Genomic DNA, 72,089 nt, shown 5'->3' with positions numbered 1-72,089 from the left:
AGCATCATTGATCAAAAATTTTGTACCATTAGGTAACAAAAATTGTGCTTTACCACATCCTTTAATCAAGTCTACAGGACCTGATATTGTATTCACCGTTGTTTTTGTTGGTTTTAGTTTCAAGAAATATCTTTTATCTCGGAGGATAGTGTGCGTTGTACCACTATCGGATATGCAAACTTCAGCTTTGCTCATAGCATTTTTCATTTTTTGAACTTCAAAAAAATATGCAATGAAATAAAATTACTGGCAATATATATTTAAATATAACACATATCATAATTATACAATAAAACATTATATGGATACATGAAAAATAAATTATTGTACATTTATATTCTACCACTATATTGTTCATTTTCAGAGAAATAATCGAGAAAATCTGCAGCATCAATATTGTTCATTTCTATCCCACCAACATATTGATCATTTCCAGAGAAATCATTCATAAAATCACCAGCATCAAAATGAGTTGAATCACTCAAATGGTCACTACGTTCAGTGAAGTTGGTCTCCTTTTCTTTCCCCTTTAATGATTCTTTATAAAGTTTACAAAGGTGTTCATGGGCTCGACAAATTTTGGACCAATGTCCTAGAGTACCACATTTGAAACAAGAACTTTCATATCTTTTGAGTGATTCTCATTAACACTTGTATTTTCATGATGCCTTTTCTGTGGATGGTTTGGGACGCTCTTTTGAGATGAATTATAAAAATAACCATCTCTATTGTTTTCAAAACCACGGCCTCGACCACGACCACGGCCAATTCCACGTCCACGTCCACGTCCACGACCTCGACCTCGACCTCGACCTCGACCAAAACCTTGTCTTTGAATTTTATTTTGGTTTCCAGGTTTAAATTCATTTTTACTTACAGCATTTACTTCTGGAAATGCTGTTGATCCAGTGGGTCGGGACTGATGATTTCTCATTAATAGCTCGTTGTTTTTTTCCGCCACAAGAAGACAAGCGATGAGTTCAGAATATCTCGCAAATCCACGTACTCTATATTGTTGCTGTAGAGTAATATTTGATGCATGAAACGTGGAAAATGTTTTTTCAAGCATTTCCGATTCTGTGACCTCATGTCCACAAAATTTTAGCTGCGAGATTATTCGATACATCGCTGAATTATAATCGCCGACTTTCTTAAAATCTTGGAATCTTAACATATTTCATTCATCACGGGCGGTCAGAAGTATAACTTCCCTTATATGTTCAAATCTTTCTTTCAATCCTTTCCACAAAGCCATGGGATCTTTTTCAATTAAATATTCACATTTCAATCCCTCGTCGAGATGTCGACGCAAAAATATAATGGCTTTTGCCTTTTCTTGTGATGTCGATATGCCATTTTCTTTTATTGTCTCACTTAGACCCAATGACTCAAGATGCATTTCTACATCGAGAGTCCATGGCATATAATTTTTTCCCGTGATGTCGAGCGCAACAAATTCGAGCTTTGTCAAATTTGACATGGTGGTACTAAAAAAAATTACGATGCATTTTATTAGTTAATGAATATTGCAATACAAAGTAATGGATAAACAATAAGTACAAGCATTTGTAAAAATAAAGAAAACACACGAGGAGGATATTCTCCGATAAATAAAAGACTCGTGAGTATGATAACCAAAATAATTAAAAATATCCTTGAGAAAGCCATCTTTTTCGAAAATTTAGTGAAGAATAATTTTTAGAGAAGAAGAGAAAGTTGGAGTGATTGAATGTGTTTATGAGATCATATTTATAGGGCAAAAACTAGCCGTTTTGTTACCGTTTATGACCGTTGGTGTATAAAAAAATAAAGGTATGTATTTGTATAATTTTATGGTAATAATATGGTGTATATAATATTAGACATATTTAAATAATTATGTATATCATATCATATTATTATAATGATGTGTCATAAGATATTTTATTTAAAAATCTTATAGGCTTTTATACTTGTCGTATCCCTTACCGGGAGTGTGGGATGTCGTCTTAACATCCTCTCAGGATTTATAACAAGTTTTTGAAAAATTTATTTTTATTATTAATAATAACATTATATTATATATTAAATATATACACAATAAATAAATAACAGTAAAATAAATATTATTACTTTTGTTACCTTTTTCTTCTGTTTGGAGCTTGGAAAAGGATAGAGGACTTTTAGAGCTTCGTGCTGATAACGTGTTGTGAAAAAGTAAAAATTTATGGTAAAAGGTAAAAATCTCAAACTCTCAGAATTTACCAAACTACACACTTTATAATATTTTTCTCTCTACTCAATTGTGATTTTCTTCACAAATGAGATATCTATTTATAGGAAATCTTTACAAATAATCCAAAAATAAAATACATCATTACCTACATCATCACACACTAATTTTCAATATTTACAACTCTTATTTTCAACATTCAAATATTCAACATTCAAATATTCAATACACACATTTTAAATATATTTTTCAACAATTAAAAATAAATGGGCATGCAATCACATTTGGTCATAAATATTGCTAGTTCTTGAAATTTCTGCGCAAATATTCATATATGCTAAGCCTAGCTACTTTCGCAACTTATGTTTTTCATATGATATCATCTCACGAGTCACCTTGCAAGATATATTTTTTTTACTTGATTCGACAATAAGAAAATTGTTTTTTATATTAAATATTAATTTTTACTTTAACTATATATCAGGATGACCCTCTAATAAAATAAATCCGTGAGATTATGTAAAAAAAAATCACTTATTTTTATAAGATTACAAGAATTTTACCACCTCAAACTTTGTTTAGAAACGAAATCATGATATTTTGAAAATCAATATTTTCCGTTCCGAAGCTCTATTAAATAATATTTTTCTATAGTTCCATCTATTTCAGATATTTTTTGAGAGGTTACATTCATCATGGTTCATTATATTACAAAAAACCAATTAATGGTATACAATACAACACAAGTAATTCTTTGTATGTGTAACCCATGTAAGTGTGTCTTTTAACCCAGAAACACTTATTTCAGATTTGTATGTATGTATGTATATAGTAAATATTAGAATAACTTGAGGACTGTTTTACAACCAAAAATCTGGTGGTTGATATAATTAAATTTTTACAGTTGGAGTGGGTAAATGTAAGTTCCTAAAAACATGCACAAAAACAACTCTGAAACGGTCTCACGTGTCAATTTTATGAGGCATGTATCCTATTTGGATCATACATTGAAAATATTACTTTCTATGTAAAACTACTAAAAAAATGAAGTGCATCGATGCTAGAGAGCGAAGCTGAAAATTTTTTATGTTTAAGAGAAATTAAGACGAGCTTATGCGTAATTTTTTTAAATTTAAACTATAATTTTAATTATTTTAAACAGATAATTGAATTATCTCTAATAAATAATGGATTAAATAATGCTTAAATATAAGTGTAATATATTAATTTTTTGTCAGATTTTAATTCAATATAAAACTCAATTTAATTGGACTACCGTGAAACATTAGAATTAATATCTTTTGCAGGATGTAAAATGTCAGTATATACCACCTATTCATCATCGCTACACTTAACTATCCAAAATTGTACATTATTTGCAATACTTTTTAATTAATGTTTATATTCTATTCTTGTTCATCAATCATGCTTTAACAAGTCACACTTAAACATTATTAAGTACAACTGTAACGCCCCAAATTTGACGACTGTCCTCACTGTATCAAGACGAGTCTTTCCAGCGTGCTTATATCCTCACTCACACGCACCCTGAAAAACTTCCCAGGAGGTCACCCATCCCAAAGTTGCCCCAAGTCAAGCACGCTTAACTTTGGAGTTCTTATGTGATGAGCTACCGAAAAGAAAATGCACCTTCGTGATATGAGTAGTACAAATCAAATCTTTTAAGCCCTCTTCAACTGTACAGTCCATTACATTGAACAGTCTCGAAATCCCTCTCATTCTCGTGTGGGTCGGTTCATTCATGTTCCCTCCACCTAGAAGCCTGCCAGGAGCCGCTCATTGTCCGTGCAACTGATGGCACCGGCGATCACCCCCCGCCCTCTTCGGCCTCGGGCCTCACAACAACTGTATATATATTATTAGCATCACTTACTAATAAAAACGTTAATTTGTGTTCTGTCTTCACATTCATCAACTTCGTTTTTTTTTAAATCATACTTAAGCATATTTAATGACGTTTAATATGGTCAACTAATATTCGAGCTTTTTTTTTTACCAATTTTGACCAAAGTGAAAGCGACACATTTTAGGGAATCTTCAAACTTAAATGGAGATAAGCGAGACTTAATTAAATTTTTTAGAACCGGGTAAAAGTATTGTATTTGACTTGAGTCAATAAAAATACATATTTTAATTTTACAAACTATAATACTCCTCTTTGGGTTGGGTTTAATATTAGTAACATATTTCAGCTAATTAGTTTAAATTATTTGTTTTTTTAATATAGAGTTGAATTTCAATATGACTGACCAACCATCTCTTAGATTATTTGACATAAGGCGTGGATTCTATCCTCACGTTAATAAAAAAAATTGTATCCATCCCGAATTAAAATAATTGTAACAGTTGTATTAAAAAACGAGTAGGTATCTTGTGAGACAGTCTCACGAATCTTTATCTGTGAGATTGGTCAACACTACCGATATTCACAATAAAAAGTAATACTCTTAGCATAAAAAGTAATATTTCTTCATGGATGATCCAAATAAGAGATCTGTATCATAAAATAGTACTCGTAAGACCGACTCACATGAGTTTTTGCGAAAAAAATAAAAATTTCAAAATGACTGGCAAATTCATTTTAATTTCTAAAGGCCCACTTTGCTGTTGTCCCGTCCGGTTTATGCACCACAATTCGCAGTTGAATTTTCCTTGACTTCATTTAATTGAGTTTTGTACACTTTGAATTTACTCGATTCCCATATTTATTTTTATAAGTGAACCCGATAAAAATTATATTATGAGTGAAAATAAATAATTTGATTGGGCTACCTCTGATCCATTGATTCATTTTACTTATTTATTTTCATTTTTATCCAAAAGGTAGCATTGGTTTTGTTTTATGAAATATTCTTTTAAACCCATACATGATAATATCACAAGAAATATTTTCCTATATATGCAAAAATAATTTTTTATAAACATACGGGAAAAATTTCATTTACCATCCCTGATGATATCCGGGTGAATCAGATATGAGATACGTGGATAATCAACCGGATGATGAAGATAATTTTATGTTTAGAAAATATGAGTAAGGATAATGGCTTTCAGATAAAACCTGCAAATAAGGAAAAGAACTCGTGAATGGGCGCCGGAGGAATGTCCGACGTGACAACTCTGATCCTTAAGTCAGCAGGTTGAAGACGAAGAAATAACAGCGATATATGTGAGAATATATGTGAGTGCTTGAGAATTCAAAAATTCAGAATCAATAAATGAGAAGTATATCCGCTATTTATAGTAGTAAATTCCATCATTAAGTTGTTACGAGCGTTTGTTTCTGTGAAAGCCAAGAAATTGCAGTGCCTCCACGAGTAAATACATATCCAGTTTGAAAACGTGCATTGTGTGGATCAGATAAGTATCCAGCATCAGCATAACCAATTATACTTGGATTAGCATATTTTGAATACAAAAGTCTCAAGTCTGTTGTTCCTCGTAGATAACGGAATATATGTTTAATTCTGTTCCAATGTCTCTTTGTTGGATATGTGCTAAATCTTGCCAACAAATTTACGGCAAGAGATATATCAGGCTTTGTACGATTTGTAAGATACATAAGGGCACCGATAGCACTTAGATATGGTACTTCTGGACCAAGAATATCTTCATCATCTTCACATGGACGGAATAGATATTTTTCTATGTTTAATGATCTAAAAACCATTGGAGTACTTAAATGATTTGATTTATCCATATTAAAACATTTAAGGATCTTTTCTGTATAATTTGTCTAGTGAAAAAATATTCAACATTCTTTTTGTTCAATTTGTAAACCCAGACAATACTTGGTTTTTCCAAGATCCTTCATTTCAAATTCTTCCTTCAAGTATGACACAACTTCTTGAATTTCCTTATTCGTTCCAATGATGTTTAAATCATCAACATATACAGCAATAATTACGCATTCGGATGTTGTTTTCTTAATGAAAACACAAGGGCATATTGAATTATTTACATATCTCTTTTTCATCAAGTGATCACTTAGTCGATTATACCACATTCGACCGGATTGCTTTAACCCATATAATGATCTTTGTAATTTCACATAATAACATTCTCTGGGTTTTGAACTTTGTGCTTCAGGCATCTTAAATCCTTCAGGGATTTTCATATATATATTACTATCAAGTGATCCATATAAGTAAGCTGTAACAACATCCATAAGACGCATTTCTAAATTTTCAGATACCGCCAAGCTAATCAAATACCGAAACGTAATTGCATCTATCACGGGAGAATACGTTTTTTCATAATCAATTTCAGGCCTTTGAGAAAAACCTTGTGCAACAAGTCAAGCTTTATATCTTACTATTTCATTTTTCTCATTTCGCTTTCGAATAAAAACCCATTTGTATCCAACAGGTTTTACACCTTCAGGTGTAAGGACTATAGGTCCAAAAACATTACGTTTATTTAGCGAATCCAATTCAACCTGGATGGCTTCTTTCCATTTTATCCAATCATGCCGATTTTTACATTCACCAAAAGATTTTGGTTCATGATCTTCATTATCATTTATGATGTCGATTGCCACATTATAAGAAAATATATCATCAATTTCTTCTATATCTTTTCGGTTCCATATTTTTCCAGTATTAATGTAATTGATAGATATTTCACGATTCTCGTCAGTTTGTGTTTCTGACAGAACATTTTCATCATCGTGTGTTTCTTCAGGAACATCATTCTCTATTTTGTGATTATCATGTGTTTCTTCAGGAACATCATTTTCTCTTTTGTGATCATCGTGTTTCTCTATGAATTTTTTTTTCGAGGATTTTTATCCTTGGAACCGACTGGCCTTCCACAATTCAGGCGTTTAATGACATCATGAGTATCTTCCATTTGTTTCTTCGGAATTTCAATTCGAGCAGGGGCATTTGCAGCATGTATATATGATTTAGTTACCCCTTTTGTGTCTGCAAATGCATCTGGTATTTGATTTGCTATTCTTTGCAAGTGCACAATTTGCTGTACATCTTTTTCATATTATTTTGTTCTTGGATCCAGAATGTAAAAATGATGATACATACCATGTAATTTCCTTTTCGGTATGTTTCTGTTCTCCCCCTAACTTTGGGAAGATTTCTTCATTAAAATGACAATCAGAAACGTTTTGTGAACACGTCGCCTGTCTGAGGTTCAAGATATCGAATGATTGATGGACTATCATAACCGATATAAATTCCAACCTTTCTTTGAGGTCCCATTTTCTTTCGTTGCGGTGGTGCAATAGGCACATATACCATACATCCAAAAATTCTCAGATGATAAATGTCTGGTTCTTTACCAAATGCAAGCTGCAATGGGGAATATTTATGATATGCACTTGGTCTGATGCGAATTAATGAAGCAGCGTGTAAAATTGCATGTCCCCATATAGAAATAGGGAGCTTTGTTTTCATAATCATTGGTCTAGCAATCATTTGCAGACGTTTAATCAATGATTCAGCCAATCCATTCTGTGTATGTACATGAGCAACAGGATGCTCAACAATGATTCACATAGACATACAATAATCATTGAAAGTTTGGGAAGTAAATTCACCAGCATTATCAAGTCTAATTTTCTTGATTGTATAATCGAGAAATTGATTCCTCAATTTTATTATTTGAGCAAGTAATCTTGCAAATGCAACATTTCGAGTTGACAATAAACATACATGTGACCATCTGCTGGAGGCATCAATCAATACCATAAAGTATCTGAATGGTCCACATGGTGGATGGATTGGTCCACAAATATCACCCTGAATACGTTCAAGAAACATTGGTGATTCAGTTTGGATTTTGGCTGGTGATGGTCTTATAATAAGTTTCCCAAGAGAACATGCTTTACATTGAAACTTATTATTCTGAAAGATCTTCTGGTCTTTCAGCGGATGACCATGTGTATTTTCTATAATTCTTCGCATCATTGTTGAACCAGGATGTCCCAATCGATCATGCCAATTGGTTAATATTGAAGAATTATCAATTACCATGTTTGATTCAATGTGACATATATGTGTATAATGCAATCCGGTAGGGAGCATTGGTAGCTTTTCAATCACATATTTCTTTCCTGATTTATATGTGGTAAGACACATATATTTCTCATTCCCTTCATTCATTGTTTGAGTATCATACCCATGAGAATATAAATCATTAAAACTCAACAGATTTCTTTTCGATTGTGGTGAATATAAAGCATCAATGATCAAAAATTTTGTACAATTAGGTAACAAAAATTGTGCTTTACCACATCCTTTAATCAAGTCTACATGACCTGATATTGTATTCACTGTTGTTTTTGTTGGTTTTAGTTCCAAGAAATATCTTTTATCTCGAAAGATAGTGTGCGTTGTACCACTATCGAGCATGCAAACTTCAGCTTTGCTCATTGCATTTTCCATATTTGAACTTCATAAAAAAATATGCAATGAAATAAAATTACTGGCAATACATATTTAAATATATCACATATCATAATTATATAATAAGACATTATTATATGAATACATGAAAAATAAATTATTGTACATTTATATTCTACCACTATATTGTTCATTTTCAGAGAAATCATTGAGAATATCTGCAGAATCAATATTTTTCATTTCTATCACACCAACATATTGATCATTTCCAGCGAAATCATTCAGAAAATCAGCAGCATCAAAATGAGTTGAATCACTCAAACGGTCACTACGTTCAGTGAAGTTGGTCTCTTTTTTTTTCCCTTTATAGATTCTTTATAGAGCTTGCAAAGGTGCTCGGGGGCTCGACAAATACGATACCAATGTCCTGGAGTGCCGCATCTGAAACAAGAACTTTCAAATCTTTTCGAGTGATTTTCATTAACACTCATATTCTCATGATGCATTTCTTGTGGGTGGTTCGTGACGCCCTTTTGAGATGAGTTATAAAAATAACTATCTCTATTGTTTTCAAAACCACGGCCTCGACCACGACCACGACCAATTCCACGTCCACGTCCACGTCCACGACCTCGACCTCGACCAAATCCTTGTCTTTGAATTTGATTTTGGTTTCCAGGTTTAAATTCATTTTTACTTACAGCATTTACTTCTGGAAATGCTGTTGATCTAGTGGGTCGGGACTGATGATTTCTCATTAGCAGCTCGTTGTTCTTTTCCGCCACAAGAAGACAGACGATGAGTTCAGAATATCTCGTAAATCAACGCACTCTATATTGCTGTAAAGTTATATTTGATGCGTGAAACGTGGAAAATGTTTTTTCAAGCATTTTCGATTCTGTAACCTCATGTCCACAAAATTTTAGCTGCGAGATTATTCGATACATCGTTGAATTATAATCACTGACTTTCTTAAAATCTTGGAATCTTAACATATTCCATTCATCACGGGCGGTCGGAAGTATAACTTTCCTTATATGTTCAAATCTTTCTTTTAATCCTTTCCACAAAGCCAAGGGATCTTTTTCGATGAGATATTCACATTTTAAACCTTATCGAGATATCGACGCAAAAATATTATAGCTTTTGCTTTTTCTTGTGATGAAGATATACCATTTTCTTTAATGGTCTCGCTTAGACCCAATTACTCAAGATGCATTTCTACATCGAGAGTCCATGGTATATAATTTTTTCCCGTGATGTCGAGCGTAACAAATTCGAGCTTTGTCAAATTTGACATGATGGTACTAAAAAAATTACGATGCATTTTATTAGTTAATGAATATTGCAATACAAAGTAATGGATAAACAACAAATACAAGTATTCGTAAAAATAAAGAAAACACACGAGTAGGATATTCTCCAATAAATACAAGACTCGTGAGTATGATAACCAAAATAATTAAAAATAACCTTGAGAAAGCTATCTTTTTTTTTCTTCGAAAAATTTGATGAAGAATAATTTTTAGAGAAGAAGAGAAAGTTGGAGTGATTGAATGTGTTTGTGAGATCATATTTATAGGGCAAAAACTAGCCGTTTTGTTACCGTTTATGACCGTTGGTGTACAAAAAAATAAAGGTATGTATTTGTATAATTTTATGGTAATAATATGGTGTATATAATATACATGTTTAAGTAATTATGTATATCATATTATATTATTATAATAGGGTGTCATAAGTTATTTTGTTTAAAAATCTTATAGGCTTTTATACATGTCGTATCCCTTACCGGGAGTGTAGGATGTCGTCTTAACATCCTCCCAGGATTTATAACAAGTTTTTGAAAAATTTATTATTTCTAATAATAACATTATATTATATATTAAATATATACACAATAACTAAATAACAGTAAAATAAATATTATTACTTTTGTTACCTTTTTCTTCTGTTGGAGCTTGGAAAAGTATGGAGGACTTTTAGAGCTTCGTGCTGATAACGTGTTGTGAAAAAGTAAAAATTTATGGTAAAAAATAAAAATCTCAAACTCTCAAAATTTACCGAACTACACACTTTATAATATTTTTCTCTCTACTCAATTGTGAATTTTTTCACAAATGGTGAGCCTATTTATAGAATTTCTTTACAAATAATCCAAAAAATAAATTCATCATTAGATACATCATCACACACTAATTTTCAATATTCAACACCTAATTTTCAACATTCAAATATTCACCATTTAAATATTAATTTTTAACAGAAAGAAGTATATTTTTATTGCAAAAGAAGAAACTAACAAAAATAAATGGGGCAAACTAAGTGTACCTACTTTCACCAACATATTAGACAATCGATTGTACATTTCCTTTTATTTGGTCAAGCTTTCCTATAGTTTCATCACATATATAACTTTGAGCTGGTAAGAGTATTACGAAGTGATTTATTGTGTGAACAAATATTTATAAAAGTTTTTTTAAAAAAATTATAAAATGTTGTTAGGATAGTTAATACGTTTAGAAGGGACGAATAAACACTTTTAAAAAATTTTACGAGTAGTTTTGATAGTGTTAGCTATGCAATATCTGTTTTTCCCAACTACGAGGAAACTGTTGGACTAAATAGTGCGGAAGAACGGTTCAATGGTTCATTTGTTTATTATATACTCAAATATACAATGTCAACAAGATAAATAAATAAAGTAGAGTAAATGACACATAATATACGGAAGTTCGAAGACAAAATCCTTGTATGTCTTCTCTTCTTCCACTGAGAAAGAATTCACTAGAATAATTTGGTTTTACAAATCATTGGTAACAACCCGCTTCAATTCTTAGGTCTTATTCACTGTCTAAATTTAAACTCTTAGTATCTTTTACCGCGATTGAGGCCCTTAGTCAAATAATCAAAACACCACAAATATAACAAAGAATGAATCGTAAGATTCAAAATATTTGCAACTGTCCTCAAACTGTTTCTGACAGAAAACGACCAAGTAGCTGTTTTTCATGCTCTAAATAATATTAGTAAATCAGATAATATCTTGAAGAAAGAGCTGTAAATTTCAGTATGTACAAAAAACTGTTTGATAAAAGATTGATGAAAATACTTTATTATTCCATAAGAGAGTTGATAGTATATGTGCGATCTTTCTATTTTAAATTGTCGACTGATCAATTGACTTTCACAAAATATCCTTAACTTTGTCAAGTCGAGAGATGCTTTAGTGTATCTCTTAGCGGTTCGGTCGGGTGACAGATTAGTTTAGTGCTACTGTTGAATAATAAAAGAAGCATTTGAGTAACTTTATGGTAGAGAAACTAAGTAGCTTCCAACTGTTTACCTAGCTCTTGAAATTGGTGGCATGTTGCTTTTTGTCTTTGACATAATGGTTAAGTACATGTGAATACACAAAAAATGGCTGCTTGTTCTAACACAATGAATTATTATTTTTTATCATCAAACTAATGATCTAACAAAATATTAAAAGTTATTTTAAGAACAAATATGTGTTTGAACAATTATTCTATATAAAAGTTTTTACAATAAAAAATAATATATTTTTAATTCCATTATTGTTTTCATTTCTAAAAACATAAAAAAAATACCTTAATTGTTCTTTAAAAATTATACTTGAAGAACACTTTTTTTTTTAAAAAAAAATAGTTTTCAAAAAGTTTGAGAAAAATCTTATCGAAATACATACTTAAAAAATTTTCACTTATAAAACAATAAAAACGTTTGTCCATATCATCATATATCATTATATATATATATATATATAATATTTATTTTAGTAGGTTAAAATTATCGATATAATATCTTTAAACTACGCTATGACTACATCGTCAATTTTATAAAAATTTCAATCTTGAATAATTCCATATATGCTAGTCCATTAATCGTGCTAACCTTTATATACATAAATGAGGTGACACTCACTTATTGGATATACAATTTTGATATGCTTCATCACATCCATTAGGTGAGTGTCACCTCTGTAAGGCCCGAGATTTTATCATTTTAATCCGAAATTATTTAATTTATGAATTTTGGAATGTTGAGTCATATCCCATGATTTTTATGATTCCTTAGGATTGAAATTGAATTAAAAAGAGTTTCGAGGGCCGAATTGCAACTAGTGAAGAGTTCAGGGGCTAAAGTGCAAATAATGAAATTTGAGTGGGACACTTGTCTTTGCCATGCATTTGGACGTGTAATTCCTCATTCAATTCAGAATTTTCAGCCAAGAAACCGAGACCCTCCATGGCTAACATCCTCAAGCTTCCTTGTATCTTAGAAAATCGGTTTTACAAGATCCGGCCATCCGATTTTTAATCCGAGCACAGTTTTGAGATCTCCTCATCAAGAGCTACACAAGGACGTAAGTTTTATTAAGTTTTATCTTGATTCAAAAATATGATGTTGGAGAAATTGTGATTTGATTATTATTATGTGTTCTGGGAATACTGGTAATCGTAGAAACGAAATCAGATCGAAAAACAGACTGTTTATGAGATTGTTATCATTTTTCAGATTATATTTGAATGAAATGATACAGATTTGAGATTGTGGCATTATGATGGTATTGGTTGAGATTGTGAGTTGCTAAGATTGGTTATTGATATTGAGTTGCCGAGGGTATACCGAATTTATACCGTTATGCCGTCGACATGTACTGAAATTGAGTATTGATCAGATTGAGTTTTGAATTGAAGGAAATGTTGATATTGTTCTTCTCGATAATGTCATTTCAGATTTATATTGACAGCTTCGGATTCAAGACTTCAACTTCGTCAGACCGAGACTACGAACGAAACGTATAAGTCAATGTGGTACCGGAAGAACGACTCGAGTATGATATACTTGAGTTTCCCTAAATCACATACTTATTGTTATTATTTACATTGAATTGAATTGATATGCTTGTCCTTTTGATTTATAGAAGCATGTATTAGATGAGTATTAGACGAGTGATCTTGTGACATAAGTGCCGATAGTGATGGAATCGTCACTGACACATTGCACATTGTCACAAGATAGTGAATTGGCGATAGTGCCACAGTCTGTGACGGATAGGTCAAGACACCGGATGTTTGGTTATATCGATTGAATAGAATTGGAGTTTCTTGTATTACTGAATTCGATATAGGAATGCCAACGTCTGGAAACCGGGATCCCTAGACTAGGATTGAGTCTAGTCTGAGACGTGGAGTCACGAGTTTGATTAATGATTTTATATTGATTATGTTTCAGATTCTGATACATGTTAATGATATTTGTTACATGCTTTTACATTGTTTAAATGATTGCATGTTTCGTTGATTTATACTGAGATGTATTTCTCACCGGAGTTATCCGGTTGTTGTCGTGTTTGTATATGTGCATGACAACAGGTGGGACATGATCAGGGTCGATGAGATGACGAGAGATCATGATTAGAGTGCAGACCACAGACGTTGACGTTGCTGTAGATAGGATTCAGCACTGGACAATTAGTTGTTAAACCTTAGTATGAGTTGATGTTTATAGTACAAAACTTGTACTTTTATACTGATATGTATATTAGATTGAATTCCATTACGTTTCGCAATTTTAAAAAAAAAATTAGACCCAGATTAATTAATTGATCCATTTATCCCAATGACGATTAAGAAGATGATTAGCGTCCGGCTCCCCACAACAGGTGGTATCAGAGCGATAGATCCTTTAGATTGAGATAGAAGCTAGGGAGCGGGGTAGATTGAGTTTTCTTTTCTTGCTTTCGAATGCTAGCATGTGTTACTGCTTTATATAATGCATGTTTACCTGTTTATCTGATTTGATTTGGTAACGTGTATTATTGGGAATGAATCAGAACCGATTCTTGATCAGCAGTAAGATGATCAGAGGAGGACTGAAACAAGTTTGTTGCATTTGGTTGCTAACCCTTTTGATAATCAGATATGCTTCCCCGACGAATCCCAGAATAGGGCAGTACTTTGAATCCTCCAATGGATGTGACAACAACACCAATGGAAACATTGTTGAAGAGATTTCAGTCGTTCCATCCACCGACTCTGAAGGGTACTGAGACTTCAGTGGATTGCGAGAGTTGGCTAAACGACATTGAGATGCTGTTTGAGTCCTTAGATTACACTGATGAGCGGAGAGTGAAATTGATTGGGCACCAATTGCATGACGTTGCAAAGAACTGGTGGATTACAACAAAGTGAGCGTTGGAGCATCGAGGTACGACTGTTATTTGGAATGTATTTAAAGCTGAGTTTTATCAGAGATTCTTTCCAGTGTCGTATAGAAAGGACAAGGAAGCAGAGTTTGCAAATTTGAGACAGTGTCAGTTGAACATCGAGGAATATGTGGCCAAGTTCTCTACACTGCTACGATTTGCTCCACATGTGGCCGAGAATGACGAAGCTGTTGCTGATCAGTTCATTAATGGCCTGAATCCGGAAATCTTTACCTTGGTGAATACCGGGAGACCGAATAATTTTACCGATGCTTTGAACAGAGCTAAGGGAGCCGAAGCCGGTCTGATGAGACAGAGAGGAGCTTCATTTGTACCTCCAGCACGGAGACCACAGCAACCACCTCCCCGGTTTGAGAGTGACAGCAGCAGTGGGGGAAAAAAGACTTCCTGAAAGCTAGAGGGAAGCAGTTCAAAAGATCTGGAAGCAGTTCATCCAGTTCTAGTGGCTCGAGACAGACCGGTTAGGGCCAGAGTTATACAGGAGCTTATTGCAGCACTTGTGGAGGGAGACATTCCACAGAGCAGTGCCGATGAGTGTTTGACAGTTGTCGTATTTGTAGGCAGCAGGGACATTTTGCTAGAGTCTGCTCACAGAGAGATTCTCAGAGATCGCAGGGTGCCGAATCATTTGGATCAGCGGCACAGACTGATAGACGATCAGCCGCTGTTCATTCATTCCAGCCAGCCCCATCCCAGTCACAGCAGAGGCCAGGAGGAAGCCAGACAGTTAGCCAGCCTCCTAGACAGCAGGCCAGAGTGTTCGCTTTGACTGAAGAACAGGCTCAAGACGCACCTGATGATGTTAATGCAGGTAACTGTTTTATTTCTGGTTATCCTTCATATGTATTGATAGATACTGGTGCATCGCATACATTCATATCTGAGCGATTTGCATTAAGTCATGCATTGCCTATTGAGTCATTATCTGCTGTAGTGTCTTTCTCTTCTCCTTTGGGGACAGGTTTGATATCAGTGACTTCTGTTAGATCGTGTATGCTACAGTATGATGGTCATGAGATTGAGTTAGATTGCATTGTACTTGGGTTATCTGATTTTGACTGTATTATCGGTATTGATATGTTGACCAAGTACAGAGCTACTGTTAATTGTTTCCACAAGATTGTGAGATTCAGACCAGATATGGCTGATGAGTGGAAATTTTACGGTAAGGGTTCTCGATCTAGAATTCCTTTGATATCTGCTATGAATATGACTCGATTATTGCAGAAAGGAGCGGATGGATTCCTTGTTTATTCAGTTGATTTATTGAAATTGAGTCCATCATTGGCGGAATTGCCAGTGGTGTGTGAGTTTGCTGATGTCTTCCCAGATGAGATTCCTGGTTTGCCTCCGATTCGAGCGATAGACTTCAGCATTGAATTGATGCCCGGTACAGTTCCTATTTCGAGGGCTCCGTACAGAATGGCACCGATTGAGTTGAAAGAGTTGAAAGATCAGTTAGAAGATTTACTGGCCAAGTGTTACATTAGACCGAGTGTGTCTCCTTGAGGTGCTCCAGTACTGTTTATGAGAAAGAAAGACGGTTCGATGAGACTCTGTATTGACTACCGGCAACTGAACAAAGCAACGGTAAATAACAAATACCCTTTGCCTCGTATTGATGATTTGTTTGATCAGTTGCAGGGTTCTTCAGTATATTCCAAGATCGATCTGAGATCTGGATACCATCAGCTGAGAGTCAGAGACTCTGATATCTCGAAGACAGCGTTCAGAACCAGGTATGGACATTATGAGTTCATTGTCATGCCGTTTGGGTTGACGAATGCTCCAGCTGTGTTTATGGGTATGATGAACCGTATATTCCAGAGGTATCTTGATGATTTTGTTATTATATTCATTGATGATATCTTGATTTATTCGAAGAATATGATTGAACATGCCGAGCATTTGAGAACTGTGTTGAAAATTCTGAGGGCTGAGAAATTGTATGCTAAACTGTCGAAATGTGAGTTTTGGTTGATACAGGTTGTCTTTCTGGGTCACATCATATCCGGAGATGGTATATCAGTTGATCTCAGTAAGGTTGAGGCAGTGATTTCTTGGCCGAGATCGACATCAGTGCCCGAGATTCGTAGTTTTATGGGTTTGGCAGGATATTATCGTCGATTTATTAAAGACTTTTCGAGTATTGCCAAGCCAATTACTCAGTTGACTCAGAAGAATGCTCCATTTGTTTAGTCTGAAGAATGTGAGACCAGCTTTCTTGAATTGAAGAAAAGACTGATCAGTGCACCAATATTGACTATTCCATCAGGTACTGGTGATTTTGTGGTTTATTGTGATGCATCTCACCGAGGATTGGGTTGTATTCTGATGCAGCGAGGGCATGTTATTGCTTATGCCTCGAGACAGCTGAAGTCACATGAGACTCGCTACCCAATTCATGATCTTGAATTGGCTGCCATTGTTTTTGCTTTGAAGATATGGCGACACTACCTTTATGGTGAGAAGTTTGAAATCTATTCTGATCATAAAAACTTGAAATATCTCTTTTCACAGTCAGAGTTGAATATGAGACAGCGAAGATGGCTTGATTTACTGAAAGATTTTGATTGTGAAATCAAGTACTATCCGGGGAAGTCCAATGCAGCAGCTGATGCACTAAGTCGAAAGGTATGTTCTTTATCCTTATCGACGATTGGTGTTTCGAATTTAATAGAAGATTGCTGTTTGTCTGGATTGGTATTTGAGATAGATTATAGACCGATGAGATTATATGCTGTTCAAGCCGAATCAGAATTGATATTGAGAATTAAAGCGGCTCAGAGAGTTGATCAGAATGTGTAGAATTCAATTGCTATGGTCAGAACTGGACATCAATCAGAATATCAGGTTCATGACAGTGTTTTGTATGTGAATAATCAATCGTATTGTTGTGCCGAACGTTTCAGATTTTAGACAGCGGATACTAGCAGAAGCACACAACAGTCGTTTTAGCATTCATCCTGGTGGCTGGAAGATGTACAATGATTTGAAGACACAGTATTGGTGGAAACAGATGAAATATGATGTTACTGAATTTGTAGCCAAGTGTCTGAATTGCCAACAGGTGAAAGCAGAAAGAAAAAAACCAGGAGGTCTACTGCACAGTTTATCGATTCCTGAATGGAAATGAGATCACATTTCCATGGACTTCGTGACGCAGTTACCACGTTTCTTCAGAGGTTGTGATGCGACTTGGGTCGTGATTGACAGATTGACCAAATCGGCATGCTTCATTCCGTATCAGATGACGTACAGATATGACCAAATGGCAAAAATCTATGTCAGAGAAGTGGTCAGATTGCACGGAGTGCCGAAGTCGATTGTATCAAACCGTGATCCTCGGTTTACTTCGCACTTTTGGCAGAGTTTGCAGCAGGCTCTAGGTACGAAGTTACATTTGAGTACCACATATCATCCACAGACCGACGGACAGTCAGAGCGGACTATCCAGACACTGGAAGATATGCTGAAAGCTGTAGTGCTTGATTTTAGCACTAGTTGGCAAGATGCATTGCCACTTTGTGAGTTTTCGTACAATAACAGCTATCAGACGAGTATTGAGATGGCTCCGTTTGAAGCATTATACGGTAAGAAGTGCAGATCCCCTCATTATTGGGATGATATCTCTGAGGTACCTGAGTTTGGACCTGATATGATTAGAGATATGACAGAAAAAGTGAAGCTGATTCAGAAGAGAATGAAGACAGCTCAAGATAGACAAGCCAAATATGCCAATGTTCCACGTAGACCGTTGGTATTTGAGGCAGGAGACCTAGTATTTTTAAAGATTTCACCTTTCAGAGGAGTTGTCAGATTTGGCAAGAAAGGGAAGTTGTCTCCACGATATATTGGGCCGTACGAGATTCTCGAGAAGATAGGAGATCGTGCCTATCGACTCGCATTACCGCCTTCTCTATCTGAAATACATGATGTTTTTCATGTATCTATGCTGCGGAAGTATCTCCCTGATGATTCTCACATTATTCAGCCAGACGAGGCAGAACTTGATGAATCTCTGAGTAATATCGAGAAACCAATCCAGATTATTGATCGTAAAGAAAAACAACTCAGAACGAAGATAATTCCTCTTGTGAAAGTCCAGTGGACTCGTCATGGAATTGAGAAAGCTACCTGGGAGACTGAATCAGATATGAGACAGGAATTTCCAGAGTTATTTCACTGATGCGAGTCTTTTATTTTAGCTTCTGTTATATCTTCTTATCTGATATGATTTGACTGCCTGCGATTTCAAGGACGAAATCATGTCTCAGAGGGGGAGAGTTGTAAGGCCCGAGATTTTATCATTTTAATCCGAGATTATTTAATCTATGAATTTTGGAATGTTGAGTCATATCCCATGGTTTTTATGATTCCTTAGGATTGAAATTGAATTAAAAAGAGTTTCGAGGGCCGAATTGCAAATAGTGAAGAGTTCAGGGGCTAAAGTGCAAATAATGAAATTTGAGTGGGACACTTGTCTTTGCCATGCATTTGGACGTGTAATTCCTCATTCAATTCAGAATTTTCACCCAAGAAACCGAGACCCTCCATGGCTAACATCCTCAAGCTTCCTTGTATCTTAGAAAATCGGTTGTGCAAGATCCGGCCATCCGATTTTTAATCCGAGCACAGTTTTGAGATCCCCTCATCAAAAGCTACACAAGGACGTAAGTTTTATTAAGTTTTATCTTGATTCAAAAATATGATGTTGGAGAAATTGTGATTTGATTATTATTATGTGTTCTGGGAATACTGGTAATCGTAGAAACGAAATCAGATCGAAAAACAGACTGTTTATGAGATTGTTATCATTTTTCAGATTATATTTGAATGAAATGATACAGATTTGAGATTGTGGCATTATGATGGTATTGGTTGAGATTGTGAGTTGCTAAGATTGGTTATTGATATTGAGTTGCCGAGGGTATACCGAATTTATACCGTTATGCCGTCGACATGTACTGAAATTGAGTATTGATCAGATTGAGTTTTGAATTGAAGGAAATGTTGATATTGTTCTTCTAGATAATGTCATTTCAGATTTATATTGACAGCTTCGGATTCAAGACTTCAACTTTGTCAGACCGAGACTACGAACGAAAGGTATAAGTCAATGTGGTACCGGGAGAACGACTCGAGTATGATATACTTGAGTTTCCCTAAATCACATACTTATTGTTATTATTTACATTGATTTGAATTGATATGCTTGTTCTATTGATTTATAGAAGCATCTATTAGATGAGTATTAGACGAGTGATCTTGTGACATAAGTGCCGATAGTGATGGAATCGTCACTGACACATTGCACATTGTCACAAGATAGTGAATTGACGATAGTGCCACAGTCTGTGACGGATAGGTCAAGACACCGGATGTTTGGCTATATCGATTGAATAGAATTGGAGTTTCTTCTATTATTGAATTCGATATAGGAATGCCAACGTCTGGAAACCGGGATCCCTATACTAGGATTGAGTCTAGTCTGAGACGTGGAGTCACGAGTTTGATTAATGATTTTATATTGATTATGTTTCAGATTCTGATACATGTTAGTGATATTTGTTACATGCTTTTACATTGTTTAAATGATTGCATGTTTCGTTGATTTATACTGGGATGTATTTCTCACCGGAGTTATCCGGTTGTTGTCGTGTTTGTATGTGTGCATGACAACAGGTGGGACATGATCAGGGTCGATGAGATGACGAGAGATCATGATTAGAGTGGAGACCACGGACTTTGACGTTGCTGTAGATAGGATTCAGCACTGGACAATTAGTTGTTAAACCTTAGTATGAGTTGATGTTTATAGTACAAAACTTGTACTTTTATACTGATATGTATATTAGATTGAATTACATTACGTTCCGCAATTTTTTAAAAAAAATTTAGACCCAGATTAATTAATTGATCCATTTATCTTAATGACGATTAAGAAGATGATTAGCGTCCGGATCCCCACAACCTCATTGCTTATCGGTGAACACAGAACTGAGCACGGTAGGTAATTAGTTTTCAAGACACTCGTGTTCATTAACTTCTTGCCATTTTTATTAATGGTTCTTTATTTTTATTCTTGTTTCGAGCCTCCTCACGCACAGCACTAAAATTATCTGTTAGTAATATATATTTGAAATAAATATAATTTATTTCTTGATTGTGTTTTTTCTTGATAATACTGTGCTTATTAAATTATAGAGTTTTACCTTTTTCACAATAGATATTTATGATAAAAAAATTTAAATATGATATTCTTATTTAAAAGAGTTTATTTTCTAATAAACTCTTATTTTCATATTTTATAGGATTCTTTTTATGTAATAAACTGTGGGGCTAATAAAGCATATAAATAATCAAATATAACTGATGTGGAACGTGTGCAAGAGAGAGGAGAGACGCCTCAAGAGTAAGCACGAGAATTGAATATTTACATCGAAGAGATAAAGTGCTCAAGCCAAGGAGTATTGATGTGTTGTCATAGAGTGTTGAAGAAACATAGTCACAACACCTAATCACAATGTTGATTAGTGTGTTGTTCATCAAAAATATTTTCGGCTTCACAAATGCTGCTGCATCCATAGTTTTGGTTATTTGGTTTGATAAGTGTTTTGGAGCACTTTTCTCACTCACTTTGTTAAAGGAGATATCTTTTTTTTTATTCACTAGTGTTGGTTTTGTAAACCAAAAAATTTTTCTAGTGAATTTTTTGTCATGTGGCACCGCACAAATGTATTCACTTGTGCATAATTCTTTGTATTTTTTTTTGTTTACATAAAATTTTGTGTGTTGAAATATTGCGTTGTATGTTATGTTAGGTGAGACAACACCGCGTACAACACTTAAACTCTGAAACACACAGTCACTTTGTTGCACAATACTTTTATGACATACAACCACCCTTCAAGTGGTATCGGAGAGGAACCTTGACGTTACTAAGTGAGATTCTTGTTATTTTTGTTTGAACAGGAAAAAGTACCATGGACATATCGCTTGTCAACATGACACTACGACCACCATTTTTGGATGGATCTAACTATGATCTTTGAAAGTCAAAACAAGGGTTTACATCAAATCAACTGAAGAAAGAGCATGACAACATGATGTCGATGGTTGGACTCCACCAAAGACCGTTGATGAAGATGGTAACAACTTGGTTAAACGAGAAAGTACATGGATGACTGATGAAGTCTTGATTTTGAACTTCGATTTTAAAGGCAATCAATGCCATCTGTACTTCTTTGGACATAAACATGTTTCGTCTTATTACCAATTGTCTCTACCAAGAATTGCATGGGATATCATTCAAAGACACTGTGAAGGATCCGAAAATGTGCGAAGAACAAAACTAAGGATGTTAACCTCAATATCTGAAAATATGAAAATGGAAGAAAAGAGTCACTGCTTATTATATCGCCGACTTCGAGACACTGCCAACGACACTTTTAGTCTTGGTGACCCGATCTGTAATGTGAGATTGGTCAGCAATGTGTTAAGACCAGTTTCAGAATGGTTTAATATCAAGATATATGCAATTGACGAAACCAAAGACACCACTCAACTTGGTTTGGATGATCTGATAAGTTCTCTTAGAACCTTTGAGATGAATCTAGATTTACAGAAGAAAGAAAAAAAAATACCATTGCTTATCAAATATCTGATGACTCATACAATGATTTGTTCAACAATCTGAGGAAGTTTGATTTCCTCTCTTGATCAGTGAGTTAACATATTTGAACTTGTGACATTTGCATAAAACTCCGATCTTCTTAATTTTGAATATTTTTGATTTCCTGTGAATTAGTGAGTTGAGTAGAAGAGGCGTGAAATATGGACGATTTCCTTGAAATATGATTGCACCGGTTCATTTTTTTACCATTGGGCAATAGAGTAGATCTTGGTTAATTTTGGGCAGATTTTTCGATTGAAGAATCATTGTTACCATTGGAAGTTCTACTATTTAAATGATTTTCCATTTTTATTGCTAATTAATCTTTTACTTTACTCAAACTCTCCTTGCCCGCATTTTTCTTGCTATCATAATTCGTGTTCTTTGAAAGAATTATTTTTGATATCATCTCAATTTTCATGTATGATCGTCATTTACATTTTATAAAAGGTTGGAACTGGACATGATCCTCTTGATATTTGAAGCAAAATGAGTGCAAGCGCCAGTGGTTGTAATATCCCAACTTTTAATCTTTCTATTGTCAATGATGCTATTCTATGGTTTCGTGTTATGGATATATAGTTAAGTTGTTATTGATCATGGTTATTGTTATGGTTTATGAGTATTGTTGATGGAAGGGTTGGTATTTCATGTTATAGTATCAATATGGTTATTGCATTGTATTCATGGTTAATTATTGTATGGTTTTGGTATGGTTAAGCAGATGGTTGTGTATTTGAGGAGTTGTTGTTGTCATGAAGGTATAATGTTGGGAGATGGATTGATGGTTTTGATAGTTTGAGCTAAATAGGTAATTGGGGTGCAGAAACGGTATGAAAATTTTGGTATCTGTTACTGTTTTTAGCATAATAAATGAGATATTGATCCAAATGACATGAGGCCAATTGCATTAGAAAGCTAAGATCCAAGACTACAACTTTCATGTTTTGAGTTTTGTTCAAGTAGTTGAGGAAGATGAGTCAAAAGTGGCTGGAAGTGTATTATGTATATCTTCGTTCCTGCACTGACATATTTTGGTAGAATGGGCATAACTTTTTACTCAAACCTCCAAATAACCTGAAATTAGTGGGAGATTCAAGAAAAGACATAGGGCTACAACTTTCATATTTACCACTTTGGCTAATTCAGAAGAAAAAGTGCAGTTTTGGCCCTTGGACCTAGAGTACACGAACCCCTACACGGACCCAGGCACGAGGTCCGGGTCTTTCCAAACGAAATTTGTAATTTTCAGAGTGTGCACGGACCTATACACGGAGAGGGGCACGAGGTTCGTGTGCATGGCGTAGAAAACATATTTTTAAGAGTTTCTAAGCCATTAAGTTAGCCATTTCACTTACTCCTCTTGCATCAATCGACTTGGGGAGCTAGGGTTCTTCATTTCTTCTCTTAATGCTTTTCTTTACAAGTTTTGGATCTTCGAGTTGGAGGTGATCTTCATATTCTCAAGAGCTAGTAACCATGGTAAGGAAAATTATCTTTTGGGTATTTGGTTGAAGTGAAGGGAATGATGGTTTAGGCTAGAATGATAATTTATAGTTGAAGATGTGAAGTTAATGGTATAATCTTGATCTTATGTTGTAGGATCAACTACCAAGAACCTATCACAACAAGTTCCATTGGTTGTAAGTGGGATTTTTCCTTGAATGCATCTCATGGCCTATATATATATATGATGGATGATTTTGTTATTGTTCCTAGCTCCTTTAATCCATTGATTATATACTTGCTATGTAATGGTTTATTGATTAAAAGAAAAGGAAAGGAATTTTGATGCTAATTGCTAAGAAAAGAGCTAGTTCTAATTCTTGCGCACCACATGGTTGATAAAATGATTCAATGGTTCTTTTATGGCTTGATAGTTATATGGTAGTGGTATCAGAGCAAAGTTTTTCGGACCAATGATTTGGCACATGTCTTCCTATGCTTGTGACACTTCGGTATGTATCTTTCTGCATCTCATTGATGTATTGGTATGATGATAAGCTTTACATGTAATATGTTTTGAAAATGATTTTAAATTGAGATGCAATATAGGAAAATGCTATCCAAGAGAAAAGCTCCTGAAGTACGTCCTAGAAGGAGAGCTGGAGAAGACCGAGACAGTACTTCCTCTAATGTAATTGATGAGTTTGGTAGGCTACTTCATGAGCAAGCTAAAGTGCATGGGGAACAAATTCAGCAACTTCTCCGATTGCAAACAACGGTTCAAGGTAGAGGCCAAGGTCGTGATCAACGAGTTCAAGAACGAGTTGTTGAGGGAGCTTATGATAAATTCAAGAAGATGAATCCACCCAAATTTGTAGGGAGTCCGGACCCTTTGATTGCAATGGAGTGGGTGAAAGCGGTCGAGGCGATCTTTGATTATCTTAACTTGATGATAAAGATCGAGTGAGTTATGCTGTGTTTCTCTTAACCAAGACTGCAAGAATTTGGTGGGAAGCAACCAAGGTAACGATTAATGTTCAAACATTGAAATGGAATGAGTTTAAAGATTTGTTCTATGACAAGTACTTTCCTAGCAATGTTAAAGCCCGCAATGTGAAAGAATTCTTGGAGCTAAAGCAAGGGACAATGAGCATGAATGATTACATCTTGAAGTTTGAAGAAGGTTGTCTTTTTGTTCCTTTCATTGCTAGCAATGACAAAGATAGAGCCGAGCATTTTATGCGGTGGTTGAGGGCGGAGATTCGAAGAGATATTCGAATGTCGAAGGCTAATTCTTACAAGGAGATTGTTGAGAAAGCATTGATGGCCGAATATGATGAGAAAGAGATTGATAAAGAAAGACAATTCAGGAGGCAACAATTTGTCCAAAAGGGTCAATCTTCATTTCATTGGAGGAAAAGGAGGACACAAGGAGAAAGGAAAGGAAGAATATCGCGGTAAAGCTCCTGCGGTGCCATCTGAATCAGATAAGCCTTTATGCCCTAAATGCCATAAACCACATAGAGGAGAGTGCCTAGTTGGAAGCAACAAATGTTATAGATGTGGAGGAGTTGGGCACATTGCAATCAATTGCACTCAATCATCGGGCAAGGGCTGAGTTCAGGGGCGTATTTTCTCTTTGAACAAGGAAGGAATTAATCCTGATTCGTCAATCATTTCAGGTACCATTCTTATTTCAGACAAGGTAGCTACTACTCTTATTGATACTAGCGCCACATATTCTTTTATATCTGAGCAATTTATGCATTCTCTGGGTCTTGTTCCTATTGGTGAAATTGTCCACTTTTCTATTGTGCTTCCTTCGGGAGATTATATTCATTCTTCAAGTGTGATTCGAGCGTGCCCTATTCAAGTAGATGATGAATTGTTGAATGCCGATTTGATTGTCATTCCCATGATTGAGTTTGATGTTATTTTGGGAATGGATTGGTTATCTACTTATCGAGCTGTGATAGATTGTGTAACCAAGACAGTATGTTTTCCTTTAGGGCATGGTGATAGCAGGGTCTTCGCGGGGTCAGGTACTTCGCTTGGCCTTTCTTTTATTTCTTGCTTGCAAATGCAACGGATGTTGGTTAAGGGTTGTCATGGGTTTCTAGCATCGGTGGTGGATATAACTAGAGAAGGGAGTGGGAATGCGAGTGACATTGATATTGTGAGGGATTATCTTGATGTCTTTGCGGATGATGTGCCGGGATTTCCACCGGATAGAGAGGTGGAATTTGTTATTGATATTGTACCATGTACCGCACCGATTTCTAAAGCCCCTTATCGAATGGACCCAACTGAAATGAAAGAGTTGAAGAGTCGATTGCAAGAGTTATTAGATAAGGGCTTTATTAGACCAAGTTCATCTCCATGGGGGGCAATGGTATTATTTGTGAAGAAGAAAGATGGGTCCTTGGGACTGTGTATTGACTATCGAGATATCAACAAAGTAACTATCAAGAATAAATATCCTTTGCCCAGAATTAATGATCTTTTTGATCAGTTGCAAGGTGCTACTGTATTTTCCAAGATTGATTTGCGGTCAGGGTACCATCAATCGAAAGTAAAGGAGTGTGACATACCTAAGACAGCTTTTCGAACCAGGTATGGTCACTACGAGTTTTTGGTTATGTCGTTTGGATTAACTAATGCTCCTTCTGTATTTATAGATCTTATGAATTGGGTTTTCAATCCATATTTGGACAGTTTCGTTATTGTCTTCATTGATGATATTTTAATCTATTCCAAGACTCGAGATCTACATAGGGAGCATTTGAGGATCGTGTTACATCAATTGAGGGACAACCAGTTATATGATAAATTCAAGAAGTGTGAATTTTGGCTGGAGCAAGTTGCATTTTTAGGTCATATCGTTTCCAGGGAAGGAATTGCTGTGGATCCGGCCAAGATTGAAGCAGTTAAGAAATGGCCTATTCCTTTGACAGTTGCTGAGGTACGAAGTTTCCTTGGGTTGGCAGGGTACTATCGTCGTTTTATTGGTGATTTTTCTAAAATAGCCTTGCCACTTACTACTCTGACGAGGAAGACAGTTAAGTTTGAATGGACTAATGAATGTCAGCAAGCATTTCAAGTATTGAAGGACAAATTGACTTCATCTCCAGTGTTAGCACTTCCTCAGAGAGTTGAAGACTTTGTGGTGTATACAGATGCTTCCAAGAAAGGTCTCGGTGCTGTGATGATGCAGCGAGATAAAGTTATTGCTTATGCCTTTCGTCAATTGAAGGATTATGAAAAGAATTATTCGACTCATGATCTTGAGTTGGCAGCCATGGTATTTGCTTTGAAGATCTGGCGACATTGTTTATATGGCGTGAAATGTGAGATTTTCTCGGATCATAAAAGTCTTAAGTATCTCTTTACACAGAAAGAACTGAACATACGTCAGAGAAGGTGGTCAGAACTTGTGAAGGATTATGATTGCACTATCAGTTACGACCCAGGAAAAGCGAATGTGGTTGCTGATGCATTGAGCCAAAAATCAGGTCTTCAATTTAGTTCTATGATTTAAAAGCCTCTGTTGTTGGATTTGCAGAGAAGTGAGATCGCATTGGTTGAGGAAGGTACGATCGCTCGACTTTCAACCTTAGTTATTCGACCGACTTTGATTGACAGAATTAAGCATGAGCAACAGTTGGATACTCTTTTGTTGGACTTGAGAGCAAAGGCGGAGAAGAAGGGGAATTCTGAGTTTGGATTGAACAGTGATGGCCTGATTACATTTCAAGGCCGTATTTGTGTTCCTGTTGGTGATGCTATTCGTCGTGATGTTTTAACGGAAGCTCATACTGCACCTTATTCAGTACATCCTGGTGGCACCAAGATGTATCAAGATCTTCGTCGATTGTATTTGTGTCCAGGTATGAAGAAAGATATAGCAGCATTTATTTCTGAATGCTTGACTTGTCAGCAGGTAAAGATTGAGCACCAACGACCGGCAGGCTTATTGCAACCCTTATCTATACCACAATGAAAGTGGGAACACATCACTATGGATTTTGTTGTTGGGTTGCCAAGAACTCAGAAGGGCTATAATTCTATTTGGGTGATCGTGGATAGATTGACAAAGTTATCACATTTTCTCCCTGTCAAGACGACATATTCTATGACTCAATATGCGGAGACGTATGTCCAAGAGATTGTAAGACTTCATGGGATACCCTTGTCGATTGTTTCAGATCGTGATACAAGGTTTACGTCTGAGTTTTGGAAGAGTCTCCATAGAGCTTTTGGTACAAAGTTGGCCTTTAGCACAGCCTATCATCCTCAGAGTGATGGGCAATCAGAGAGAGTTATACAGATTTTGGAGGATATGTTGAGGACCTGTACTATTGACTTTCCTGGTAGTTGGGATTCGAAGTTACCTCTTGTCGAGTTCACATATAATAACAGCTACCAGTCATCGATTGGCATGGCACCATATGAAGCATTATATGGTAGGAAGTGTAGATCACCTTTATATTGGGACGAAGTAGGAGAAAGGAAGATGTTGGGACCCGAGTTGGTTCAAGAAATGGTTGATGTGGTCGCACTGATCAGACAGAGAATGAAGACGGCTCAATCTCGACAGACAAGTTATGAAAATGTTCGAAGAAGGCCTTTGGAGTTCAATGTAGGTGACCAAGTGTTCATTAAGATAGCTCCCCTCAAGGGAGTTATGAGGTTTGAAAAGAAAGGTAAGTTGAGTCCTCGCTATATTGGACCTTTCGAGATTCTGGATAGGATTGGTGAAAGAGCGTATCGATTGGCTTTGCCTCCGGATTTGGATCAAGTTCACAATGTCTTCCATGTTTCAATGTTACGGAAGTATATGTCCCATCCATCCCATGTTCTTCGACACGAAGCATTGGATCTTTTGCCTAATCTGAGTTATGAAGAAGTTCCGGTTCAAATTATTGACCGCAAAGTTAAAGTGCTAAGGAACAAAGAAATTGGCTTTGTTAAAGTTCTTTGGAGGAATCATGGGAACCGGAGGAAGAGATGAGACAACGTTATTCGGATTTATTTTGAAGTAAGAAAATTTCGGGGACGAAATTTGTATAAGGAGGGGAGATTGTAATATCCCAACTTTTTATCCTTCTATTGTCAATGATGTTATTCTATGGTTTGGTGTTATGGATATATAGTTAAGTTGTTATTGATCATGGTTATTGTTATGGTAGTATAGTTGATGGAAGGGTTGGTATTTCATGTTATAGCATCAATATGGTTATTGCATTGTATTCATGGTTAATTATTGTATGGTTTTGGTATTGTTAAGTAGATGGTTGGGTATTTGATGAGTTGTTGTTGTCATGAAGGTATAATGTTGGGAGTTAGATTGATGGTTTTGATGGTTTGAGCTAAATAGGTAATTGGGGTGCAGAAACGGTATGAAAATTTTGGTATCTGTTACGGTTTTTAGCATAATAAATGGGATATTGATCCAAATGACATGAGGCTAATTGCATTAGAAATCTAAGATCCAAGGCTACAACTTTCATGTTTTGAGTTTTGTTCAAATAGTTGAGGAAGATGAGTCAAAACTGGCCTGAAGTGTATTATGTATATCGTCGTTCCTGCACTGACATATTTTGGTATAATGGGCATAACTTTTTACTCATACCTCCAAATGACCTGAAACCAGTAGGAGATTCAAGAAAAGACATAAGGCTACAATTTTCATGTTTACCACTTTGGCTAATTCGGAAGAAAAAGTGCAGTTTTGGCCCTTGGACCGAGGGTACACGGACCCGGCACGAGGTCCGGGTCTTGCCAAACGAAATTTGTAATTTTCAGAGTGTACACGGACCTATACAGGGAGAGGGGCACGGGATCCGTGTGTATGGCGTAGAAAACATATTTTTAAGAGTTTCTAAGCCATTAAGTTGGCCATTTCACTTACTCCTCTTGCATCAATCGACTTAGGGAGCTAGGGTTCTTCATTTCTTCTCTTAATTCTTTTCTTTACAAGGTTTGGATCTTCGAGTTGGAGGTGATCTTCATATCCTCAAGAGCTAGTAACCAAGGTAAGGAAAATTATCTTTTGGGTATTTGGTTGAAGTGAAGGGAATGATGGTTTAGGCTAGAATGATAATTTATAGTTGAAGATGTGAAGTTAATGGTATAATCTTGATCTTATGTTTTAGGATCAACTACCAAGAACCTATCACAACAAGTTCCATTGGTTGTAAGTGGGATTTTTCCTTGAATACATCTCATGACCTATATATATATGATGGATGATTTTGTTATTGTTCCTATCTTCTTTAATCCATTGATTATACACTTGTTATGTAATGGTTTATTGATTAAAAGAAAAGAAAAGGAATTTTGATGTCAATTGCTAAGAAAAGAGCTAGTTCTAATTCTTATACACCACATGGTTGATAAAATGATTCAATGGTTCTTTTATGGCTTGATAGTAATATTGTAGTGGTGGTGCTTCTAGCACTTCTAAACCCACATAACGGAAGTTGATCAACATTTAATATATACAGTGACTGATTTTTACTGAAATGTACATGTATACCATCGACGGATGATTTATCAATGCCGTACAAGGAAAATGAGGGAAATGGTTGATAGAATGTCATCTTATAATTGTTATCTATATATTCCATTGAACGATGGTATTTTCTATCGTTCAAAACGATGGTATTTTCTATGGTTCAATTGTAATGATTCCTTTTTTTGCACTATTGTATATGTAATTGTTATTGAAAGTTCCACTTGCTGAGTTTTGTAAACTCATTCCAGTTATGTCATGTGATGCAGGTAAAAAGGAATAACGATAGAAGTGTCGAGGCATGGAAGGTGCATGTGCCAAAGCTTGGAGAATGATGTTTTGATAAAATGTAGCAAATATAAAATGATTTTGAGTATTGTACCTTGGTTCATGTTTTGAACAAGAAATTATGTCTTAATTTTTGTCAAACACTTGGTAATTATGGAGATGAGATTTATGTGTTTAGTGGAGGTTTTGAGAATATATGTGTATTTTGGAAAGATTGGTTGTGGTAATATTTATTTTGTTTGCTTGGGAATATTTTGTATGTTTATATTTATGGGTAACCTTTGCCAAAATTTTATAATTATTATTTTTCTCCAAATCTTTTATAAGGCTTCATCATTATTGCATTTATAGTTTATTGTCATGGGGTAAGGGTGTTACATTTAGTGGTATCAGAGTCAGGTTTTTCATGTTTTGAGTTTTGCTCAAATAGTTGAGGAAGATGAGTCAAAATGTGTCAGTGCAGGAACGACGATATACATAATACACTTCGGGCCACTTTTGACTCATCTTCCTCAACTATTTGAACAAAACTCAAAACATGAAAGTTGTAGGCTTGGATCTTAGCTTTCTAATGCAATTAGCCTCATGTCATTTGGATCAATATCCCATTTATTATACTGAAAACCGTAACAGATACCAAAATTTTCATACCGTTTCTGCACCCCAATTACCTATTTAGCTCAAACCATCAAAACCATCAATCCAACTCCCAACATTATACCTTCATGACAACAACAACTCCTCAAATACACAATCATCTACTTAATCATACCAAAATCATACAATAATTAACCATGAATACAATGTAATAACCATATTGATGCTATAACATGAAATACCAACCCTTCCATCAACTATACTCATAAACCATAACAATAACCATGATCAATAACAACTTAACTATATGTCCATAACACCAAACCATAGAATAACAGCATTGATAATAGAAGGATAAAATGTTGGGATATTACAGTGGTCCACCCCATGTGGCAACACTGCCTACATAACCCGCTATTGTTATCTATCTTCAAATGGTTGCGGTCGCTGATGACCCAATTCTGATTGAAGTCATTGCCCCTGGAGAGCCGGGTAATGCAATTTCTATGGAGAATCGGCCGTATTTTGAAGAGCTGAATCGTGTCTTCCCTGTTCCTTCGCAACCAAGATGATTAAAGCGTCAGGCAGGATATGACCCTGATTTCTTTCCATCAAAGAAGTTTTGAGCATCCTCATCCACTGCGAATTTTATGAATCCTGATTTTTCATCTGGAGATGACTCTGATGATGAAAATTTTGAGTTGGTCACATGACCAAAACCTATTGCGACTGAAAAGAAAACGACCCTTACCGTGAAAGAAGTTGTGGTTTCTGAAGAACCAACTGCCCCTTCTGAGGACGAAGAGTCATTGGCTGAGTTTCTTGCACGGTTAAAAAAAGAAAAATCCCTGAAGAAAGACACATCAGATACAGAAGAGCCTAGCGAAGAAATGTTGCAAGAATTCGGATAAAATCGCCCAGGAAATTATGATGGTTCTTCTTATGATTTAACTTATGGCTCTGAGTCCGATGAATATTTTGGCAAAGATGATAAAAAAATGATGATAATGATAGTGATGATGAAGAGGGTAGTGTTGCTGATACTGGTCTTGACGTTGAGAAGTTTGTTGACGACACCATGGAGAGCATCGACACTGCATAGTATGACTTGAGTAAGTCATTTTCAACTAAGTTTTATTCTAAAGCTGCTTTTGCTCTATGGCCCTTTTACATCAATCAATCCAGAAAAATGTTGATGCCTATGGAAGGCAAAATTTGTTAGAATTTTTTAAAATTAGAGGACTTTTGTCAACTGTGAGGGTTGTGGCTCCTTACTCAAAAAGGCATGTCCTGTAATTTTAATTAAATCTTTCATCCAGTTTGGACGATGAGAAATCATCAAAATACAGACATGAATTTGTGCGCGATTGGGTCTACTATTTCAATCCTTCTGTTATCAATTCATTCTACAATACTCCCGCTGGTGACAAAGAAAGAATGCCTTCTGACGTAAATGTAGTTACTGCTGCCCTCACTGGAGGTTTGATCACAAAATTTCCAGACCATCCTAAGCACCTAGAGGTGCTTTAAATCTGACTTTATTTTACTTAGTTATCCATAAGACTGCGATCCAAAACTGGACTCCTTCCACAAATACTACAGTGGTTACCAAAACCACATGCCATTATTCTTTTGTCAGTTGATACTGGGAGTACCATTTTAATTTTTGTATGTTGCTTTTTAAAATTGTGCTATAGTTCATAGATGGTGGATTAAAATCAACGAAGATGCATTTTCCCTATTTGATCTATGAGATTTTAGAATCACAGTGTTTTGTTCGTGATTTGTGAGAAGAACTTTATGACGTCAGTGATGTGCTGAAGATTCCACTGGAATACTTTAAAAGAAATCGAAAGCTTGATCTGCCATGTTTTGAGCCTGATGTTTCCCTAGAGGTTGACAACACTTCTTTCCTCTGGTGTGAAACCTTCTGAGTATGTCATGCCATCTGCCTCTCTTCTCTAAAACCATATTGACTTTGAACTTCAATAGATTCAGCATACCAAAGAGCTTATTGTGCATTTTGACACTCAGATGGCGAACTTTCAGTTACTTTTTGATGTAGCTGTCCATTCTAGACAAAAATAGGGAGATGAAGATGGAGATGGAGATGGAGATGTTGACGCTGTTGCAAAAATAACTGAGGGTGGAGCAGGAGATACCGATGAACTGACTGAAGGAGATGTTTTGTAGTTGGTCTAGTTGGTTTTTATTATTTTTTGTTGCTCTTTCTGGTTAATGTTGTTAAGTGTTATTAGAATTCTTATTATTGAATAAATTTTTGTTCTAGTCTCGTGTTGGCAACATTACTAACAACACCAAATCTAACATGATAAAATTGAGTGGGAGCTAAATTGAGTTGCGTGCAAACTAGTTCTGCTGATTAACATTTTTGTGTGTTTTGTCTAGAGAGGCAAAAAAGAAGAGAATTAAAAGAATATAATTTATTCCTTAGTTATGATTTTCTTTTTGATAATTTTGTGTTTATCAAATTATAGAGTTTTGTATTTCTAGTCCATAGATATTTATGATAAAAACTCTAGATATTGTATTATTATTTAAATGAGTTTATTTTTTAATAAAACTTTCACTACAAGAAAATATGAATTCAACAACACTCAAAAGACAACGATTTTTATTAAAACCATTGTGTTTTTTTATGACAATAGTTTTAACAAAAATCGTTGTGGCAACCTAAAAAATACGCATATAGACAACAATTTTTTAAAAACCGTTGTCTTTGATGTGCTTTTGTTGTAGTGTTTTATTTCCATATCTTGTAGGATTCTTTTTATGAAATAAACTCTAGGACAAATGAAGCATATAAATAATCAAATATATATAGCTACTGTGGAACATGTGCGAGAGACAGGTGAGATGCTGCAGGAGCAAGCACGAGAATTGAAGATTTATATCGAAGATATCAAGTTCTCAAGCTAAGACGTATTGTTGTGTTGTCGTGCAGTGTTGAAGACATGTACACATCTGATCACAGTATTGATTAGTATGTTGTTCATCAAAAATATTTCCAGCTTTACAAACGTTGCATCCATAGTTTTGGTTATTTGGTTTGACAAGTATTTTGGATGCAATCTACTCTCTCATGACTTTTTTGAGGGAGTTAACTTTTCTTTATTCACCAGTTTTTATCTTGTATACTGACAAGTTTTTCTAGCGAATCTTTTCTCTTGACACCGCACAACACTTGTACGTAATATTTTGTTTCTTGTTTTATTTACATAAAATTTTATGTATTGAAATATTATGTGCATGTTATGTTAGGAGTTACAACATCGCACACAACAACTCTGTAACATACAATCACTTTGTTGCACAATACTTTTATGCCATACGACCACCCTTCAATATTGTTTGCAAAACCTTTTCCTTCTGAAGTTATATTTCAAGGGATGCATAGAGACGAAAGAAAAGGTTTAAAATACCATTATCTTAATCATCGTGCTGCTTGATTAAGGCTCTAATATACGTCTATCTATACATCTCTTCGATTTAAAGTGTCTAGAAACGATATCTAAACTACTAACTAAAGTTTTTTAGAAGATATAATGAAAATATCTAGCTATCTTGCTACCAATTTTCTAGTCCTCTCTTTCTGTTTTTTTTTCTTTTCATTTTTCCCTTTCCGTCTACTCTTGGCGGGGGCGGGCCAACCAGAGAGAGCTGAGGGCACGTAGGCGATGGAAGTATTCGGCGATAGCCAGAAAACACCGTGCAGCCTGGCGGGTGGTCAAGATATGGTGTAGCCGATGAAGGGTTTGATGCCTCAAGTTATCAGCCTGTAAAAGATCAATTAATAGTTTAAAAGTAACTAAAGAAATTAAAACTAAAGTAATAATTAAAACACCGTGCATGAAAGTTGACTTTTCATGTATCAAACAGGATCAACATCAGAAATTTAGACGTATACGTTGACATTATGTTAAAAATGAGATGAAAATTGGAACCAAAATAGCATATTCTTATACATATTTATCAGTTTGATTGCCTAATAATGGAAAGGAATTTGAATTATTTGCGAGTGTTTCTAAAACGATGAGAAGTGTGAAGTCCCTTTTCCTTTGAAATTTACTACAAACAATAGTGGACAACGATAATATTTAAAAGGGAAACCTACGTTCATATATATTTACGTCTTTATGATTTTGGTCTTCTATTTTGTCAAATTACAGCTTTATTTATGTATCTTTCATTTTTTTGATAATTTCTGCCATTTTTATAATCGGCAGAGTTAATTTAGTATTTCACACGATAGCACCATATTGACCACTCATCACTGTCATGTCGAAAAAATTAAAATTGAAAAAAAAAACAAATATAACATATTAAGAATGAAATTTAATAACCTTGAATACCAAAATCAGAAAGAGATAAATACTTAAGATCAAAATACAATTTTTCCTATTTAAAACGAGTTGACTAATGCGGCAATCAACATTAATTTCATGTATTTGTCTACCGATTAAAGTACTACCAAGTTTAAGTTCCACATTTGATGAAAATTAACACAATAAATGAAAACAACTACAAGCCTAACAACTCGATCCAAAACATTATTTAACAAGCACAAAAAAAAAAAAGCAAATCAAAGGTTAGATTGAATTATGATGATTCTAATGATGGGCTTAGTACCATTAATTCTAATAATCTTCCATCATTTACAAAATCTAATTAAGAAAATTTAGATTGAATTATGATTATTCTAATGATTAAGAATTTCTCTTGCATAACATTCAAACGAAGGAAGCGAAGTTCGTGAATATATATGTTTCGATAACTAATATAAATTGGATTAATTAGTCTTCAACTACCATGAAATTCCAGCTAATTAATTAGAATAATTTGGAACACATAATTAAATTTACATGTGTTGGGTGGTCTATTTGATATGGTTTAGGTCAAACAGTTATGAAAATGACATCATGCAAATATATATGGGCATAAAATCTTCATGATAAAGACACTTTAGACCCCAACGTCCAATTAAGTGGTAATTATTAATTATTCCACCTTAAATAATTAGGCATTTATAACGGATTTTTATTCGTGAGACGAGTTAACTCTGTTCATATTTATAATAAAAAAATAATATTTTTTCATGGATAACCCAAACAGAATATCCATCTCAGAAAATTGGTCAATGAGAATGTCTAACAAGGTTTTTAGTTTAAATTAGCTTTTCCTAAAATTTTATCTTAAAATTCTTTTTGTTGCACTGTGGGGTTCCTCATATGAATTACATTAAATATTTCACGAGCCCTTTTTATTCTTATATCGGAGTAACGTCATATATACCTTCCATCTAGAGAAATTTATGCAACTATTTTAGGATATTGGCTAAAGGATACAGATGATATCTTTAATTCACTTATTTGAGTAGGTCTCTTGTGAAACGGTTTTACATATTTATATTCATGATACTAGTCGACCCATGAAAACTAATACTTTTGGGATTAAAAGTAATATTTTTCCATGGGTCAGGTCGTATATGAGATCGGTCTGACAAAATAACGCGTGAGAAGATCTCTTATGAGTTTTGTGCAGTGCTTAGTATTACTTTCCCTAAAAAAATGATCTCTATATATTTCAGTTTCAAATTATCAAATTAAATTACGATTAAATCTCACTTATCAAGTCCTCTATATATATATATATTATGATAGCATGGAAAAAGTAAGTAAACATGGCGCAATATATAATATGTAAGCCATAAAAATCAAATTAGAAAGCAAATAAAGTTACCTGTCTAACAAAACCTTCAAGAGTGGAGAGTTTGTTCATGGCAGAAGCCATTTGTCCCATGTAAGTGTTCATATTTGGTGGGATGCTGAGTGAATCAGAAGCAATCGTTTCGGATATCGACTGATTTAGAGCCTCTAATCCTTGCGAAAGGGCTTCTTCTGCCTCCTGTGTCGATTGCTGCAACCCGCATATCCCCAGAAGTTGTTGCTCTGTCAATGGTTCTATTTGATTCAAGATTATCTGCAAATGATTAATGAATTAATCTTTTTAACCTATTATCCTAATGTTAAAAATAACAGCACGTATCGGTACTGTACAAAATAATTGGGAAAACACAGCCAGAGAGACACCAACAGACATGGACTTTATGGTTTGGTTGGGAATAAAACCTAACACTGACCTATAAAGGAAAGAATCATTATATCATTTCGTCATTGTACTTTTTTATAAATATTATATGTTGAAACCTTTTTTCACAAATGCACAGACAAGTTGCTGTCCATTTATCCATGCAATTAACGTCTAGCACCCATACGTACATATTTCTCCATTTCGTGAGCACATTATTTACTTTCGATTTCGAAGAATATATAGCATAGGTTTCAGGTAAAAAATTATACTTTTCATTTCTTGAACTTCAATTATATATATATATATGTATATATATATATGTGTGTGTGTGTGTGTGTGTCATAAACTAGGGTTTGCATGATGGGCTCTTACGCTTTAGTTGTCCATTTTCTTGATTATTGAAAAAACTAACGTCCGTCTAAATTATCCCGACATTTCTAAAAGATCGATTAAATATATTTGTGAATTCGATTCTTTCGCGGGTTTGATCTGATGGGTTTTGTATCTAGACAAACCTTGATCACCTCGGACGGCCGGAAACCTCCCATCCACATGAAGCAACGCTCGGCAGGGGTCTTCCACATGCCTGAGACGAGGTGGAACACGTCGGATTTCACAATCATGCTCTTGAGATTCATCACCTGATCGTAGTGTGCCAAACAGTTGTCTACGAAAATCCGGAGCTCATTTTCTGGCAAGTGTTCATGCACAGCATTCCGAAGCTCCACCATTAGACGGTGGTGCTCCTCCTGCCACCGTGCGTACTCCAAGTCGAAAACTGCTGCATCTAGAATATATTCAATTTAAAGAATAAAAGAATAAGATAAATTATTATGAAATAATATATATATATATTTTAAAAAATTGCAAGTTGCATAAAAAAAATAAATGAAATGAAAATTATTAATGGTTGACTTTACATACCTGAATTTATGTTGCTCATACCAACAGGAAGGCCTTGGTCTCCTAGAGCATTTCCTCCTACATAAAATCCCTAACAGAAGAAATAATCATAAGTTAATCAATTAATTAAATTTATTGACCGAATATGTCATATTATTAGGATTATTCTTCTACAATTTGGATTAAATGAATTAATGGCGGCAAATACTAAATCAAAGGCTTACTTGGGATTTTGCCCTTTGTATTTCCTGTTCAATCTGAGTTAGCCTAATCCTACTTGACTCTAGCTGCTGAACATAAGCCTGTAATTTAAATAAAAAGCACAAAATTAACACAAAAATTAAGCTTAATCGGCTATAAATTTATCTATCTTAATTTATGTTCTTAATTAATCACCTTTTTCCTAAGCCTGCTCTTCCTAGCTGCCTCTCTATTTTGAGCAAGCCTCCTAAGAGTCTGCGTTTGTATTGAAATTTAGCAAAAGGAGGTTAGGATAAAACACACACCCGCACGTGTCTTTGTGTGAAAAAACTACATACAGTAAATAAATTTACTTTATTTTTCCTAAAATGGGACTCAAAAAAATTACACAAAAAACCTTAGGATCTGGAGTCTTGGGTGTTTCATGCTCTGTACTTGAAGTAGGACCTCTACGGTTTCCTTCACGCTGCCATAAAAGAGAGAGCAACAACAACACAGAAATAAAAATTCTAAGTATCAAAAAAAGAAAACATTAATTCACACACACACACACACACACACACACACATATATATATATATATATATATGAATGTATATACAAGTACAAAACCTCGGTTTACAATACTCGTATTTTCCTATAACAAATCCATATTACGTGCATTATATTGTAATATTTTATGTCCTAACCTTAACTGCTTTGGCCGGTTCGGGAGCAGAAGAAACATCATTTCTAGCGTTAACTAACTCCATGGACGGCTCAGTTGATCTCTTGGAACCGGACCCGGTAGCTGCAGAAACTAATCCAGTTGTGCTATTTGCCTACCAAACACAATTTTAAACAAACTCCATTTGTTATAAACCAAATCAAAGTAAAAGATATCAAAATCAGATTGATATTTTCTGAAGTCAAAGAATTGGAAAATTTTTAACCGACATATATGTTACACCTTTGATGTTGCTGCTGCAGATGGATCCACGTGCATGGGTTGAGAAGGGAAGATGTTTAAAGTGTGTGGCCTAATCCCAGAATTTTCTGCTCACGAAAATAATATGTCAAAAAATGAAGAAAGAACTTTAATCTGTTATATGATAAGATGATGATATATATGATTGTGAAAAGAAAATTTTAGAGAGGTATTAGGGTATGAAAGAAAGTCATGCAAGCTCTGTGCAATAGAAAGAAAGAAAAACAGAAACAAGAGAGAGGGAAATTAAAAAAGGCTCAAACAGAAACCAATAATCTTGATTGGTCTCTCTTTTTCAGTACAATCAGAGTTTGCAGGAAATTCATGTATCACAAGTTGTTAAATGTCGCGGTCCAAGATTTCAGAATTCAAGAATACATTAAAATCAAAAAGATATAAGATCCTTTGATTCTTTTCTCTTTTTAATTTCACGAGGGAGTAAATAATATTTCTCCTACTGAGAGAGGATCTGGTCAAAGAAAGTACAATGAGTGATTTTTATCTGTCCCTTCAAGAAACATACTTTCCCCATGACCCCAGATTACAACAAATTCCCCCCGGAGAATCTCACCAGTGTTTTTAATGAAATTTAAGAAAAGTATACATATTTGGATTTAATATGCCCTCTTGTAGCTGAAATAGAAGAGACAGATCAGAAAAATATATTAGTTTTGACAAAAACCTTTTTTTAAAATAAGTGAAATAATCTTTATATTCTAAAAGGGTATAAAAAAAAGTTTACGTCTTTGATCCTGAGCGGACTGATCTTGGCTATCGAGATACAGAAAAAGAGCTTGATCCAGTTCACCCAAGTCATAAGTTCCAGTGTCCTTGCTTCTGCGCATATAAGTCCATCCAAAGAGAGGATGAAAGACAAAAAGAAGAAGAAGAAGAAGAAGAATTAGAATCGAGAGAAAGATGAACTAATAACCCAAGAAATTGAGCAAACCCTTTGAATTTCCAAGAAGTGTTTTTGGAGAAAGAGAAATCGGATTCGCTATATATATAATTAATGGAAAACCAAAAGAAGTTAAAAAAAAGACTTACATATTGAAAGTACCCGGAATAGCTGACGATGATGATGAAGATTGCATCATCCCAAATGAAATCTGATTAGTCTGCTGCTGATGTTGATGAATAAGCTGATGCTGATGATGTTCTTGTTCCAATAAAAAATGATCCGCCGAGTGATGATGACTTGTACCCTCGCTGCCTTTGTTGGAAGCCATAGATGGAAGAACAAAAAGCTTACAGCTTTAAATTATTTGCCTGGCCTGAGGAGATGGTACTAATTTCAGTAGCGAAAATTAAGACATGTACACTGTTTGTTTTATCATTAATTGCCTCGAAACTGTTTTGTGCCCATTTTTCCTCGCTTTATATGAAAATCCCACATCACCATAATCAATACACATGCATACAAACAGAAGAGATGGGGAGAGAGAAAAGAGTTTCAGTCGGTTATGGTGGCAATATTTGAAATAAAGGAGAGAGGATAGAAATGAGGGCAATTTAATGCAAAAGAAGCAAAAGACAAAGGCTATTTTAAGGTTCCCATCTTTCTCTGCTAAACAAGACGACTTTTTGTGAAAAATTCAAAAATGAAAACTCCCCACCCCTTTCTTTTTTTTAAAAAAAAAAAAAAAAAAAATTGTTTTTGGTCTTATGAAATCCATGCCGAACAGGTCCCATGCTTTCGTTTCTCCCTCTAAAGCATTCGAGCTTCTCTCTCTAAATGGCAATAGTTGAATCAAACAACCACTCTTTATTATCATTTTTATTTATTAATAACTAAGTGTAGAATTATATTTAAGTTAATACTTCAGTTGGACAACTATTTAATTTTTTTTATTGAAGGATATATAAAAAAAAATGAATGGAGAAGGGTGTCATTTCATTTCATCAAGAAAAAATTAAATTATTTTCAATTCAATTTATATTATCATATAAAATGAAATAATCATACGCGTAGCTTTAACAGCATAGATTTCGAAATGAAAAAGTATATATTTAGGCAAAAACTTGTATGAGACGGTCTCACGGGTCGTATTTTATTACACGGATATCTTATTTGGATCATCCATGAAAAAGTATTACTTTTTATGCTAAGAGTATTACTTTTTATTGTGAATATCGGTAGGATTGACCCGTCTCACAGATAAAAATTCGTGAGACCATCTCACAAGAGATCTACTCATATATTTATGCCTCGATGGCCATTCTGCCGAATTTATTTAGCGACGTTATTGGAAATGCATGACTAAAATTATTTGTATATATTTTTTTTGTATAACAAAGATAATATGAATTATATTCCAAAATGAAAAATTGGGTATATTAGGATATATCCATTACTTTCTTTGTAAATAAATATCGGTGTCATGCAAACCAGTTATTGGATAATTTTCAATGTTTATATCCAAGATAAAAATCAGAACATATAAGCTGAAAGAAACATACCGCGTGTAAAATATAAACGAAAGCTTATATGTATGTTATTAGTTTGTATATAAGGTTGCATTTGAGGATATGGATTTGAAATCAATGGATATCGATTATTGTTTTATTGTTCACAATGAAACAATAGATCAAATCTTAAATTCATACCTTACTTATTTATACCTTGCTTATACAAAATAGAGTGCATTTCAAATGACAATATTATTATTAATGGGTGAACTTTAATCCATAATAATTAACATAAAATACTATATAAACATATTATAATGAATGAATTTGAAGTTTACGGTAATAATTATCTACATGACAAAAATACATTTGAATAGATTTAAAATATATAAATCCAAATGCAACCTAAGAGTTATAACTCGATATTTTTATTAATATTTTAAAATTTAATACAATTAAGTGCCCACATTTAATTATTACCTACTTTTGTAATGGCATGAAAAATTAGTGTAGTTTCATTTTTTTGTTTTTGCAAAGTTCTCTTTTAAAAGCCTCGAATTTGAATTTTTTTTAAAATAACAATTTTCTTATGAGTATCTGTACTATTCTAATGTACTATTATAAAGAGGGAGCACCTAATTAGAATAATATGGCCACTTCAAAATTACAATTATCATCCTTATTTTAATCAATTTGCTAATTATTTATTTAGTAATTTATCCAACAAAAATGAAAATCGCTCACAAAAGTAGACAACATATTTTTCTAATTAATTAAATAAAATTTTTAGATAATTGTCCCGAATAACTTGAAAAAATTAAAAATAAAAGAATTTGAGAGCCCACATAAAATAAAGAACATCAAAAATAAAATACAAAAAAGGAAAAAAAAAAAAGAAATGTCAAATTCAACCATTAAAAAATCTTAAACATATAAAACAATTATATAAACACACAAAGCGTACATATGATAGCTAGTAGTAATAATGGGCTCGTCTCTACGTCATTAAAATTAATTTGATTGTTTTTTTGTGGATAACGATTTGAAAGATGCGATTTTTTATGTGTTTTGTAAAGTGAGTATATTAATTTCTTATGATGGAAAACATATTAAAGATCTATTAAAAAAAGATATTAAAGTTTTATTTAACGTTTATAGATTAATTAATACTGATTAATTAGATTTCCTATCGACTATTAACTTGAAAAAAATCTTAACATTTATTAAGTTTTTTTAAAAACAAATTAAGCATCGAACATAAAAATATATCCTATTATTTTAAATATTAAAAATAATATGGAGAACTCAGTTGATGTCAAATATTAATTTTTGAAACACGAGATAATTAATAAATTCCTACTTAAAAAGAAATTTCTCAACTCTGCATACGCATATATAATATTTGTATTATATATATATATATATATATATATATATATATATATATATATATAATTGTTGTTTTATTTGAAAAATATTTAATATTAACTAATACATAAATTATTTCGAACTGTCTTTGTCAAAGAAATTAATCAAATTTCATAAAATAATGATGTGAATAGAGAACAAACTCTTTGTTCTAAATTGATGTAGCCCCACTTCAACCTCCATATATGTAGACTTTTGTGTTTGAATTAATATTAAAATTAAAATGTAACAAAATGGATTAGGTAAATCGGTAGGCATGTTCAAATGCACATATTATTATATTATATATTTTATGAAATTGTTATAAAATAAAGCAAATCGATCGAGTTGCTAACATTTCCAACCACTCCTCCCCAATTTTGGATATTTCCGAAAGGAAAACGATAATTAAAAATCTAAAACATGTCGATTTACGGAACTAAAATTGTAATTTTCTTAAATATTATATAAAATATAGTGTTGGAAAAATTAAAGAGTAGGTCTCTTGTGAGACGGTCTCATGAATCTTTATCTGTGAAATGGGTCAACCCTATCGATATTCACAATAAAAAGTAATACTCTTAGCATAAAAAGTAACACTTTGTCATGGATAACACAAATAAGATATATGTCTCAAAAAATACGATCCGAGAGACCGTCTCACACAAGTTTTTGTCAAAATTAAAATTGGCATAAAACGCCCACAAAGTAATGATTTTCATTTCTTATATATAAAAGTTAATTAATCAATCTTTAGATGATTCAATGCGATTAAAATTTAAACTTATTATCTTTCAAAAAAAATGTTTAAATTTAAATTATTTAATCTATCATACTTCTATGTATAATAACTAATTATTGGGCTACGTTATTAATTAATCTCCTACAAAAAATGTAGCTTTCCATTGGGGACATAATTCTGCATTATTGAAAATTTAAAAATATTTAATTCTTTAACCAATATCATTTCATATATTTAGGTCACCCAATCTTGTTCGTTTTTATATTTTAATGATCCTTTTTAACAACTTACCATCCAAGTCACACTCTACGAATATATTTTTTCCTTTAAAATAATTAATCTTTCAAATCAATAAAAATTTAAAGTACTTTGAAAAACGATATCATACCATTACTTGAAGAAGTTGACTCAAAGAACAAAGCTTTCTTTAAATTAAAATACGTTTTCTTGTAAAAAAAATTATACATATATTCTTGGAGTCAAATCACTTGTTTAAGAAAATATACAAACAGATTCAATGAATCGACCTAATTCTTTTCTAATAAATACATGAGCACACACACACACACACACAAAAAGATACATACATACATACACATATACATATATGTATAAGAGATACACAAAAAATATATGTTGGTTTGTGCTACCCTTTCAATGTGACCAATTACCTTCTAATTACAATTTTTTGCCATCTAGATTATCAATGTATTCCGACACGTGGATCCGACATGACTCAAATATATAGCAAATTAAACTCCCAAAAATAAAAAAAAAAAACTTCGCGATTTGAAACTTGGCAACAACTTGGTTTAATCGTGAGATATATAATCAATTGTGATTCAAATGTTTGAAGTAAGAGGCAGCCAAGATTTATAGGACAGTATTCTTCATGATGGATCAGGTCAACCTAGCTAATTGCATATATATCAAAAGTCTTCATTTTCTACTCAATTTCGTTCGACTTTACGTTGCTTGTAGCAAAAGTAGAATGCTTTCTATTCGGTTTTTATTTTTAAATTTTGACTATTTGTTTAGTAAACTCAGCATGAGACCGTTAATTAATTACCTTATTTTGTTTAAATTTATATATATTTTTTAAAAAATAAGTGACATTTACAAATAAAATATATGGCGTTAATTTTTTTAAAATAGTTGACACTTGCGTGTGACATCGTAGAGATAGGTTCCGTTTGGATAAATAATTATAAAATGTTTTTTAGAAAGCGTTTTTTACAAAATTCTGATAAAAAAAGATTTTTAAAGTTGTTTTAAGAATAAATATGCATTTGAACAACTATTCGATAAAAAGGTTTTTACAGTTAAAAAATAGTATGTTTTGATTTTTATCATTGTCCTTATTTCTAAAAAAATCAAAAAACACATCTCAGTTGTTCTTCAAAAACTATACTCGGATAACATTTTTTAAAATATATTTTTAAAAATCGTTTTATACAATTTTTATCCAAACATATACATTAAATGTTTTTAACTTGTAAAACAATAAAAACCCTTCTTAAAGTATTTATGCAAACAAATATCCATAATGTTGCCTTGTAATTAATAGATGTTGGGACAGAACTGCGGCAGCCATGTGGAAAAAAGTTAGAAAGAAATTGAAATTCCACTAGTTCCCATGTTAAGCTTTCGAGTTTTCCATTTAAAGATGAATTTTGTTGTGGTGAATTGATCGGTGCCCCAAAGAAACATAGTTAAGAGAGGAAAATAGTGAGATGAACTTAATTACTCACCTTTTCAAGGGATGGGTGTTTAATGTTTGTTTACAGGTGTATATCACTTCTGATTATACACCACTTGTCAAATCTTGTGGAGGAAACAAATATTTCATAACCAATTCTTGTATGGATATATTTAAAAATTATATCTTATATGATAATAATGTATTTCAGATTATGCAAAAATTTATGTAAGACGATCTCAAGAGTCGCATTTTGTGATACGAATATCTTATTTGAGTCATCCATGAAAAAATATTATTTTTTATGCTAAGAGTATTACTTTTTATTGTGAATATTGGCAGGGTTGACCCGTCTCACAGATAAAGATTCGTGAGACCGTCGCACAAGAGACCTACTCTTCAGATTATGAATTATTATTTTGTCTATCAATCATGTCTATCTTTGTGTCCATCATTGATATTATAATCACTTAGTAGATACATAATTTTGATATGTTTCATCACATCCAATAAGTGAGTCTCATATGAACATTGATCATATTGATGAACACGGTTGTGAATATCATATCAAATTTATATATATATATATATATATATATATATATATATATATATATATATATTCACACAAACGTGCACACACCCAAAAGCTAGGAACTTTGAATAGTTCAAGGGATGGGTGGCATGAAGATGGGCCTTTATAATCAGGATGTGGGGCCTCTTTGATATAGAGGAAATTTTGCAGTATGTTGTGCATTTTTCCGGTTGATGAACCAATAGAAATAAATATATCAGCACATTTAACATAATATTTTGCAATAGGCACTTCAAACCATCTCATAGCAGCTAACTGAATTAATAAAGAAGTAGAGTAGAACAACTCTTGGGAAAGGATGGCAAGTTTTTGACAATGAACAAATTAGGATCCAGTTGTGTGTACTCAAAACAGAGATTGGCATCTCATGATACAAAACATAGCAAGTAAAATGGTACAATATATGCGAGCAAGCAACCAGCAAACACAACTCAGATGTACATTACATTTCTGAGAAGAGCATGTAGTGACAATATTCACCAGAGAACTAATTAAAATTGGGCCTTTTACTGGCGGCATTAGGATAATATTCCTTGCCAGTGTCGACTCATGGTTTGACCTCCGATGTCAATGAAAGAAGAAGTGGCGGGTAGCGCAGCTCCTGCAGAGATAGCCGATGAAATGCTCCTCCCTGGACAGTATAACGTCGAATCAGCCAAAATATAAACAAATTCAACATCAACTGTCTAATTAAATCTAAGGAAGAAAGTGGGAATAGATAAGTTATTCAAACTGATATTTGATTTTGTAAGAAATGGAATGCATTAATACATATAAAATCATACAGCCTGAGGACATCCTCCACGCAAGTCTTAAGATGCTACAATTAACCAACCAATATGCATTCTTACCACAACACGTGCACATGATACAAATGTTGACATGGAATAATAATGGTTGTTATCATTTACTAATGGATATACATACAAGTAAACTTAAGAGTAAATCCATGCTTGTAAACTATAATATCCTGAATTCGCTATCAAGATGCCAAATTATTCCTTCTCACACGCAGATTTTATGATGGCATGAATTATATGTGATAAAGAAATGGAGGCTTGGCCAGTTATTTCAAAGCTAGCCTAGAAAGTAGAAATCTAAATCTAAAAGAATAAAATGTATCAGAAACACCAAAAGTAAAGTTATCTGAATGTCATGTCATGTCATCCCATCTGGCCGCAACTGACAATAACATACCACATACACCGCAAACAGTCAAAAAATATCACTGGCTTTCAGCCAAGCAGCGAGGATGCAATGTCATGATCTCACCGCCCATCAATTAAAATGACAAGCTTAATTAATAATGACAAAACTTCACCTTTGTAACCCAAAATAGAAGCACCGGCGACAAATCCACCAACTGCTCCATTAACAAAGTCTCTTTTCATCCTGTAATTCCGTACTAACTGTTCCACCCCAATATAGACTCCACCAATTGCAGCAAATGTCAACCCATGGTTTTCCATCATCTTCAGCGTGCAAATCAGACCCGGAAGTGCAACTCTCCTCTCAACATGAGGCACATCTTGCTAGGTCGCAACAAAGGTACCCCAAATAGTGCCAGTAACTAGACCAATAGTTGCACCTTCTATCGTTTCCATCGTAGGACTCTCTACATCTTCCATTTGCCTGAGCTCCGCAGGATCCATAGCGGTAGTAGTACCTTTCTACTAAGTACAAAAAATCAGTCTTTTCCTCTCAATTAAACGTATTTTCCAGTATTACAATAACAAGCAACATACCACCTTATCATATCTAAAATAAATTCACATTACCCATCAATGAAAACAATAAAAAACCACGAGCACATCCAAAATTACTGAAAATTTGAAAGCGTGATCGGATAAATCGACGATCCGCCACAATAATTCGAGCCCTAGAACTAAAATTTCGCACAGCTACTCCAAATCAAAGGATAAAATGGGCAAGAAAATAACATCTTCACATGCTTGTTCCAATTTCAAACAATAAATAAATAAATGAAGCTCACCAGAACTGCGGTGAGAAAGAGAAGCCGGGAGATTTGATAGAACGCAAATGAAATTTTGACGAAAAATAGAGAAAAGCGTGGGCCTACATAGAACAGGCCTGGACTACTCCATATATGGGCCTATTCAGTAAAAGATTGAATGATATATATGGGCCGAAACTCAAAATTGGCCTCAACTGTTTTATACACTGACTTCTTCAAGATTCCATAATATATAACAAGGCTGCTTTGGATCGATTGATTGAAGTCATATTGGATTGATTGATATAATTCTGAGAAGAAAAAAATTAAAAATTGACCCTAAATTTGTTTTGAACGATTACTCTTTTCACTTGCGATAATCCCATTTCATTTTCTTGGATAGGAGGCCAATGTTGAATATAGTTTACCTGTCGTTGGCTACGGGGAATTCATGGCATTTGAGAATGGAGATATTCTGCGCAAGGATTTTTATACTTTGATGAGTTTCAAAAGACCTTGAAGAAGAGGACTTTAGATTGGAAGAAAGGATGGAGATAATGTATGACTAGGGATCTAATCGAGTCGAGCCGAGCCGAACTCTTGAATGTTTGAGCTTGGCTTGTTTATAATCGAGCCGAGCTCGAGCTTATATTTAACGAATATATTCATGACTCACGAGCTTATTCAAGCTTTTATCGAACCTAAACGAGCTCAATAAATATGAATTGTACATTTAAATATTCATTAAATTCATTAAAAAATAAATTATACATTTATAAAAAATATAATATTCTTATTAAAATTTGTCAATTTATTATAATAAATAAATTTAATAGATTTGTCTATATATTTCATAATTAATGTGTTAAATCAATAAATTAAATATCAAAAAATTATTATTTTTCATCTAAGATATTACTTATGAATTTACTAACGAATATGTTCACAAGCTAACGAGTCGAATATTGTAGAGCTTGAACTTGGTTCGTTTATCTTAACGAGTCTCATTAAACGAGCTCAAACGAGCTTTTATCAGATTGAGCTTCGAATAGCTCACAAATAATTTGATTCATTTACATCCCTATGTATGACAAACAGTGGATGATCATTTTGTCATTTCAGTGCAGAGAATTTTGTGTGAATGGTCTGTGTTTATGTAGTGTGCATTTCAGATAACATCGATTAGGGCCATGGAAGCTTGAACAATGTTAAACTAGATTGTAAATAAGATGGAACGGGATTAATCCAACTAATGTAAATCAACATAAATTGAAAGCAAAGTTTTACGAATTAGTTTTCTACGTTTCCTTTTGAACTTCGATTTGGTTGGAGAAGTAAACCAACTAAAAGTCTGAAAACACATTTTTTGCTAAAAAAAATTGTTTTTCTTAAAAAAAAGTATATTGTTTGGTTACAAAAATTGTTTTAAAAAACATTCAGTTTGATGTTATTTTAGAAGCTAAATTTTGGGTTTTTGATTCTACTTCTATTTTAAAATAAAAACAAAAGAATAATTTAACCTTTATTTAAAAGTGAAAATTTGATTTTTTTTTTTTTAATAAAAACACTTTAAGAAGGCGAACTTATTTAATTTTTTTTTGTGAGTTACAACTTTAATATCCAAATCGCTCGCAGTTGAAATGTTCATAGTTTTGGGACATGAAGTTGGAAATGGCCAATATATCTTTAGTATAGAACATACGAAGGTTGGTATAAATGAATTTCATATAAATTTTGTTAGTCTCGTATGTGATCATATCTTGAGATATAAATATGAAAATAAATAATAAAATTGGACATTAAGATTTACGTGGAAACACCAAAAAATTATTAAGATAAAAATCAGGGGCATGATGAAAAGAATTTCACTATAATATTTTATGGTGTACAACATCTCACCATGTTTTCAAATATAACACACTTTCCCTTAATACAAGAGAACAAATGACATCACAAATATTATAGAACAACATACTCAAATAAGAATGTATTAAGACGAGAAAAGATAATGAGATACTTAAGAATTAGGGGAGAGAGCTATATTTATAGAGCTCATCGTCCGTGTGAAACCACGTATCGATAGTTTCCCTCCAATCTTGTCATTACCTGCTGCTTATGTTTCAGCTAGGTCACTTGAATATCTACACCACTCAAACTTATCAGTATTCACAAGCTTGGTCAGAACATCAACTATGTTATTATTTGTATGGTTCTTCTGCATATCTACACTCCCTTCTTCTATTTAAATTGAACTATAATGTGTTTAGTCCTGAAATGAAAAGATGGATTTCATGAGATGTGCAAGGCACTTTGACTGTCATAGAATAAAAGAACCTTATCTTGTTTTTGTATGATCTTCTCCAATAGCCTTTTAATCCATATTATTTCCTTGCAATCTTGAGTATTTGACATATATTATGTCTTCGTTGTAGATAACGCAACAACTATTTGTAGTTTTGAAACTCATTTTATTGCTCCCCCTGTACATGTAAACACATAATCAATAGTAGATTTTTTCTTATCAGAATCACTTGCATAATCTCAATCGACATAGCCTATGAATGTAAAATTCGTTCCTCCATAAATTAATGTAGCATTTAAGGTACCTTTAATGTATCTAAGATTCCTCTTAACAGTACTCCACTGCTCTCGTCAAGAATTTTCCAAGTACCGACTAACTACTCCAATGACTTGAGCAATGTCTGGTCTAGTAGAGATCATGGCGAATATCAAACTTCCCACTACTGATACATATGGTACTCGAGATGTCTTCATCCTCTATGCTTCAATGCTAGAACACATCTTGGAGTATAACTTGAAGTTAACAAGAAGAGGGGGTCGAGATTGGTTGCAAAACTTTATTTAAATAATTGTTCTGGGAAAGTCATATTTTATTGTTACTTCTGTCTCGGTGAACTTGCATTCCTAGAATCTTGTTTGCTGGTTTCAAGTCTTTCATATCAAATTTTCTAGTCAATTGTAACTTCAATTCTTGGACGTGATCTTTGTCGGGGCTTGCTATCAACATGTCATCTACAGACAACAGTAAAATGATATAATCATAACCAGACCTCTTGAATATTTATAAGGGTCTGCATTCAGTCTGTTGTATCCAAGACTCATGATATGTCACGCCCCGTGACGGGGGTTGGTTGACACCGGCGTTGCTCTCAAATTTACATTCGAAAACAACAAGCCTCAGAAGTACAAAATTCAGAAACCAGTCTTTTATTCATAAATACTGAATATTTCAATGTCTGATACAAACTCAATGACAGATGTTTTACAGCGGAAATGTAAAACCAAATATAATAACGTCTTAACAAATGCAACGGAATAAACATAAACTAGAACTGATAAACAACGGTCTTCTTCACCAGCCCTAGAATTGAATCTGCATCTTCTTATTCTAACTTTTCTTCTCGTTCTTATCTGAGATGGGTTTGGTGGGTGAGTGAGTGATATGGTTGTCACTCAGTAAGCAGGGGCGAGAATAACTCCTAGTTTTCGAAATCGTTTTCAACAGGAACAGTAAAACAATAATATACAGAAAACTCTTATTTTCAGAACAGAAATCAGAATTTAGAAATCACAGGTTTCAGAACAGAAATCAGAATTAGTAAGCACTGAGCACGTTAGTGAATTTCATGGCTAAACTGATATCAGTCCCCTATATGTTTTCTCCTCTAAGGGGTGAGGCCAGAATCAGAATCAGAATTCAGAAATGTTCAGAATATATATTCCTATCATTAGTTCACTAGGGAGTTTCAGTGCTTCAAAATCATATATCAGAAATCAAACATTCAGAATTTGTGCTTTAAAATAGAAATTAACAAACTGATTTCAAGATAATTTATACATAAGCCCACTTATCGTAATCCGCTAGATGTTTCGGTTGAAGTTTGGAAATATGCTTGCTCTCGCTACTTGTTTTTACTGCTTGAACAAAAGTACTCTCTCTTAACTCGAAAATTCAAGTGATAATCTCAAGATTTGGGTAACACCAATTCAGATATTTGAGGGTGATATTTGTAAGCCAAATTGTGACTGTTAGACTCCCTATTATGGCCAAAATCTGCCATGATGTGCCATTAACAGCCTTTACTCCATGTTAAATATTTCAGTTACAAGTCATAAGCAGAATCAGTAGCTATCTGTTGAAATCTCGCTACTGAATTCTTCTGCTGCTAGATTCTGTCTGCTGGATTCTGTCTGCTGGAAAATATCATCTTCTGAAATATTAGCTGTTGCAGGAAATTGTTAGCTTCTGCTGGAATTTTCATTTGCTACTGAATATTGCTAACTGCTGAAAAATTCTAGTTGCTGCTGGAAATTCATGTTTTCACATGATATACGAATCAAATTAAATCTCTTGTACCAACACCTTAGCGTATTTTTGAGACTGTACAAAGATTTGTTCTACTTGCAAACCAAGTTCTGCCTTTTTCCGCAAAACCTTCTGGTTTGAGCATATAAATTTATTCTCCAAAATCTCCATGAAAAAATATGTTTTCACATATAGTTGTTCTAGATTTAGGTCAATATCGCACACAATGCCAATATTACTCTGACTGTTGTAAGTCGAACCATAAGAGAAATTATCTCATTGAAATCAGTGCCCTCTTTCTGAGCATACATTTTTACCATCATTCTAGCATAATACTACTCTACTTGACTATTGCCTTCACATTTGATCTTATAGACCCATATGATACCAAAGGCTTTCTTCCCTTCTAGTAGTGTAATATGATCTTAAGTTTTATTTTTGTTTAATGCCTCCAATTATTCCTGCATTACTGTCATACACAAGAATTTACAATAGTAGATTATTGTAGAATGTAAAACAATGATTATTTTCAAATCAAAGAAACAGATAGTCTAACTCATATAAATGTCATAAGAAAATATTTAAATGCAATAAAAATATATATATTTAAATAAAGTATTGGATTAGTTGATCATCAAAAAAAGAAATAAGCAAAGTTTCATCGATGAGTGTTAGGAGAGATGTGAAATATTTATGGAAAATTTAAATTGTGACTGTGAAATAGATTGTCTACATGGCTCTCATCATGTTTTTTGATAGAAATATCGACAAATTTTTTCACCAATAACTTTTTTATGTCATATTTTGCAAGATTTATAATTCAAAATTTTAATTATTATCAATTGGTATTTATTATGAAATTTCATTTATTAATAAACTAAATTTGTGAGAACCCGAAATTTCAGCAGTAGCTAGCATTTTTGTAACAGCTAACAATATTCAGCAGCAAGGCAAAGAGTTCAGCAGAAGCTTCCAGCAGCAACCGATATTTCAGAAGCTGGTATTTTTCTAGCAGATATAATCCAGCAGCATAAGAGTTCAGTAGCGTGAGATTCCATCAGACAGCTACTGATTCTGCTTATGACTTGTAACTGAAGCATTTATCATGGATTAAAGGCTTTAATGGCAGATCATGGACATTTATTTGGGAGTACTAACAGTCAGAAATTGCATATAAATAACACCCTCAAATCTGGTGTTACACAAATCTTGAGTATCACTTGAAAATTCGAGTTAAGAGAGTACCTTTGTTCAAACAGAAAAATCCAGTAGCGAGAACAGTAGATTTCGGACTTCAACCAAAACTCCTAGCAAATTACAGTAAGTGGGCTTATGTATTAATATCTTGAAATCAGTTTGATAATTCATGTTTTATATATTTCTGATCTCTGATTTTTGAAGCACTGAAACCTAGTGAACTAATGGTAGGAATATATATTCTGAACATTTCTGAATTCTTATTACTGATTACTGATTACTAGCCTCACCCGTTAGAGGAGAGAACATATAGGGGACTGATATCAGTTTAGCCATGAAATTTACAAACGTGAACAGTGCTTATTTGTTAAATTTCTGATTTCTATTCTGAATATTGATTCCTGAATACTGATTCCTGTTCTGAAAATAAGAGTTTCTAAATTTTGTAATTCTGAGGCTTGTTGTTTTCGAATGTAAATTTGAGAGCAACGCTGGTGTCGACTAAACACGTTCCTGGGGCGTGACAAAATTTGAATATTATAATAGAGGTAATGAAAAACTAGAAGTCCAAATAATGTAAAACTAAATAATAAACTTATTTATCTTTCTTATAATCAAATTATAGTAAAGATACATGTTAATTAAGACAATGAATTTATAATATATATCCACACAGTCATATGTTGTGGATAAAATAACATATATATGCAAGAGAAACAATATAAATATTTTCTGTACGTTGATTTATTTATTTTTTTACTTTTTTAATATTAACCATCAAACAGAAATTATAAATGAAAAATATTAAAAATATATCATCATTAGTTACACGAGCGTGAGGAAAGTGTGTTAGTTATCTCACATCTATTGGTTAAAATCTATGTGAGTTGTATATATAATCTTGGACAATCTCTTTTGAGCTAGTTTTTGAAGTTGAGTTCAATATCAAAAAATGAAGAACCCGAAGGATTATCAAGACAATGGAAAAAATCAATGTTGCACCAAAGGTTGAAGAACCACAAACATAACAAAATGGATAACGAAGAGACAATTGCTAACTACAACAAAAGAACTAGGAAGGCAAAAAAGAGCAAGTATCCAATCATTTCTGGTGCTCTTCAGATTCAAGAAGAGAAAATGTAGACATGCGTTTGATGTCCAAACAAATTAGTTGTTCGCTTTTCGAAACAAGCAGTTGAACTTATTCGTGTTTAGTCCGACTGGATAAAATACCAAGTCTTTATGTCCCAAATGAAGCATAACAAACATCACGCAGTAATCAATCTAAAATTCAGAACAATTCAAAGCGACCAATGCATATGTTGGACAGAAGAATCATATCCCCTGGAATGCTTGAGTTCATGAAACTGGTCCTCGGTCGGTTGAGACAGTCCAAGCTCTCCGTTATGCTGACTATTACCTGGATGAGGAACCTGGACTGAACCCAGATTAGGACGCGTCTCGTGTGACGTGTCATTAGCTTGGCCACTCTGGAAATCCCACGAAGGAAAGGAAAATTGAGCAATGGGTGCACAAGGGGTCACCAAAGACTGAACAATGTTCATATCAGGCCTCGATGATTGGCTTCTTGAGCCCCAGGGGTGGTTTGACAGAAGAGAGAGAGCACTGATTGAATCCGAAACTCCACTAAAGCATTCTTCTGGAGATACTAAAGAACCAACAGAGCAAGTAGGACTAGTCGTTGAACCTTGAAGGAGATCAGGTAAAGAATTTTGTGAGTTACTCTTCCATGGAAGTTGATGTTTTCCGGCGACGATTGCTTGATTTCCTAATCCTGGTTCAGGTACGATATTCAGCCACGCATCACTTCCACCGAGCATTGGATAAGTGCTGCGATTCATCATAAATCCTCCAGCTTTTGGTGCGATTATCTGGAAACAAGAACGTCAAGTATATGTCGGCTACCAATAGTGTAAAATTTTGGGCTGACGAGAGAATGCCCAATAATTGTTTTACAGGAGCAAATAGGTAATCCTTGAGATGGGATGATTAATAAGTACTCACTCATTGGTATCTTACCAAATATGGATGAAGGAAGAGTTCCACAGCGAGGTGGCAAAAAAGATCCTGGAGGTGGCTTCCTTCTACGCTCGTTGTGTCCAGCAAGGCGCCTACGGCAACTACGTTTTCCTTGGTCAAATTCAGCCAATTGATGAAACCTGAACCCAATCAATTATAACCAAATTGAACAAGTTTACATGTATCAAGATTTGGCCTAGAGTAAATTACAGCAATAACTATTGTATTCTCTTACTCGGTAACAAATTTCATATTGTCTACAGAAAATATCACAACCATTTGAGCATTGAATAAGATATGATCAACAAAATTCTCTACACATCCATCAAACCCAAAAGCAGCAAACCAAATACTTAATTTCTGTCTTTTCATAATTTACCAAAACCTCGAATATATGAATCTATAATTGCGAAAAGGGTTAAACCAGACCTGCTGCACTGCTGGCAAAACCTCTGCTCGATGCCTGCCACAATGACCTTTGGAAATTTGGAATGCACACCACAAACTTTGTGCCTCGAATAATAAGCCTTGGCATCGCTCAGATCTGTGTCGCACCCCACCACCTGGCATAGAGGCGGCTGCACGACTCCGGTTCTCCTTCTTCTGGACGCTGACGGAGGCGCCTGCGATTGCCCACCTCCGATCTTGGCCTGTGGTCCAGAACTCACGCCCTCGAAGTAAATCTTCTTGCCAAAATTCAAACCATTGATGAGTGAGTCTGCTGCACCAGCAGAAGTCGAGAAAGAAGAAGATGATGAACCTCTTTCCATTCCTGATTCCTATAACCCGTTCATTGTAGCTTTTGTGAATCAAGTGAAATCCACATGCACCATTAATACCTTGGAACAAAAAACTCAAGAAATAAAACAAGAGATTCGTATATATATTCAAGGGAGTTGCGTAACTAATCATATCTATACTCAAAGCTGATATTCTCCGGTGGCCCATTATATCAGTGGAGATTTTTGCAACATATATCACATATATTACCTCTCTGTGTTCTTCTCATACATATATACATATGTTAAACTAAAAGTTTGGCGCACAAAATATTACTATCCACAGCAGAAAACATTTCTCACCTTTTAATCTGAAATCCAGCTCGGAGTATGTCCCGAAAGGTGTTTCTTTGATGGAAGAAGTTTACGTTAAAATAATGGAGGGCAAAGCTAAAGCACATGAAGTGGACACCTTTTTTTCCGAAGTTTCTTGATTACTTTTAATGTTACCTGTTCGCAAAAGCTTAGATTTATAGCAACAATTTTTATTATAAAACATTTTTCATTTTTGTTTCACAAATTTAAAATAAATCTAACGTTGTCCTGTGGTCTGAGTGGACTCCACTCCAATAATGGGCAAAATTGGTTCATCCCTTTTTTATTATTATTATTATAATTTCAAATTTATCCTCGTATATACTTTCTAGTAGCTTACTATTGTAAAATCTATGACATTACTAAAAAAAATGTTACCTTCATTATCTAATCTTTGTTTTATTTGTTAACAATCAATTATATTCATAATTAGATTTTGAAAAATATAATAATCATAATCTACTCCAAAAAACACAAACTACTGCATTTATGTATTATTTGTAGATTATAATCTACACACACGTATATAAACATAATCAAAAAAGTAATTTCAAGAGGGCGGGGTGATCGCCGGTACCATGAGGTTGTACGGACAATGAGTGGTTCCTGACAGACTTCTAGGCGAAGGGAACATGAATGAACCGATCTTACGGAAGGAGAGAGATTCCGAAACTGTTCAGGTGTGGGACTGTGCAGTTGAGAAGGGCTTAAAAGATTTGATTGAAAACCGTCGTCGAATTTAAGAGTTACATCAGGTAAAGTATTTGGATCGAAAGATTCTAAGTTCGTTTGATTGATTTGATGAATTTATGCATATGTGATGCATGTAATGATAACAACGATACATTTGAAATAGATACAAAAGGGATATATGTCATTTCAAATTAGAACAAAAAAATATTCATCAAATCAATTTATTACATTCAGGCGCAATTAAATTTAGAGTAGGGAACTAAAATAATTATTGACAGCTACATGAATTTAATTTAAATTTAATAAATAATAAAAGATACGTAGATAAATATGGACGAGACTTGGACGACACCTAAGCCAATTGAATGTGTGCCGGTGTGTGGGATTCATGATTTCGTCACTTAAATCTCTTTAAATTCTCTATTTTGCTAGATGTTGATATTTAGGGTGGCGTGGGGGACCACGGCTAGCTAGCTTCTTCAAGTCTTGAGTCACGCAACTTTCAATTGCAGCTTATGGCACTGTGTATATCATCATATTCCGCTATCATTCAATTGTGATCCTCTAGCAAATCGGCATCTGATCACTATGTCAACTCTTCCAAAATCGTCTGAAAATCACAAACAAATCGATTAGGAGAGGTCGGGATTTCTCACAACATGACCCTCCGATGTTTAATTCAAGCCAGTTAAGCATAGAGGAAGTTAGAAATATATATATATACATATAGAAATTATATCACAACCTGATCCATGACGAGAAAACCTCATCTTGGGTTGTAATTGACGGGACGAGGGAAAATTAATATGATAACAGAACGAGACATGATTGTTTTCTTTGTCCTATGTCCATCGACTATTTTTACGTCTATGGTACGTACATGTGTTCATTCAGTTTGGGTGTACTTGTTTTACGGGGAAGATGGATGATTTTGTTCTAAACAAGGCAATTGAAAAGACTGTTTAAACAAAACCCGTGCTCTATCCGTCCATGTCCAATACGTACACTTGTTCCGCCCTACAATTTCTTGTCTGGGGAAGAGTTTACGAACCAATGGAAACTTTCGTCGTTGCTTAATATATCTTAAACTTCGAGATTACATGAAAGATTTCGAACATTGATTGAACTTTTCTTCATGAGATTTAGGGTTAATTACATATATCGGATGTTATAAAAAGGATTTTTTGTGTTTACCTCTGGTTTACTTAAATGTATTCGACATTGACCTCTATCGGATGTTGGCAAAAAGTTATGTGAGATGCTCTCACAGGTCGTATTTTGTGTCGGTAGAGTTGATCCGTCTCACAGATAAAGATTCTTCAGACCGTTTCACAAGAGACCTACTCTCAGATGTTATAAATTTTTTGTTTTTGATAAGTGTCAAATACACTAAATACAGATTATGTAAATGCCAAAAAAAAAAAAAAAAAAAAACCACGTTATAAAAACATTCAGCTAAATTTGAGAACTACTGAAATTTGTACCAATTTTATATATACATTTATCAACTATAAAAATTACATATATCTCCATCTAGCAATTATCATATTGTATATGAAGAGACAATTGTAAGAGAGATCAACTTAAGATGATGTAGGCATAGTTTTTAAATTTAATGGTTGTAAATGTAATATATGTCATTCTTAAAGTTAAATGGGATTTTTTTTAAAAAATTATTATAAAGTTAAGGAGATATATATATATATATATATATATATATATGTATGTAAATTTTATTATATTTAATTGGTGGGGGGTTTTAGGGTCCTATGTTCTAGGGTGGCATATGAACTTTATGGTAGGTAATAATTTCATAGCAACATTTATTATTACAAGCCATTTATTCGATTTGGTCCATAAGGCATGGGTATTTGAATCGTATGCGAATATACTAAAGTAACAAATTAGATAAACTCACTCTATCATATAAATAAATATTCGGTCCATACAATATTGCCATCCACAAATTTAGACTCCAAATCTCGTTGTCAAGGGTAGAAAAATGTTCCAATCCTTGTACCAATGTCGTCAACACATATTTGCATATGCCAGTTCCTTGTCTTTTTGCTAGTTTCGCGTTAAAGGATTTTGGTGCCAAAACTTTCGCAAATGTATATAGTCAAATTGAGACCATTTATTACACAACAAGATATGTAGTTATCGGAAGTAAAAATGATAATAATTGGAGGAATTTAACTAGAATAAGACAGAAATAAATTGTTGACGTACGTATGTTTCGAGTCTGGGAAGATGCGTGCTTTCTGGTTACTACTTTATCTACTTTTTCCAGCTCAATTATGTATAGTTTGGAACAGTATTTAACCACTTATGCATAGAGAAAATAAACTTTAGTTGATTACTTATATTTGTTTTATTTGATGTTTGATTACATATTATTTGTGAATCATCACTCTAACGGCGTACATTGCACGCTGCAGATAGTTGTATTAACTGGTGTACATATGCATACCGTGAATAATAATATTAACAGCGTGCACATGTACGCCGCAGATAATCTTGAACTTTCAACAGCTTGCAACTTTGCAGCGCGTAATGTGCGCTGCGGAAAATCATATGCATGCCGTAGAAAGCCATTTTTGCTGTACTCTAATTAAATAGATTACATCCGTATAAGAATTGTACTTTGTTGCAAATAAACAAACAAATAAATAAATGTGTAATGATATTAAATGAATGTACATTTTTGTTTTGGTGGTACGTGCGATAATGTTTGGATGAGCGTGGTGTCAAGTCAAGTCAGACAATTAAAATGCTAAAAACAAAAACCACAAAGGGGTCCCCTTTTCTCTCCCCCCAAACTCTTTGGCATTTTACACCCTATATATAACTCTTCCAATAAAATCGTTTTATTTATATGTAAAAGAGTTATTGTGAAAACCATTTATGGGAAGTTGTGAAATTTTATTTATTTATTTATAGATATGTATAAGATGTTATTTTTCAAATTGTAAATAATAGAAATTTTGAAAATAATGAATAATTAAATTTCGAAATTAGTATAAAATATCCACGTTATTTTCGAAATTTAAGAAGACTATCAACTTATTTAGAAGAGTATATTGTATGCAAGACAGCTTTCTCAACAAAGAAGTTAGAAATTTTGCAATACAGTCCAGATATGTCACGAACATGTACGAGAAAGCAGTCTACGTTCAACCTATCTAGTCCAGAAGCCATCAATTCGAAATTTGCAATGTATATACACGTTTTTATTAATTATGGCACAATTTAAGTATGGAATATATATCTCGATAATTAATGAATAATTATCTCGCAATTATGGAAGGAAAATCAATCGGTTTATGGTAGGATTCTCACCCGACTCCTATAAATACACCCCCTAAACCAACTCGAAATTCACCCCTCATTCCAGCAAACAATTTCGAAATTTTGCTCCCAAACTGCTCCCAATTTTCGAATCTTTCATCCCCAATTTCGGTCGAGTAGCGAAGCTCTGCAGCAGTCCGGACCCGGAAGGAAGTTCGATCACCCAGCGCAGCAACCCTCCACGTTTTTTTAGCATTCAAAAATACTATAAGTGGGCTTGATTTAAATATTAAATTTTGTTACGCATGTCTCTTCATTTTTTGAAAATTCGGTCGAGTACACCTTTCTTCTCCTACTCCTTTTCTTGTGTTGGTTGTCATACGGTTTTGGGCACTGTGAGGAGTTGACTGTATATGGGTGGGAATCCCAACCATGACATGACCCTTACGCGGTGGGATGTAACCGCTATATGGCCTCGCCCCCTTAAAGGAGTAAAAATTAGAGACTGATATCAATAAACCATAGAAAGTAGAGGAATCTCAGTGCCTAGTAAATATTATGCATGTGATATGAATGATGTTATGCAAGCAATGTGATTTTCGAAATTATGCATGTTGTTATATTGTGCTCGATACGGCCCCCACTTGTTGAGTATTTCTCAAAGTACTAACCTCCCTTACACCCTTTTCCCAGATATACCCGAGGAAGAGCTCGAAGAAGAGGAGTCAGACCAATCTTGGGGCTAGTGAACTTTCAAGATTTAGTTTAAGTTAAAATTATTATTATTATTATTTAGTTGCAACGTTTTCGCATTAGATTCTGTCGTTTTTCGGTTATTGATTTGTAAAGACCATTGTTATTTCGTTTGAATTATGATATATAAACTGGTTTCGATTTATACTGTACTACGAGACTGGTTGTTTTCGATTGTGTGATTGTTAAACAACGTCGGTGTCAACCTCGAATTTCGGGGCATGATAGTTATGTAGAAACTCACGATTTTTAAAAAAATTTATAGAATTTTGTAGATTTATTTTGCAAGATTTTAATTGATATTTATAAATGTTATAATCGAGTTTTATGAATTTTGTAATTTATGATTATGATTTTTTTAAAAAATATATTGAATTAACAGTTTAGCGTGAATAAATTTTGTTTATCTAAAATATTTTTATTTATTAAATGTTAACAAAAATTAATAAAAAGAACTGAATTTTATTTATTAAAAATTATTATTAATATTTTTAATTTATGAACCAATAAAAAATTATAATTTTTTGTTATGTAGTGTAATAAATTTTATTAAAATTTTTAATAAATATAATGTAAATTTTGTGAGGCTTCGTAACGAGAACTCGAAAAATAAAATAAATGATTTTAATAATTTTGATTTTAAACTATAGTTAACAATAGAAAAATATACTTTAAAAAATTCTAAGAAAATGTAAAACAAATGGAGGACCAAGGGAATGAAAGTGAGTGTAAATTTGAGATAATTCTAAATTAAATGTACATTCCATTCTTTATCTTCAATCAAAGACATTTTTTGGCATTTATTAGTTGTACATTAAGCTTTAATTCTTATATTTAATATAATTTCATGGAGTAATTAAAAGTCTATTGACATTCTGATTATTTCTCAAAGTTTTTTAAGTCAAGTTTGTATATTACATGATTTTTAAAACTTTACATTGAATATCACTAAACTTTTACAGAGTATATAAAAATATAGATTAAATACCTCTTGACTTTTAAACTCCACGAAATCCATTAAATCTAATACAAGCATGTTATGTCCTGACTGAAAAATTAAAAGTCGAATATTCTTCACGTAATCTAATTTTATTTTTTTCCTATAAAAAAATTACTTAATCATACGCACCCTCTCTCGAATATGCTCTACACTTAAATGGATCTTTAAAACATTACGAGCCCGTTCTTAGGGTACAACGACAAGCCCATTCATTAGAGGTGAAACTAGAAATGATTTATCTAATATCCCATAAATTCATTCGATGAATGACTTTTTGAAGGCCCACTTTCTCTATTCAATGTTTTTTTCCATTCTACCTCAATTTTTTTCCTGAAAAAGAATTATAGTATGAAGTATGGCTGTGCTGCTTGTGTCTTTATTAAGAAATAATTTGGCTGACTATTCTAAAAATCAGATATGTCATTGCAATGCTCGTCAATATATAGATATAGGGACATTTACATATGTGAATATGTACTCAGAGAATTAATTTATCAAACAACCGTCATCATAGATGCGCTAATTGGTTCTCATCACTGCAAAAAAAAGATAGATGTTAGCGATGGTTTTTTGCGACCGTTTTTATTTAAACCGTCGCTATTTTAAAATTTGCTACGGTTTTATTAAAACCATTAGCGACGGTTTTGTGAAACAGCGACTTAGCGACGGTTCATAAAAGCGACGATTTATTTAAACTGTCGCTAATAATGATGGTTTTCTGAAAAATCGTCGCTAATAGAGGTGGTTTTCTCGAAAACCGTCTCAAATTGTCTGTTAATATGGCCATATTTGGTCCATTTTTCTCCGCATCGCTTCACATTTGTGATATATTTTTCTCTCTGAGGTGATTTTAGTTTCGATTTGGGATAAGTTTTTTAGCTTCAATTCCTAGTAAATTTCTGATGTTGGTTAATTTCATGAATTTTGTTAGCTTGTAATGCAGGTTGTTTTCTGGCTGATTTTTTTGCGCGTGAACAATGCTATGACGTCTTCTACAGTCAAATTTAACCCAAAAGTTAGAAATCGTAGCAACTATGATAAAGGCGTCATTATGCATGTTGTGAGAGATCTCCAAGTCCCACTCTTTGAAGGCTAGCTTTTCTTTTGCCATTGCTATGTCACAAACTGGTCGAAATGTGGGTGGGTGTTCACTTCTGGCGGCTTGTAAGAGAGTTTTTCTCTTGTTGTTTGTGTCCCCACAAGCGGACCCCTCAGTTATCACGGTGATCATTAGCGTTCCTAGGTTTTTTTGCTGCATCGTCTCGGCCTTTGTTGTTCTGGTTTGGGTTGCTCATTGTGATGTTTGTCATCTTGGCCCTGATCACGAGACTTATCCACAAAGTTGTCTAAGTATCCTAGCTTGATTGATTTAGCTTCACATTTGTGATATATTTTTCTCTCTGAGGTGATTTTAATTTCGATTTGGGGTAAGTTTTTTAGCTTCAATTCCTACTAAATTTCTGATGTTGGTTAATTTCATGAATTTTGTTAGCTTGTAGTGCAGGTTATTTTCCGGCTGATTTTTTTGCGCGTGAACAATGCTCTGACGTCTTCTACGGTCAGATTAACCCAAAAGTTAGAAATCGTAGCAACTATGATAAAGGCGTCATTATGCATGTTGTGAGAGATCTCCAAGTCCCACTCTTTGAAGGCTAGCTTTTCTTTTGCCATTGCTATGTCACAAACTGGTCGAAATGTGGGTGGGTGTTCACTTCTGGCGGCTTGTAAGAGAGTTTTTCTCTTGTTGTTTGTGTCCCCACAAGCGGACCCCTCAGTTATCACGGTGATCATTCGCATTCCTAGGTTTTTTTGCTGCATCGTCTCGGCCTTTGTTGTTCTGGTTTGGGTTGCTCATTGTGATGTTTGTCATCTTGGCCCTGATCACGAGACTTATCCACAAAGTTTTCTAAGCATCCTAGCTTGATTGATTTCTTTATCTCAGTTAGCAAGTTGAAACAATCTTCCATGGTATGTCCTTTTCCTTTATGAAAACGAAAAATATTTGTCAGATCGTTGCCGCTTTGCATTTTGTTGCATGTGGCGTGAGGGTAGCAGTAGACATTTTCGTTAAGCCACACCAAGAATGTCTGACAAACGTGCGTTGGAAGTCATGATCTGGAGGCAAGGGTTTTATGTCATTCGCTTATCTTCCCTTTTTCGATTCTCTTGTTTATCTTCTTCCGTTTTATTTTTTAACAAATATGATTATTCAATGACCTCTTGTATCTGAATATACTTCTCATCCCTTTCCAAGAGTTCCCCCAAATTGCTCAGTGGTTTCCCAGCTATAGATTTCTTGAACTTCCTATGACGGAGTTGTTGCATTATCTCGAATAACAAATCGTGGTTTATATTGGGGACTTCATGAACGGCTAGTGTAAACCGCTTCATGTATTCTCTTAGGCATTCTCTTTACTTTTGAACTACAGTAAACAAATGTTTTCGAACGTCAGTTTGTTGAAACACATGAGAGCGCGATCTGCGAGGGTAGTGCGAAATATTTTGCAATAAGCAATGTCACTTAAGTTGTACACATCTGCTTTTGCATAAAACTTGTCAAGGTGGTTGATGGGTATTAGTCTAGAAAATTTCTTATTTTTATGAATATTAGTTTGGCATAATTAAAAATTGATTAAGGTTGTAAAGATTGGTATGGGCCATTAATTAAGGAAAATAGGCTCAATAGAGAGCCCATGAGGTTCAAGCCCATGGCCCATCATGGAAGTCTATAAATAGGAGCTATCTCTCCATTTTATGGGCACATTCACATTATCTCATTATATGCTCCAAAAGTCTCTAGCTTTTGTGAGTACATATTTGAGGCGTTTTCTAACTTGAGTGTTGGAGGATTTTTCGCCGGGTATCTCCCGACACCACTAACCTCATATCGTGACGTAGGTGGCGACCCCGAGATTTACTGGTGTGGACGCAAAAGTAGTGGATATTATCTCATAATAACTTGGTCACCCGAATTTCGTGCAGCATCATTTTGGTGCCGTCTGTGGGAAACCTGCCACCTGATCACTGAGAATGCAAACACGATCGCGTACGACCCATGATGCCCAAGAGGAGCATGGACGCCCTCCTCCAGCTCGCCCGCAGCATGAGGAGTTCCTGATCACGTCCGAGGTTCTGAAGGCATTGATGGAGGAAGCAGCATCTCGGGCTGCAGCCGAAGCCGTGGCGCAATACCTCGCGACTCGGCAGCAGGACAGCAAGAACAGGGGAGCGCACGGCAAAGGAGCCCATTCATATCATTCAGAGAGAATCCCGCGAGAAAGAGAGGTAGTCGGGACCAACGACGGGCCACCGACAAACCTAAAGAAGGGGACTGCACTTCAAGATGACGAGGCTCACAGCCATGCACCTCTTTCTTGTCAGAAACTCCACGCCAAGAAAGGAGAAGAGGGTGCATTGGCAATTTTACCAGCACGGCGTAGCCCTTTCACCACAGCCGTACTAGCGGAAATGCTACCGGTTGGATTAAATATAGCAAACCTACCTGAGTATAAAGGAGAAGGGGATCCACAAGATCACCTCGACAAATTTTATGCAAAGGCGGACCTTGATGACATCAGCGACGCTGCTTACTGTAAAATCTTTCGAACTACCCTATCAGGACAAGCCCTCACTTGGTTCAACAAGCTACCCCCGGGGACAGTAGGCACCCTGGAGGAACTCACCAGACGTTTTCTTCAACAATTCTCCATTAATAGGAAGTATCCCAAAACAGCATCTTATTTGTTCACCATAGTCCAGAAAGAGGGAGAGAACCTGAGAGAGTTCGTACAAAGATTTACTCAAGCCGTCATGAGGTCCCGCATGTCAACCACGATTTACTAGCAGGAATCATGCAGTAGAACCTCCGTCATCGGAGATTCAAAGAGTCAATAGTGGGAAAACCCCCGAATACTTTGAAAGAATTACTTGAAAGAGCAGAAAAGTACATTCGCATCGAAGAAGCCGTAGAACCTCGTTATCTTATGAAAAAAAGAGAGAGGATGAGAAATTCGGAATCAAGAAAGAAGAAAGACGGGTAACTCAAATCCCTCATCTTCAACATATCTCGCTAAACTCACGGCTTGACGGACATATTAGTGGTAGCCGAGAAGCAAGGTCTTTTGCAACCCCCTCGCCTTATGAAAGAGAACTCGAAAAGACAGCAATCTGACAAATATTGTCGTTTTCACAAGGACAAAGGTCATGCCACAGAAGACTGTTTTGTCCTGCGAGCAGAAATAGAGAAACTCATCAAGTGAGGATACTTGGGCAGTTTCGTGGATAAGTCACGAAATCAGCAGGACAATAAGCGCCCGGAGTCCCGGCACAAGCCCAATCCTCTGAGAGGACACTGGTGACCAAGGGAAACGACCCGAAAGGATAAAGGAGAACCTGCCTACTGGAGGAATCATCGCAGTAATTTCTGGAGGCCTGGCATGTGGGGATTCAAACAGGGAGAGAAAAACCTTGATTCGCGCAGCATTGCAAGAACTTCCATCTGCGATTAGTACCAAATCACACACCGTACTCAAGGTAGTCTAGTCAAAGGAAGATATGGTGTTCGGTGACAGTGACCTGGAGCTCCCTCGTGGGGAACACAATGATGCCCTAGTCATCTCCGCCACCATTTCCAATTTCTGGGTGAAAAAGATACTAGTAGATTCAAGAAGTTCTGCAGACATCATTTTTTATAGCGCCTTTGTAAAACTAGGAATTGACAATGCCCTACTAGCCCCGGTAAACACCCCTCTGGTTGGATTTGCAGGGGAGGTAGTTGAGGCATTGGGAGAGGTTACCCTTCCCCTTTCCTTGGGGTCTTACCCACTAAGGGCTACAAAGATGGTAAAGTTTCTCGTCGTGAAGTCTCTGTCAGCATACAACATTATTTTGGGACGACCTAGCTTAAACTTGTTTCAGGCGATAGGCTCTACGTATCACATGAAACTTAAGTTCCCCACACCCGAAGGAATAAGGGAGGAAACCGGTGATAGCCGATTGGCGAGAGAATGTAATGTCATCACCTTACAGGGGACAACAAGTCACCGAAAGAGGCAGGCTGCCCCAAAGGACTCATCACACAGAAGTAAGCAGAAGTTGGAGCATCATCCGGGCAACTAGCGAGGTTCATGTTGTTGAAAGCGAATCAGGAAGAGACGAGAGACTTAAAGCCGCAGAAATACTAAAGAGTATAGAAGTGATACCAGGAAATTCCGGGAGCAAGGTCAAGGTTGGAACAGGTTTACCAACTAATTTAGAAGAAGCCCTGACAACTTTTCTGATAAGCAACGCAGATGTGTTTGCCTGGAAAGATGAAGCATTGCCCGGAATACCCCAGGAGTATGCGCTCCACAATCTCAAAGCAGATCCAAAGATAAAACCAATTAAGCAAAAGAAAAGAACGTTCGGTCTCGAGAAGAGCAAACATATCAGTGAAGAAGTAGAGAAGCTATTAACAGCCAAGTATATCCGCCCAGTCATGTACCCAGAGTGGTTGTCAAATGTCGTGCTCGTTCCGAAGCCGGGCAACAAGTGGCGTTTGTGCATAGATTTCACTGATCTGAATAAAGCATGCCCTAAGGATCCTTTCCCATTACCAAGGATTGATTCATTGGTCGACTCCACCGCCGGGTGTGAAATGCTCAACTTCTTGGATGCATATCAAGGCTACAATCAGATTCGGCTAGCACTCGAAGATCAGGAAAAAACAAGCTTTGTAACTGATCGAGGGATTTACTGCTTCGAGGTGATGCCATTCGGATTAAAGAACGCGGGGGCAACTTACCAACGGTTGGTAAACAAGATGTTTGAAAAAACAATCGGGCGCAACATGGAAGTATATATAGACGACATGCTTGTCAAGAGCATACGGGCTTCGAGCCACACCGAAGATCTCCAAGAATGCTTTGGCATTCTGAGAAAATATAAAATGAAGTTAAACCCCGAAAAGTGCACATTCGGGGTCGGAGGAGGGAAATTCCTAGGTTATATGGTCTCGTTTAGAGGAATAGAAGCTAATCCTGAGAAGATCAATGCAGTTTTGAACATGTCTCCTCTGAAGACGTTGAAAGGAATACAAGAGTTAACAGGATGGATCGCGGCTCTTAATCGATTCATCTCTCGGTTGGCAGATAAAGGCCTGCCATTCTTCAAAGTGCTTAGACAAGGAAGTAGATTCAAATGGACGGACGAGTGTCAGCAAGCCTTCAACAGCTTGAAAAAATACTTGACCACACCACCCTTACTTATAAAACTGTGTGAAGGAGATATGTTGTTCCTTTATCTGGCAGTCTCAGCCGAAGCAGCCAGCGCAGTGCTGACCTTAGAAGAAGGGCGCCAGTATACTACGTGAGCAAAACATTGCAGGGAGCAGAACTTCGGTACACCAATATCGAGAAACTGGCCCTGGCGCTAGTCACTGCAGGAAGAAAACTACGTCCTTACCTCCAATCACATCAGGTAGTAGTGTTGACCAACCATCCCTTGAAGAAGGTACTCTCCAGCCCTGAAGCATCTGGTAGGATGGTCGAATGGGCGGTCGAGTTGAGCAAGTACGGCTTGGAGTACCAAACACGGCCAGCGGTCAAGACCCAGGTTCTGGCGGATTTCATAGTGGAAATGGAGATAAAGGGTGCAGAATATTCCAGACCCGCTTGGACACTTTTTGTTGATGGATCTTCCTCCGCATCAGGAAGTGGAGCTGAGGTATTATTAGAAAATCCTCAGGGAGACAAGTTTCAGTATTCCATAAGGCTTCAATTTTCGACATCAAATAACGAAGCAGAATACGAGGATATTATAATAGGATTAAAGCTAGCTTTAGCCGCAGGAGCAAGAAGGTTGATAGCGCACAGTGACTCCCAGCTTGTGGTTAACCAACTTCAAAGGACTTATGTGGCTAAGGAGGAGAAGATGGCCAAATGTGTGCTCCGGATTAATAAGTTGCTCTCGAATCTAGAAAAATATGAGGTAAAGCAGGTACCCAGTGCACAGAATGAAGTAGCAGATAGGCTAGCCAAGATGGCGAGTTCTATGGCGAATATTGACAGTAGAAAGGTCACCTTTCTAGCAATTACTAAGGAAGAGGTGGAGGGACCAACTCTTGACATTCTGTGCGCTGGAGAGGGTGAACCAAGCTGGAAAGATGAAATCATCAGTTTTCTGATGCAAGGACGCCTACCGCAAGATCCCTCTATAGCCCGGAAGCTTCGGATAAGAGCCGCTCGATTTACAATAATAGATAATGAGTTGTACAAAAGAGGCTACTCCTTACCGTACTTGAAGTGTCTTGCTCCTAGTAATGCTAATTACGTACTTCAAGAGATTCACGAAGGAGTTTGTGGGAATCATTTAGGAGGAAGGGCATTGGCCGAAAAAGCTCTGCGACAAGGATATTTCTGGCCTACAATGAGGCGTGATGCAGAAAAGTTGGTAAGACACTGTCATGCATGCCAAGATCACACTAATATCAATCATCAGCCAACTACGCTTTTACAACCATTGGAGAGCCCCTTGCCTTTCGTGCAATGGGGAATGGATATCGTGGGACCATTTCCAATAGCTTCTGGGCAGAGAAAGTTCATTCTCGTTGCCGTCGATTACTTCACGAAGTGGGTAGAAGCTGAACCTTTAGCTAAGATAGCTGAAAGAGACATAATAAACTTTGTGTGGAAGAATATAATCCGTAGGTTTTGAATACCACAAGCCTTTGTCTCGGATAATGGAGCACAGTTCTCAGGTTCTAAGTTAAGAGAGTGGTGTAAGGGGTTTTCCATCAAGCAATTCTTCACTTCCGTAGGAAACCCCCAAGAAAATGGACAAACAGAAGTTACAAATCGTACTATCTTGCAGCACCTCAAAACCCGATTAGGCGCAGCCAAAGGCAAATGGGTGGATGAACTGTCAAGTGCCCTCTGGGCTTATAGGACTACGTCACGCACCTCTACCGGAGAATCACCCTTCAACATGGTTTATGGGGCAGAAGCAGTGGCTCCCGCAGAAATAGGAGAACCTTCCATGAGAGTCCAGAATTATACTCTAGCGGATATTGAAAAAGCAATGAGGTTATCTTTGGATCTCGTGGACGAGCTTAGGGAAGAGGCATCACTCCGTGCAGAAAGGTGGCAAAGCGCAAATGGCCAGAGCGTACAATAACAAGGTTAAGCATAGGTCATTTCAAGTAGGGGACTTAGTCTTGAGGAGGGCATATATCTTGCGGCAGATAGGTAAACTTGATCCGAAATGGGAAGGCCCGTACAAAGTGATCGAGATAATCAAAGGAGGAGCATATCGTCTTCAGCAACCAGATGGGAAGAACTTACCAAGAACATGGAACATTGCGAACTTAAAGAAATTTTACGCCTAGACTGCGTGTTTCTATTTGTTTTTACTTAAAGAACCATCAGTGGCAAGATGTTGTTTTCTCAGTTATCTTTATCAATAAATTTTAAAAAAAAAAGTCTTATCATCTTATCATTTTATTTAATTAAAGACCCATGTACCCAATAAAATAAAATAAAGTATAACACATGCAAGAGTCATCACTAGACCCAAGATGTCACATAAAGCCACCCAAGCATAAGAGGCTTGGCCAGCCCAGTGGGAAAGTGCTCAGACACTGTAAGAGGCTCATCAAAATAGAGTCCCGGGATACCTACACCTCATCACTAGGGTAAGGACTTCCCGTGGAGACCATAAAAGCTTAATTATGCCTAAATTCATATTCAACTAAGCAACGAGCAAAAAGTACGACCGATAAGAAAACATAAAATAATGCCCATATGACATAGTAATCAAAATAAACCACGACTGAATAAAATAGTTGCGCAGAAAGGCGATCTCAGAATAAAGGTCAGCCAAGTCTGGTGGCAAAGTAGCAACTCGTACTACTCAAAATAAAATAACATAGCTCACGAAAAGGCAAAAATCATCCATCCTCGATAGCTTCGTCAGTAAGGAGCAAGTGCAGCACACCAATGACCTCGCAGTCAGCGTCCCCCGCGGGAGGAAAATCTGGCAGAAGGTCAACCTGAGTGGTATCATCCAACTCTGGCACATGAGGTGAAACCTTCATAACCACCTCCTCAGGAACCAAGCCGGTCAAACGGAGCTGGCGACGACAGTCTCGCACCACCTCATCATGGAGACCAAAAGCATGACTGTAAACCTCATCAGCATAGGCCGAAGAAACACAAAAGGCTGATAGTGCTTTCTCCTCAACACCCATCACAAAAGACTTCCCCGTCTTAGAAGCCAAGAACATCCCGCCAGTCTTCACCTTGGTATGGTGCTTATCATAGAGGGAACCAAGCTCTTTACGCAGTTCCTCGTCATCTCTGATCCCT

The 72,089-nt window shown here is 35.0% G+C and overlaps 3 protein-coding genes and 1 pseudogene across 6 annotated transcripts; 1 reads left to right on the top strand and 3 right to left on the bottom strand.

Moving 5' to 3' along the window:
* Positions 1-34,720: 34,720 nt before the first annotated feature.
* Positions 34,721-41,178, bottom strand: LOC142529305 (bZIP transcription factor TGA10-like). Of its 2 annotated transcripts, none has more exons than XM_075634813.1 (11): positions 40,598-41,178; positions 40,293-40,387; positions 39,533-39,618; positions 39,273-39,404; positions 38,981-39,049; positions 38,779-38,838; positions 38,607-38,684; positions 38,404-38,473; positions 37,995-38,266; positions 37,129-37,368; positions 34,721-35,165 (listed from the first exon to the last, which is right to left on the bottom strand). In XM_075634813.1, the coding sequence occupies exons 1-11, from the start codon at positions 40,777-40,779 to the stop codon at positions 35,016-35,018; spliced, it is 1,434 nt and encodes a 477-aa protein (XP_075490928.1). In that variant the 5' UTR covers positions 40,780-41,178; the 3' UTR covers positions 34,721-35,015. The 2 variants fall into 2 exon arrangements, with proteins under 2 accessions (XP_075490928.1, XP_075490935.1); XM_075634820.1 differs by having other exon boundaries at positions 37,995-38,257.
* A 5,530-nt stretch (positions 41,179-46,708) lies between these two features.
* LOC142529299 (outer envelope pore protein 16-3, chloroplastic/mitochondrial-like) lies at positions 46,709-48,668 on the bottom strand (annotated as a pseudogene).
* A 6,300-nt stretch (positions 48,669-54,968) lies between these two features.
* On the bottom strand, positions 54,969-57,155 carry LOC142529283 (squamosa promoter-binding-like protein 9). Of its 3 annotated transcripts, none has more exons than XM_075634788.1 (4): positions 57,003-57,154; positions 56,350-56,719; positions 55,906-56,060; positions 54,969-55,756 (listed from the first exon to the last, which is right to left on the bottom strand). In XM_075634788.1, exons 2-4 carry the CDS (start codon positions 56,688-56,690, stop codon positions 55,182-55,184), a joined length of 1,071 nt encoding a protein of 356 aa, XP_075490903.1. In that variant the 5' UTR covers positions 56,691-56,719; positions 57,003-57,154; the 3' UTR covers positions 54,969-55,181. The 3 variants fall into 3 exon arrangements, with proteins under 3 accessions (XP_075490903.1, XP_075490909.1, XP_075490894.1); XM_075634794.1 differs by having other exon boundaries at positions 54,970-55,756; positions 56,350-56,699; positions 57,003-57,155; XM_075634779.1 differs by having other exon boundaries at positions 54,972-55,756; positions 56,350-57,150.
* Positions 57,156-69,267: 12,112 nt separating this feature from the next.
* On the top strand, positions 69,268-70,899 carry LOC142537448 (uncharacterized). The gene is made up of 2 exons (XM_075642963.1): positions 69,268-70,429; positions 70,544-70,899. The coding sequence occupies exons 1-2, from the start codon at positions 69,268-69,270 to the stop codon at positions 70,897-70,899; spliced, it is 1,518 nt and encodes a 505-aa protein (XP_075499078.1).
* Positions 70,900-72,089: the final 1,190 nt, after the last annotated feature.

The sequence above is a fragment of the Primulina tabacum genome, chromosome 2, assembly GCF_025594145.1.
Source record: "Primulina tabacum isolate GXHZ01 chromosome 2, ASM2559414v2, whole genome shotgun sequence".
NCBI lineage: Eukaryota > Viridiplantae > Streptophyta > Magnoliopsida > Lamiales > Gesneriaceae > Primulina > Primulina tabacum.
Note: the sequence above shows the minus strand (reverse complement) of the source record. Positions and strands in the feature narration are given on the sequence as shown.

Bases quoted from the DNA above. Each gene is read 5' to 3' on its own strand.
- LOC142537448 (XM_075642963.1), top strand. From the start codon at position 69,268: ATGGTCGAATGGGCGGTCGAGTTGAGCAAGTACGGCTTGGAGTACCAA. The intron at 70,430-70,543 runs GTAGGTTTTGAA...TCACTTCCGTAG, and splicing joins TGTGTGGAAGAATATAATCC to GAAACCCCCAAGAAAATGGA.
- LOC142529305 (XM_075634813.1), bottom strand. From the start codon at position 40,779: ATGGCTTCCAACAAAGGCAGCGAGGGTACAAGTCATCATCACTCGGCG. The intron at 40,388-40,597 runs GTAAGTCTTTTT...TTATATGCGCAG, and splicing joins ATTCCGGGTACTTTCAATAT to AAGCAAGGACACTGGAACTT. The intron at 39,405-39,532 runs GTGTAACATATA...TGTGTTTGGTAG, and splicing joins CTGCAGCAGCAACATCAAAG to GCAAATAGCACAACTGGATT.
- LOC142529283 (XM_075634794.1), bottom strand. From the start codon at position 56,690: ATGGAAAGAGGTTCATCATCTTCTTCTTTCTCGACTTCTGCTGGTGCA. The intron at 56,061-56,349 runs GTCTGGTTTAAC...GATTGGGTTCAG, and splicing joins TTTTGCCAGCAGTGCAGCAG to GTTTCATCAATTGGCTGAAT. The intron at 55,757-55,905 runs GTGAGTACTTAT...TCGCACCAAAAG, and splicing joins ATTTGGTAAGATACCAATGA to CTGGAGGATTTATGATGAAT.